This window comes from Berghia stephanieae, chromosome 6 (genome assembly GCF_034508935.2).
Source record: "Berghia stephanieae isolate SIO BIC M18660-M18661 chromosome 6, UCSD_Bste_1.3, whole genome shotgun sequence".
NCBI lineage: Eukaryota > Metazoa > Mollusca > Gastropoda > Nudibranchia > Aeolidiidae > Berghia > Berghia stephanieae.
Window position 1 is genome coordinate 4,439,285 of NC_088365.1, and position 59,168 is coordinate 4,498,452.

Here is a 59,168-nt window from a genome sequence, read left to right on the forward strand (position 1 = left end):
ATACAACAAACAACGTGAGCTTTTACATAGCGCAATCTCACTAAACGTACTCAAAGCGCTTTACAAGGGGTCCCTGGCCAACAGCAACACGTAACATGTAGAACGAGACATAACGCCTGTTAGGCGAAAATACAATTTTTTTTTTCGACAGAGACAACGCTGTTAACGGCCAGGTACTCATTTTACACCTGATTACAGTGGGCTAGCAATAACTGCGTTTAATCATCAGATCTGCAAATAAGTATAACTAGGCAGTAAGTAAACACCAACCCAGTGAAATATTAATAAACATGAAATTTATTTTCCATTGTAAAATCATTGGAAGTTATACACATTTAAATAATTAATTATATTTAATTTGTTGCTATAATTTTGTTTGTTTGTTTACGTTTCTTTTTTCAATTTCTGTTTTGATGAGGGGGGGGGGGTGGAATTGGGTTTTATTTTGTTTTTCCCACTTTTACTTTTACTTTTACATATAATTATAACAGAAATCAAAGGAATCTTTAAAAAAAAACAAAAAAAAACAAAACTGAGATTTAAATATTTATTGTGGAACTGGTTTCATGCATGGCTATGTGGTCTCGTTATAAAACTCTTGCCATCAGATCAGAAGGGCTTGGGTTCAGGTCCCATTCTGAGCGTTGCATAATTGATTAATTGGAAAAGACTTTTTACTCACATTCTCTAACCCTATTCAGGTGTAAAAGGAGTACCTTTTCATTGGCAGTGTTGTCAATGTCAGGAAAAAAATTGTAATATCGCCTAACAGGTGTCAAGTCTCATTCTACATGTTGAGTATAAGCTAAGTACCCCTTGTAAAGCGCTTTTAGCATGTATAGTGGATATTGGGCTGTATAAATTCTTTATATATAACTTGATGAGTATTCTACTGATTTCTCAGATCAAATTGTTTTCACACTTTTTTTATCTTTTACATTTCCATTAAAAAAAGTTAAATACATTCAAAATTCTGTAGCAAGCATAACTTGTAATCATGATTTTCTTTTTTTTTTAATTAAAAAAAATAAATAAATAAATAAAACTTGAGCTTTTATATAGCGCAATATCCACTTAATGTGCTCAAAGCGCTTTACAAGGGGTCACTGACCAACAGCAACATGTAATATGTAGAACGAGACTTGACGCCTGTTAGGCGATATTATAGTTTTTTTTCTGACAGAGACAATGCTGTTAACAGCCAAGAACTCATTTTACATCTGAGTATGGTGAGAGAATGTGAGTAAAGAGCCTTTTCCAAGGACTCAACTATGTGCCGAGAGAGGCTCGAACCCAGGACCTTCTGATCCGAAAGCGAGTGTCATACCACTAGACTACATAGCCGCACGATTAATCAAAGCGAAAGACATCTTTCCAATGTTAAATATTAACTATTTAAGGTAAAAAATGAATCACAACTCATATCTACACCGTGTACTTTCATATGTTTGTCTAGCGCTGACTTCTGAACGCAAGTGTAACCACAAAATTTGCAAGCTCTCTGCATTTCACGCGTATGGGTGTAAGTATGCATGCGTAAATTGAAACCATCTCGAAACGTTTTCCCACATCCTTTCCATGAACACGTAAACTTTGAAGTCTTGTTCTTAAAACCATCTTTTACATATTGTTTGATCTTTACAAAATTGGGTGCAACGGGTTGGGCCACTGAAGCTAAAATAGATTTGGAGATTATGGTCTTCGGTTCACCACTATTGATACAAGTGTCTGTATTGATGTCGCTATTATTAGTAATAGTATTAGATAAAACAATATCATACACACTTATCACATCAAAATCTGTCTGGCTTTTGAGGTGCAATGACTGCTTGTCACTGTCTGTCCGTGATGCAAGATTCAACTCTTTGTTTTTAGAAGTATCACAAGAAACAATATTATCATCTTTTTGTGCTTTAAAATATTTCCCTGACTTTTTGCTTAATTTTTTTCCCTTTCTTTCGGAAGAAGCGAGCTGATCACAAGATTTGTTTGCTGTTGAAATAATAACAGAATCATTATTTGTGTGTGAAGATCCTTTTTCATGAATGTGACTTTTGCTCTGAGATCTGGACTTATTGTGCACGTATCGAATATGATCCGTGAGGCGACTCTTGATATTAAATTGTTTTCCACAACTTTCCGTGGGGCAAATGAATGACTTCAATTTATTATGAGTGAGAGCGTGCCTTTTCATTATTCCCATGGAAAGAAATAATTTGCCGCATTGGTCACATGCAAACTTAGCGCCTTGTCCTGAATGTTTTAATTGGTGTAATTGAAACGTTCTCTCCTGAATACAGAAATATTCACACAAGTGACAAGAATAGACTTTCCTTTGTGAATTGTGCTGTGTCTTTATATGTTTATGTAACAAATGATCACTTTTAGTGATATATGAACAGAACTGACAAGTAAATTTTCTAACATTTAATGATTCATTTTCAATCTTAGGATTTTTTATCATCCCTCTCTCTGTATCTAAATTCAGATGACCAGTTGAAAGACTTTCAGGTTCGAGTTTCATCATCTTGTGTTTTTCAATACATTCCATCTGAACATCTTCATCATCCATTGAGAATTGAATTTCAAAATCATGAGGACTCTGTACCAATGACTCCATCACCAAAAATGCATTGCCTTGTTCAGTATTGTGAGGTGATGACATATATTCTTCCAGGAGTTGACATCCCTCAGCTGAAAAAAAAAAAAGAAAAATGATTACCGTGTTGATTAAATAATGGAGATTAAATTGAACTGAATGGAATCCGCACACAGGAACACCGGATATGTGGTCTAGTGGTATGACACTCGCTTTCGGATTGGAAGTTCTGGGTTCGAGCCTCGAACTTGGCGCACAGTTGATTCCTTGGAAAACGCTCTATACTCACATTCTCTCATCATACTCGGGTGTAAAATGAGTACCCGGCCATTAGCAGCGTTGTCTTTGTCCGAAAAATTGTAATATCGCCTAACAGGCGTCATGTCCCGTCATGTCCCGTCCTACATGTTAAATGTTGCTGTTGACCGGGCACCCCTTGTAAAGCACTTCGAACACATTTAGTGGATATTGCGCTATATAAAAGCTCAATTTAATTCAATTTAATTTAAAGTCAACACCTCTTGTTGGTCCCAAATTTTCTGTTCTTTATTTAAGTGTGTTCCATTGAAAATGGATACAGTCAACCTTGCTTAAAGACATCAAATCTTTTTGGTCCAACGGTGTTGACTTTATCAGGATTCCTCTTTACAAAGTTATATAAAAAAAAAAAAAAAAATTATCTAACAAGAATGTCACATCAATTTTTTTTTTTAAATAGGTTCCAATAAATTTTCTTTCATTACACTTACACACAAATGAGGCAGACACAATAAGAAAAGAAAAAAAGCTGGCAGGCAGTTTAAAAGACAAGACGATCTAAGACGATCTAACAATTTTACAAATTTATTCAGTTCATTAATTTCCCAGATCTTTCCAACAAGCATCAACAAATACTTAACATTCATTTTCTTTGTCTAATTGAGTTCTTAATACAATTGCCGAACCACTTCCTTGAGACACCCAATGTTAAACCTGCTCTAGCTGCAACTTAATTAGGCATCAATTTGGTACCAGTTTTGGTTAGAATTAGAAGTAACGGAAGATACTTTGCGATACATGTGTCCAATCCCAAGGATAGCAAGCAATAGTTAGTATCATTTTGAATATATTTAAAAATCAAGATAAACTGAATACATGGGCACAATCCTCTAAAATATTACATGAATAAAAGATAAGCAATTATTTAAAAATTCACTAATCATGATCTTATTGTTTATCAAACAGCTTTATTGGACTGAGGAGAGCAGCCGAACAATTACAAAAAGATCAAAATTAGAGCATGTCTGAACCTGTAGAGTGGTGGCACGAATGAAAACTGAACATGGGGCTGGTCACACACACATATATCTGACACGCATTTATAACCCAGCGACTCAATCTGATACCAATATCAAAGTAGGCCAGAGCTGAATATAATAATATTATTTAAATTGGTAAACTTTAATTCAAATGTCTATACTGCATATACAGGCAATGCTTTTTGTAAAGAGTTATTAACGGTGTCTGCTGAATTCCAAAGTAACACAGATTCGGTGGCTATCTTTTACTCCCTTTACTTTAAAAATGTTTTGACAGATGGAGGGACATTCAAACCCAATGAAAATGTTCTACTGGTTCATATGTTACTGTTACATGAGAGTGGGAAATCCAACTGTTGATTGCTAAAGTAGGCACTTTGATAACTCCAGTCCAGTGGCCGCCGATAGGCTCACTGTAAGGTGAAACTCGTTTTTTGGAACTTTATTTTTGGCCCTTTACTGTTTTCGTCACCATGGCGTTATTTGTGAACCTATGTGACTAATTTTTGTATCATTTTAAAGGGCACAAAACAAGCTTTCTAACGGTATATTTTATTTTTAATTCCTGATTGTATTTCTAAGAAAGCTATTGAAATAAAAATTTATCAATTTTTGAATTATAAGAACTTTTTAAATTATGGATACATTTTAATTATACTTCATACATCGATAGACAATTAATTGAAGAACATCTCTGCCAAATTTCATCAAAATTGATACACTCGCTCATTATTTTATTTTTCCCGCCATCAACCCCACTTTTTTGGACAAAAACCTCATATTTTTTTCCATTTTCATTTATCCTTTATTTTTTCCATACTTTTCATACATGAAAATGATTTATATGAAAATAAAGCTTATTTTCTGACCTGTAAAATTATACCTAACACTTGCCAGTTATATTTTAATTGAAACAAAATCACTGAAAACAATAAGTGGGCCATGTTGACTGCAAAACTCAAAATTTCCCGATAGCCGCGAGATGCTGGTTTTGAGGCAGCAGTGAGATCACAGATTCTCTCTGTAAAATTGACAAAAAATTTCAACAGAAAAATATAAATAACTCTGGAACCGTAAGTCGTAGAGAAACAAATAAGGTATCAAATTTTATGTTTTTTCAAGTCCCATCCCCCTGACTAGGTCAAATTAAGATATTTTGAGTTTGAAAATTTTATCAAAGTGCCTTGCTAAAGGCAAAACAAAATTAAAATGAGCCTGCCAAGCCAGTCTCTTTTCTTCTCAAAAAAAAAAAAAACAAACCTAAAACAAAGATAAAGAAAAAGAAAAATTAATTTTTTAAGCTTAACATCGATACGCTTTTTTTAGCACTAAAGCAGTCGAGGTTCCATTTATCTGGGGTTTTCTTCTTTTGGGAGGCTTTCCGAGCGCTCCTACATCCCCAGTATTCTGTATGACGTTTATTTATTCAGTTTATCAATTTTAGCAGCATTTTAAAAGCTGTAGAACAAACCTAGATTGATTGGTAAAAGTTTAAAATTTCCAATAGTTTTGGTTGTCCGCCGCCCACTAACTCTAGTTAGTTCTATTTCTAGACTTAACTCGGCCAGTGCTCAGTTGAGAGTTGAGGAGATGCAAAGCTAGGGCGCATAAAATGAAGGTTAATACAATAGACTTTGGGGTAAAGCTCACTCTGAGTTGTGATTCGTCGGTGCTACTGATGAATCCGCAATCCAGACAAATTGTTAGGAAGGAAAGGTGTTCAGATTACGAGGAACCAAAAATCTTGTCCAAGATTGTTTTTTGTTTTCAAAACCGAAAGTAAAAATAGAGAGTAAAGAGCTCTTTGTGAAGTAAGTTTGTTTTTTTCTCGTTCACTTTAACTTTAAGATAAACGATTTTATAATCTAACTAATCTTTTTACCTACGTAACCAGATAATATTGTCAGGAGATGATGGGTGTCTGTGTGTGTGTGTGTATGTGTGTGTGTGCGTGTGTGTGTGAGTGTGTTTGTTTGTATTTGTGTTTATTATTATTATTATTATTATTATTATTAGTATTATTATTATTATTATTATTATTATTATTATTATTATTATTATTATTATTATTATTATTATTATTATTATTATGATTAGTATTATTATTATTATTATTATTATTATTATTATTATTATTATTATTATTATTATTATTATTATTATTATTATTATTATTATTATTATTATTATTATTATTATTATTATTATCATTATTATCATCATGATCATCATCATCATCATGATCATGATCATCATCATCATCATCATCATCATCATCATCATCATCGTAACCACCGCCATAACTATCATCATCATCGTCATCCTCATCATCATCGTCGTCATCGCCATCATCATTACTACCTATGTATTAGTGGAGAACTTTCAATATTATCTGAGGGAAAATAAAGGCTATTACTATTACGAACTCCGAGCAGGCACTCGTCTACATATTCTAATTACATGCCTCCAGTACTGTGAATATTAATATAGAACGTACGTACGGTCGTTTGACGTTTATCATGTATAGATAGTATGCGCTTAGCTAAGCAGCTCACAACATTGCCATCCGACAGTTCAATGGACTAACACACAAAACTCTGTGTAACCATGAACTTTTATAGTCTGGATAATACCGTTAAGTGAGAATTACTCATAAAGGCGGATGCCAAAAAGCAATAACAAAGACCCGAGTGACGTCATCTTCATTCTATCTATACAATTTCGGTGTGGCAGGTACTCAAAGTCCAAGTCGGAATGGCGTTTAAAGAAAGACAAAAACATTTTTGCTAATCCCACATAAGTGCACATGAAATGCATAAATTATTTCTCTCTCTCTCTCTCTCTCTCTCTCTCTCTCTCTCTCTCTCTCTCTCTCTCTCTCTCTCTCTCTCTCTCTCTCTCTCTCTCTCTCTCTCTCTCTCTCTCGTCTTTCTCGGTCTCATAAAACATGCTTCTCTCTACATTTATTTAGGCAGAAGAATGGTTTCTTCAAACGCCACGTGCACACATTTACAGGTCTGGTAAATGAACGCAATTATGGCCTGATTTAAATTTAAGATTGTTTATATATATACATACAGTACTCGCTGGATAGTAGCCCGCTCTAGGGAGAAGCGAAAAAGCGTGCTAGTGACGATAGTCTCCGACCGTGCCGAGATCCGACTCTCATGGGAAGTAACGACATAAAATGATATTCGTTATCCAGAGCTCCTGCGTGCTGTATTGCAGAACCAGACATGCCAACCAATCTCAACCATTTAAAATGATTCATCCTATTTTCCCCAATATTTATACTAAGTTTCTAAAAAAAAAAAAAATTCTCATGCTTTTACCCATAAAATCATATTTTCAACACGTGCAACTCATCTAAAATTTCAAATTTAACATTCGCTGAATTTATGGAGACTTACCAAGCTGGTATAGAGGGAATGAGAATCCTGAAATTCCTATTACAATCACCTACCAGTACTACCAGGCTACTCAGATTCTCATCTAGGTGGTGACGAAATTTAAAAGCCAAAAAGCGTGCCGAAATCGGATGGCTATGGAGGTAACCCTACATGCTGTTCTTCAAATGCCATTTCCTTCCTTACTGTCCTTATCAGGGATCAGGGATCCTTCTTGCTGGGGAGTTTGGACTGGTTTTCATTTTCATGCATTACCGGCTGTTTGTTTTTAATTCTCTAATGGCATATCTACATACATGGAAGAAAAAGACAATGAGACAAAGAAATTGGGAGCAGTTTTTAAGGTTTTTTTTACTTGGAAGTCACTCATGTCAATCGTTAGTTGCGATGGAAACACACACACTACACACACATCGCCATTGATCAGCACGCCCCACATCAGCCTAACATGACAAGTCTCTTCCTTTGTGATGACACACAGCTACAAACTACACGTACAACAAGCACCGAGCGTATACATATTATTATCTTTTCCATCCAACCCAATGTTTGACTTAAGCAAAAATTACAATAATCCCTGTATTAATATTAAACAGAACCAACTGAGAGTGAGAGTGCCTGTTGAAAAAGCGTGCTGTAATACGTACCTAGTTACTAGTGTGTAGTTATAACGACACCATATTATAGAAAAAAAAATAAGTCACCCAACTCCAGAGTACCTTATTGCAGGGCGTGCTAGAATACGACGTGCTTGAATCGTGCGGGCACTCTATAACTATATCTGTCACAAAACACGCGCCCTCACACTCGACATTTCCACCAAAAGAAATATTAACAAGATTGCCAACTTGGGACTGAGCAAAAATAATCAACTCACTTTAGGAAAAAGTTTGTAGCTGTAGGTTTGGTTTGTTTGTTTTTGTTTTTTTTTTTTGGGGGGGGGGGGGGGGGTTTGTTGTTTTTTTTTTTTTTTTGGGGGGGGGGGGGGGTGTTTGTTTTGTTGGGGTTTAAAAAAAACATTTTTGGCTTTACGACTAGACTAGACGACCATTTAGGCCATTTCAGTTTCAGCGCCAGTAAAAAGGAAGAGATGGGATTGTCAAAATTGTCTAAATTTACAAGTAAAAGCATCCCAGAAAAGGTAAGACAAAGGGTACTGGATCAAACTGCAAAATTATATCCCAAGAGCGATTCATCCATAATCTTTGAGACTACCTTTAAAAAAAGGTTTCATCGAGACACAAACACAGGGTCCTGTAATTGGGGGAAAACTAATCAAATGCTTACAAAAAATTATTTAAAAACAAAAACTATAACAGTAACAGTACGCAAAAGAGATGATTTAAAAGTGATTTTTTTTTTTTTTAATGACAATTTTCATTTGACTGTTTCTCCGCTCTAAGTTCATGACTTTGCCCAAGGCTCTGGGTGAAAAAACATACACAAGAAATCGCAATCCAGGCCCAGGACGAACAAAGACAGAAAGTGACACGGAAAAGTAAATGAGATAATAATACTGGGTGATAAAATACCCGGGGAGGGGTCCCCGATAGCTCAGTTGGTAGATCACTTGCTTCACAAAGGGAACGAGATCATCCCGGGTGCAGTTGAGCTATCCCCCCCCCCCAAGGAGTGATTGGGTAGCTGGGTCAGTTAGATCCAGTGGAAAGTACTTTGCAATAGACGAGCGTCCTATCCAAAGGGTAGCAAGCAATTGCTATTGCCCATTTCACACTATAGAAACGGGGATAAACTCCGGCTCTACGGGCCTAATAGTAATAATGGCTCTAAAGGAAAGGATAAAATACCAAGTAAGAATATTCTTACTGTCCACAATAGGTCAACAACACCCACCCCCAAAGCATGACACCGAGAGCATCTTAAAAGTTATCACACATTATGGATTATACCTCGCAGAGTCTGAAAGGTCGGGAACCCCACCCAGGCGCGGCGACACATTTTGGTTACTTCAGCGCCAGTAAAAAGGAAGAAAATGGGATAGTCAAAAAGGTTAGTTATAGATTTACGATTCAACGCACACACATAAAAAGGGAGACAAAGGGGAATGGTTCAAATAGGAAGAAACAGATGTAGATTCCAAGAGCACATTAGTGAGTACTTTGAGATCAATGAAAAGTCTCATCCAATCCAATCCAATCCAATCACATGCGTCCACCAGTTTTCTTCTTTGTTTCTAAGGTTTTTTACCGCGTTTGGTGACACATTAAGGTCATTTATTTGTCTTTAAGGGTTTTACGGCCCTTGCAACACATTCAGGTTATATCAGCGCCAGTAAAAATAAAAAGGAAGAAAATGGGAAGTAAAAAGTTTCAGAATTACAATTACAATTAAAGCACCCAAGAATAAGCAAGACAAATGGAAATTGGTTAATTTAGGGAACAGATGTAGATTTCAAGAGCACACTATCAGTGTACGTACCTAGTTTAGATCACTAAATGTCTCATCCAGAAACAAGCACAGGTCCCCGCCAAGAGAACACACTCAATTGTTTACTAATCATATGTAAAAGGAACAAAAAATAAGACTACAGTGCATAACACTAACACTAACAGAGAGATGATTTACAAGGGGAAAAAAATAATCTCCCAAAACTTAACACATTTGACTGTTGTTTCCCTCCCAGCTAGTGCTAGGGTATCCGGCCAGGGCCAGGACAAAACCAAGTGATTTCATTCCAAGACAAAGACAGAAAGCAAGTTGGAAAACATATAGTATAGGGGGATAGAAGACAGCATGTACCTCCCTGTCCATTATGGGAGGATTAAGGTAAACGGTATAAGTATAATGAAAATATTCTCGAATTACAAGTGAAGGTAGCGAAGAAAAAGGAAGACAAACAGGATGGGTTAAAATAGGGAACAGATGTAGATTCCAACAGTACACCATCAGTGTACTTAGTTTGAGATCACCTAGCCTAGAAGTCTCATCCAGACACCAGCACAAGATCCCACTAAGAAAGATACACTCAAACTCAAATGTTTCCAGAATACATACATCCAAATCGGAATACATAACTAACAATATATACCAGAGAGATGGTTTACAAAGAAAACAAAAAATCTCCCAAAAACCGTAGTTTAGCTATGGTTTTGGAAGATTTTTTTTCCTTGTAAATCATCTTTCTGTTATGTATATATTCTGGAAACATTTGAGTGAATCCCTCTTAGGGACAGGACAAAAAAAAGCAATACTAATACTATTTCCAAAGACATCAAGCAACACGGAAAACGGATAAAGTGGGATAGAAGACACAGCAAGTGACCTTCTGCCCACCTTCAAGGTCAAAAGACCCTAACCCAAATAAGAAGCACTGATACTGATATTAAAAAAACAGTCAGACATATAACTGTCCCACTCTTGGAATGGATCCTAACGAATTTGTGTCACAGGAAAAGCAACAGGTAGACCAAAAAGGCCTGAGGTTCAAGACAACACCAATCAAAAACAATAATAACAAAGAACAAATATCGGAATTTCAGATCCCTTTAATTGATAACGACCAGTGAACTATGAGTATGATATAAAAACCATTGCGATAGTCATTATAAAATGAGCAAAGAAGACACAATACCAAATATGAAAACTAAATTTAAAAAAAAAACAAAAAAAACGCAAACGCCAATATGACGACAACGGACTGACAGATTAATTAATAGGGGATGAAATGGTGTAAAATTGATGAAATAAATATTACAAAAATTGAGTCATGCTAATTTGTGTAAAAGAAGACGATCTTATTTTTGATGAAATAAATAAAAATGATGACTGATGAAGTGTATGTAAAAATTTAGAGATGATATAAAATGAAAAGAAAAGAAAAAAATTTATTATTATAATAATCATTTATGGTAGATGGTAATATATTTTTTGAAAAATATTTATGTTAAAGAGACTAAGTGGCCTTTACTTGATGACCTGTTATGACCACTTAAGGTTACTACATATAAAAGAAAAAAAAGAAACGGAGGCGTGAGTCGGAAACTTTTTAAGTAATTTGAATTGAAAATTTAAGTATCTGAAAACAAAAATGGCAAATATGGTAACAAGTAACGAGCAGCTCGTACGTTGTAAAAACGAATCAGAATTTTGTACAAAAAAATCCTCATTTTAACAATCTTAACAAATTTCAAAAATTCTATATAGACTGATGATAAAAGTCATCTCAGAAAAATTCATGTCAAAATCATTTATGATCTGTGAGTATCAAATTGTATAAAAATATGTGACTAAGATGTCGTACTCTCTTATTAACTTATTAGGGGACAACATATCCTGACAAGATTCACAAATAATACCAACTAGAGACAAAAATATAGACATTGCTGTGACGGAAGATTGCTTCGTGTCAAAGGTGATTGATGCGTCGACAGAGGAAATTCAATTACTACATTTCATAGATTCAAAAAAATAAACTAACCTTTACAAAATGAACTCTCAAACAAATAATGCAAAGTGAATCTGTCTTTAAAATGCTGCGATTGAAACCTTTATTTATTCCATTTTTTAAAAACACCCATTTTGACATCAAATTCACTCGCTCTTATTATTAGCAGTGATCTTGACCTGTTTCCATCAATCTCTTTGTTCAGTTTTCAAGAAGGAAAGCAAATAACTTCTTTTTTATGCCACATCACCTTTGACTCGAAAACAACATTCAGCCACAACCTGAGATTAACATCAAGAGTAATTAATTCATATCATATCAAACTGAAATTTATAACATTACAGTGTGTAATTGGTTATTATTATTATTATTATTGATTTACATTAAACTAAAAAAGGAAAAAAAAAAAAAAACAACCTTGCCATATTAGACCGGGCAATCAGCCTTTGACATTCATACACATCTAATTTATAAAATTAGTACTAATTCCTTGTCAAGCTGCCTGTCGGAGGGCCAATGTCTTGGCATCGCTTTACTTCTTGCTCTTCTTTGCAGCCTTCTGAAGAGTAGAAAATAAAATAAAAAATCATAAATGAAATGAACAACTTGAAATATTTCTGGCATATTGCGAGTCTAGCGACCAACTTTTCAAAGAGCTAAAAAGGGACATCCTCCTTCCTCCAACAATTCCGTCATGTCCCAAAACAGCAGTATGTTTGAACTATTATAAAATACATATAAGAGCTTTTCCACACCCTTGTTTTAATTTCCTAGTCAAAAAGCATAACCCTTCCTGGGACCTGCAAGGGTCATTTCATACATATAAACAGTCCATGTCGCTTTCGTAAGGCTATGTGGTCTAGTGGTATGACACTCACTTTCGGATCAGAAAGTCCTAGGTTCGAGCCTCGCTCAGCGCATAGTCAAGTCCTTGGAGTGTTAAGTAAAACCTAAATTAAAGACATGCAAAAATACAAAAGCACCCAAAAATATACAACCAACTCACAGTGCTCCCTTTGGGCCTTCCACGTCCCCTGCCAGAGGCTGGCTTGCTCGCACGCTTAGCCTTCTCCTGGAAAACAACAACAGGTTGTATGAAAATTTTAATAAGCACAAAGAGCGTAATATGTATCGCAAGCAGTTTAGATTCCATTGACCTTTATTATCAAAATCATGAAGTCTATATAAGCGTGCAAATGTCTTACACTGATATAATAAAATGAGATCTTCATTAAGTGTAATAACCATTTTGCCTAGCTAAAATCTTACGGTGATCGTTCTATTCAATATTAGTTAGGGTCCCAAAACTCTGGAATACTCTACCTCAACCCATTAGAGAAATCAAGAATACCTCAAATTTTAAATCTGCTTTGAAAAGCACAATACATTTGCACCATGTTATGCTTGTATACCATAATTTAAACAATATTATGACCTTTGATCCATGCATGCTCAGGTTTACTTGAGTTTGTATTGTAATAAAAAGTGCTCAATGAGTGTCATATATAATAACAACAACAATAAAAATAATAATAATAATAATAATAATAATAATAATAATGCTAAAAATAATAATAATAATAATAATAATAATAATAATAATAATAATAATAATAATAATAATGCTAAAAATAATAATAATAATAATAATAATGCTAAAAATAATAATAATAATAACTATTATAATTATTATTAATAGTATAAGGACAAACCTAATGAAGCTATATAAGTGGAAAAAAAGACTTAATTTGGTGGAATGAAATATGTCTGAGCTAGGCTACAACAGATTCCACTAGTCTCACACATTTAATATAGTAGTATGTGCATCATACCACATCGTGAGGACCATTATCCTGAAATACGTAGTTTACTTGGATTGAGGCAAAATTTAGAACCATCATGTACATTAATTTTAAAATGTATAACTGGCCAAAGTCAACCTTATGTGAATCAGCCAATTGTCCAGCAACGTTGGCAAAGGTGGTTATCTGCTAAAATTCCCTTCCCTAAAAATATCAACAGAGGAGTATGAGACCCTTGCACAATTATTTACATACCTCAGCTGACAGAGGAGGACGACCTCTTCCACGTTTCTGAAAAAAATGATGCATAAGATATGAGAACACGTCATTTACACAAAAAGGCTAAATTCTTTTCATAACAATAACATTTACTAAGATGAAATACAAAAAAAAAAAAAAAATACCTGCTTTTTGGGTGCAAAAAATGTTGATGGGGGAATTGGAAAAGGGTAAATGAATTGAAGAATTCAAAACCGCAGTCAGATGCAAGGAATAGCAACTCCTTCTCTACTGATACTAATAAACAAAAAGTCAACTAACAACATGTCAGCTAAATGACAAGCGTCCATTAATTTTGGTTGGCCGCAGCCAAATTTTAAACACTCGACTTACAGACTTCCTTTCACATTAGTCAAGATTCCCTCGACAATACCTTTAATAACCTTATATGTAATTAAAAGAGGAATGCCATGGATTTCAAAATGCCTTCGTTGTAGAGAGATATTGAATGACTTATTTCTTTTAATAAAAAAAATAAATAAATAAAATTCCCTTTATTCATCCCCAAGGGGAAATTTGTCTTTAGGGTCTATTCCAAGGGAAGACTGGTGGAATAACCCAGGTGTCAGCCGCAGTGCAGCGCCGCAAAGTGAGCTAGGGCTAGGTGACTTGCTCAAGGCCACACAACGCAGCGACGGGTGATCGAACTCGTTACCTTTTGGGTACGAAGCAAAGACCGTACCGCTGAGCCACGCTGTAAACTAATAGAATCGGGCTTCAGCGAGTTGCCTTGAGCCGATGCTGATTCCCTGTCATGACACACTTGACTATTTTTGAAAAAGAAAAGCTAACTAAAAGAAGTTCTCGGAATCAGTCCTCAATGCAAGATTAATCTTTAAATTTTTTTCATGCAAACTTCTGGTAACTGAGATGAAGAGTTTGTCTTTGGTGAATATTATAATCACATGACTTGCTGTGGCCAGGCAAAGATAAACAAAAAAAATAACAAACCTGCCAAGAACTAATGAGAGCTAATTGATACAATATCAGTTACTACCAGAAACAGAGAATTTATCGGGCATCTGATATTGAAAAACATAAAATCAAGGCTACTACCAACCAGTAACAAAGCACTGGTGCAAATCAAAATGGCATTATGTAGCATGTATCAATACAAGATGAAACTGTATAAATACACTATTCTATTTTAGTATCCAAAATATCCCCCAGCATTGTAAGAATTGCACCATGTGCGATTGTGATGGTTACCTCTGAATCTGACTTGGTCTTCTTGGGGGATGCTGCTGGTGCAGCTGGAGCGCTCTGTGAAAATGGAGAGATGACAATATAAAATATTGATAAATGAAATAAGAGATTAAAAAAACAAAAAATATTAATAATAAGAATACATATTCAACTTGAACATTATTATATGACTAATAAAAATTAAACGCATGGAGTTTAAAGGCCTACATTTCAAACAGCTAAAACGGGCCATCCTGACACACACACTACCCCAGTACTGTCACATGGGTGCAAGCAACTGGACCTCAAAAAGCCTGCAAGTCTACTTATGACCAGACATATAATCTGAAAAAGCCTGCAAGATTCACGGACAACCTCGTCATTTGAAGTCTTGTTCTCAGCATCTAGTCTTCATAATAGTAGTCCACAATTGTTGTATGTTTAATCCAAAGGTTGTAATGCAGTAATTTGTTAAGTTTCCTGTCACAAGTTGCACAATTTTAAAATATGCAAAAATAAACTCAAAAATTTAAAAAGTGTCATATCAATCAAATCCAAATCGCAAAAAGCTGGCGACTTTTTGTTCGGTAATCCAATCGCCCGGCAGTAGCCGGCACTCTTGCACCCATGCCGTCATGACCCAAAATGGCAGTATGTTCTTGCTATCATTATTATATGATATAACATAGATCTAGATTGCTACACATCGAAAATTGCCTTTAAAACTTTCTAGTCATCTTGTCAAAAAAAAAAAAAAAAAAAAGAAAGAAGAAAAAAACAAAACTGATATAATATATACAATTAAGGTCCTTTCCGTATTGTTAAACTTTTCCCTCCAGATTACCCAGTCAGGAAAATCACAATCTTATCAGGCCGATAAGCGGTCCGTAAAAAAATCGTCAATTGGGAGCGGCAATCAGATATCTTCTAAACAACAACAACAAAAATGTCAAAGTTGAAATTTCAGACTGACACCTACATGTTAAATGTTGCTGTTGACCAGGGACCCCTTGTAAAGCGCTCTGAGCACATTTAGTGGATATTGCGCTATATAACAGCTCAATTTTTTAATTTTACATGTCTATTTTATGTGCAACCCAAAGTAGTAAAATTTCCACAACTTCCCTGCAACTTATCTATAAGTAAATGAAGCATTGCAACAATTTAAAACATTACATTATCTACAATGTCTACATAACCATACAAATGGGGTTATATTCCCACTGTCACTGCATGTTTCCCCTTGCTTTTTAAATGAAGGATGGCTAAAGTTAATCCCATTTATCAAAAGCCAATCAAAATTTATGGCCACTACAGTGACAAATTTATTGTTATCTATTCCAGACATGCTGTGGCCAAAGCATCTACAAAAAGATGAAACCAAAAACAGCCTTTATTGAGATCCATGATTATTTGTAATTTACAATTATTAGATATCTTTTATTTGAAAACAAATGGCATTAATTTACCTCTGATTTCCTTTTAGGCATTCTGATCTGTCAGTTGACAATGGCTAGGACTGAAAATATATATAAAAAAAACAAAAAACATAAAGCCTAAATAATGCAATGAATTAGAAATCAAAACTATAATATGGAGAAAAATTATATATCACATCGGCCATTCTTAAGTGGGGATTTTTGAGCAGGCTTATGTAATTCGGACTCCTGCCACAGTGTGCCTGCGCAATCACAGGAATTGTTGGAAGTGGAAGCTGGGTCGAAAGCGAAGCGTGGTAGGGTGGGGGGAAGCTGCTCGTTCTCAGTCCGTAGGAGGGCGAGTGAGCGAGCAAGTCAAGTTTTAGAACTCCCGAAGATGATTATACCTTCAAAAGCGGTGATCTATTATCCCCCTTTGTCTGACCTTTTCTTGGGTACTTTTTAATTGTAATTCTAGAACTTTTTGCTATCCAATTCCTCCCTTCTTACCGGCGCTGATATGACCTAAATGTGTTGCAAGCGCCTTAAAAAAAACACAAAAACACATAGATCTAAATATTCGTGGTCTTTGGGAGATTACAATTGTAGTCGCTATTGTTAACGTGAACAATCAATTTTCCCTCCCATAGATAAGAGTGTCTTTGTGTAATGATTGGAAGATTCATTTGACTTGCCATGAGCATGTTGCAAAAGTAAAAGATACATGCATAACACATCTACATTGTATATATTGTGTGATTATGCTGTTTATAATGACTTAGAGATACTCATGTGTGTGTGTGTGTTTAGGAAGACCAATACAGTTTCTATAACTGCAAACGGAATAGTAACTGAGAGTTTCACTAATGGTACTAATGATAAGTTCATCATGCGGGCGCATTGCATTGCAGTATTCTGAATCGAAGAGCCATCGGAGACTATTCAGACTCGACCCTGGTTAGCCACAGAGTTCTATTTAGTTTAGACTCGAGTCCGAATTGTCACGGAAAGCAATTCAGACTCGGGTCCAATAGCCTTTTCCATCAAAAAGTTGAGTATGGTATTAATTTTGTCTCGGCTGTGCACCTGGATCATACATTATCTTAAACGAAGGGCTAAATCTGTGTCACAGTTCTCCCATTAATCTATATGACCGCTAGTTATCGTTTGTGAGCTGCAGGCTAAAATTATGGCTTGGTTAAATTGAGATATCTCTGGTATTTATTTACAGAATTGGATAAATTAAATACCAAAATAAAGGGCATTGAACGCCCTATCATTTGGTACAATTACCGTTTCCCTCCTTAAATTCATTTAGAAGATATTGTAATGAAAAGAGAGCTTAATTTTAGTGGGCAAGAAAATCAAGCAGTTTATCATCATTCATGAAAAAATTCCCTTAAAACACAAATAATCATAAAACTCAATCATTTTCCTTTCCAATGATACCATTTTCAACTTTCAAAACTGCTTCCAGGATACCCTTTGAGCATTCCATAAAATCACACTCATTTCAAAATCTACCAAAGTAACGCCATTTCAGCTTGGACTGCCGTGGTCAGCGTCGGTCATTGGCTCCTAGCCTTGTGACGTCACAGTGTTTCAGTTTCAGGGGAATCCCCTTTCGTTATCTCAGTCAGGTGGTGCCCAATTTCAGGCTGATTCCTATAGTAGGTACTTTGGTAAAAAATTCAAATTGGATTGAGCTCAATGAAACCTATATCATTTTAAAGTGCTTTTCAACACGATTCTAATGATACCAAAATTGTGAAAATCAGATAAGCAGAAAAAAAGTTATGTTAGTTTAAAGGCTGAAAAATGGTCTTCTATTTGCCTTTGTTATTTACTGACGGACTTTGTGACCTGAAAATTGTTGCATTTCCGGTAGTAACCACCATTTGGATTTCAAAACTGGTCTAAAATGGCCGCTAAGATTTGAGTGTACGGATTTTACTGGAACGAATTTCATGGATGCGGTATACAACTTTGCCCTGAATTTAATTTTATAAAAAAGTTAAGATGTTAAATAAACGTGCCAGCATGAAATTTTGATTTACCAAGGTCTAATCTTTTAATTGTTCGACAAATGGATGATGCCAAGTCTGCAAAGATAGATCATCATCAAGCCCTACTGCAACCTCCTCGTGGTTTTCGAACGGTAACAGGTCAAGCTGGCCAACTGCAGAGGGCGACAAGAATAGGCAATGGCAAACCATTCTTGTAACTTTGCCGAGTTAACTGCATGAATAAGTCCAAAAAGTCAAACGGTGACAGCGTAAAGGGGAGCATGTTTTCACGGAAGACTGCTGCCTCGCTCGGTTGGGAGCGTGATGTTCGTCAGGTCACACCGAACCGTCAGCCAGTTACTAGGCGAAATAAATTTAACAAATGTGACAAAACCAAAATTGGGACATGGAATGTCAGGACCTGTGCCCAAAAAGGAAAACTAAACAACATTCTAAAAGAAATGAAACGGCTCCAAATAAATATTCTTGGCCTGGCAGAGATGAGATGGAAAGAGCAGGGAACCATGTCAAAACAAGAAAACAACACGACATATAAGATCATATGGAGTGGTGGAACCTCTTTCCAAAAAGGAGTAGGGATGATCTTAGACCAAAAATCAACCAAATTTTACAAAGGGCACGTAGCAATCTCAGACAGAGTTTTGCTGGTTAAGCTAAGAGGACCTGTAGTTGACACCAATATTATTCAAGTTTATGCACCAACAGAAGAGGCGACAGATGCAGATATGACAGAGTTTTACCATTCACTAGACAAAGCAAAACGAATGTGTAAATCACAAGAAGTCCTTATGGTAATGGGGGACCTAAATGCTAAGATTGGCAGAGGCAGATATGGTGACATAATCGGACCACATGGACTCGGAGACAGAAATGAACGAGGAAACATCTGGGCAGATTGGTGTAGAACAAATAAATTAATGATTTCAAACACCTGGTTTCAACAACACCCAAGAAGAACCTGGACATGGCAATCACCAGGGGACAGAGCAAGGAACCAGATAGACTTTATAGCAGTATCATCAAGATTCAGAAATGGCATATTAAATTGCAAAACCTACCCAGGCGCCGATGTAGACAGTGACCATGTCCCAGTTGTTTGTACAGTAAGGATAAAGTTTAAAGCTATTCAGAGAACAGCTGGTAGAATAAAGAGGGATTACAGGTTATGCAAAGACAATGGCATACAAACAAAAATGAGAGAAGAATTTGAAAATGCACTCATGATACAAAGCCAAAGTGAACCTGATAACGAAAAATGTGAAAAACAATTTGATATATTCCAAAAGTGTGTCAAAGCAACTGCAGAAAAACATTTACCAATAGCTCAAATAAACAGCAAAAAGGAATGGATGACAAATGAAATTCTAAACCTATTTGAAGAAAGACGAAAATGCAACAGAGGGTCTGCAGAATACCAAACATTGAACAACCACATTAAATCCAAATGCATCGAGGCACACGAGAACTATCTAGACTGGAAATGCTGCGAAATCGAAAGAGAATACAAACCCAACCCCCAACAAGCTCACCAAAGAATAAAAGAACTATCAGGGAAAAGGAAAAGCAAAGCAGCAGGAAGTTGTATCCAAAACAAACAAGGGGATCTGCTATTTGAAGAACAACATATAGAAAGCCGATGGGTAGAATACATAGGCGAACTGTACAATGATCCAAATAGAAATGAACCACCACTGAAATTCAAAGAACCATTAAGCGGTCCAAACATCACCAAAAGTGAAATTGAACATGCCATGGAACGAATGAGGGATGGTAAAGCAACAGGCCCTGATGAAATATCTGTAGAGGTATTAAAAAGCCTAGGAGATCTAGCAATTGATGAACTTCACATATTATTCAACAATATATACAATACTGGGAAAATTCCAGAAGATCTCTGTAACTCTATTTTCATAGCAATACCAAAGAAAGCAGGTGCAGTCAGATGCGAAAATTTTAGAACTATAAGTTTAATAAGCCACATCAACAAAATACTGTTGCGTATAATTATCAACAGGCTAAGGAATAAGATTAACCCCGAAATCGCAGAAGAACAATATGGATTCCAACCTGACAGAGGGACAAGGAACGCAATATACCTCCTCCGTGTTTTAAGTGAAAGAGCTATACAGGTTCAGACCCCACTATACCTCTGTTTTGTCGACTACAAAAAAGCTTTTGATAGAGTACGCCACGAAGAAATACTAAAACAACTGCACTCCATTGGCGCTGATGAGAAAGACCTCAGACTCATGCAAACATTATACTACACCCAGCAGGCATCTATCAAAATCGGAAACTCTACAGGAAATTCCATTCCTATTAAGAAAGGAGTCCGTCAAGGGTGTGTTGCCTCACCAGATGTTTAATCTATACCAAGAAACAATCATGAGGGGCATAAATAATATGGAGGGAATAAAAGTGGGAGGTCACAACATAAATAATATAAGATACGCAGACGATACGGTACTCATTGCAACATCAGAAATCCAACTTCAAAAGATTGTTGACAAAGTGGTAGTAGATAGTGAAGCCAAGGGAATGGAAGTGAATATCACCAAAACGGAATGCATGGTAATACAGAAAAACCCCGAAAACAACAACACCTGCAATATAACGATTCACGGCGAGCAACTTACCAACGTAGAAAGTTTTAAGTACCTAGGTTCAATAGTGACAACAGATGGAAGATGTAACCGAGACATACGAGCAAGAATAACTCAAGCCAAACAGGCCTTCATGGACCTGGGAAACATTTTGAAAAACAAACAGATGTCGTTCGGGATTAGATTCCGAGTCTTGAAGTGCTACGTGTGGCCAATCTTGTTATACGGATGCGAAAGCTGGACTACAAATGCAGAAACACAAAAGAACATTGAAGCTTTTGAAATGTGGTGCTTGAGAAGGATGCAGAGAATATCGTATACTGCACACAAAACGAACGAAGAAGTGCTAAAACAAACATACCAACAAAGGAAACTAATGCCCTTAATAGTGGATCGACAACTATCCTTTTTCGGACACATAGTAAGGAAAGATAAGAAGGAATACCTGGCAAGTTGTGGAAAAATACCTGGTAAACGCGCCCGGGGGAGACAAAGAAAAACACTCATAGACCAACTGAAGGGCTTCACCAACCTAACAATCCAAGAGCTGTTTGAAAAAGCAAGAGACAGGGAGGAATGGAGAGAGATAATTCATGCAGTATCCGAAGCCTGGACCAGGCATGGAACCTAGAAGAAGAAGAAGAATCTTTTAATTATCCAAAGCTAAATTATACCCTATTTTATCCATAATCAAAAGTTATACTAAATTGTCATTGATTTTAAAATAAACTACACTAAACGATAGATTAATTTCTCCTGAAGAAAATAAGACATCAATCATTAAAATCCATCCATAAACAAAAAATCTATGGAACTTTTTCTGAGACCCATCACTCAAAAGTCCAAAAAATCGGGTCACAGCCACTAGGCCATTTATCGGCTCCCTGCTGGAGGGCCAAATGGACGTTTACCAAAGTACCTACCTATAGTAATTTTTTTGGGTGTTTTTAAGGTATAAAAAATTGAATAACTCTGCTGCTATACTGCTATATAACCTAGAGACAAAATTCAAACGGTTGTATCATTGGGATGGTATACTGCATCATAGTAAACCAGATTTTATACTGTCATTCATTTAAAAACTGAATTTTCATTTTAGTGCCTAATATATTAATAATAGGCAGTGTCTACGTACACGGTAATCGGGCACCTAGCCTCAGGATCTACATACAAGGTAACTCCGGTAACTGGTTTGCCACTACAATACAAGCAATGGATGGACCTTGGTCTGTGTGTATGTGTGTTATTAAAAGAAATCAAACAATACAATTTAACCCACTAAAGGAAGCAGTTTTGAAAGTTGAAAATGGTATCATTGGAAAGGAAAATGATTGAATTTTATGATTATTTATGTTTTAAGGGAATTTTTTCATGAATGATGATAAACGGCTTGATTTTCTTGCCCACTAAAATTAAGCTATCTTTCCATTACAATATCTTCTATATGAATTTAAGGAGGGAAACGGTAATTGTACCAAATGATAGGGCGTTCAATGTCCTTTATTTTGGTATTTAATTTATCCAATTCTGTAAATAAATACCAGAGATATCTCAATTTAACCAAGCCATGGTTTTAGTCTGCAGCTCACAAACGATAACTAACGGTCACACAGGTGGAATGGGAGAACTGCGACACAGAGTTAGCCCTTCATTTAAGTGCCTAATAATAGCAAACATGGATATTCTACTACAACTACAACATCATCATCATTCCACCAGTTCAACAACTACAATCACATCATCATCACCACCACCGCCACCACTATTCCAACTCTCACCACATCACCGGCCGTCTTTTTTTGCACTTGCTGCACAACTACTACAGACTACTAGATAGATAAAAAACGGCCACCATCACCATTCCAATTACACCAAAAAACACAACATAATCAAATTACACACTACCACGAATCATTAGAAAAGCACATTCTGCAGACAAGGGTAGACGGCAAGAGAGGAAGAGATAGTCTGAGGTAGACCAACAAGAAGCTGGGAACAAGAAATATGGCTTGGAATGACAGCAACTCAAGCAAGTAGACTGGCGGAAAACCGTAATCTGTATCGCAAGAAAGTTCGGGAAGCAACGTCCTACGCAGGATCAGCTGACTAGATGATGATGATGACCACGATTTACCAACTCGCTCTTCAGGCATTTTGATCTGATGATTAATCGTGGCTTGCCGCTCGACTCGAACTCGAACGTCGATCGGGTAAAAGCAATCGAATAACCCAACGACACTTGAACTGCCTACTGATACTTTTGTCGTGTGTGCGTCCTACGCCTGCATAGAACCGATGAGATTTTCGTTATTACACGGTCAGATCCGTCGTCAGCATGCATTAGGCGTGCACACAACCTGTGCATATATAATATATTATTGTTGGCGGGAAATCCAAGATGGCGGACGTGTTTACATTTCTCTCCTGATTCAATCTTCTTGATCTAAATTCTAGAAATATTTAGGCAGTGACAATAGTACTCAATATTATTATTCAATATTGATATTGAATCTCCTCGCTCCCCTCACCAGAAACACAAAACTTGAATGAAATATCGGACATCAAAACTTGTTCATTTTCGAATTGGATTTATGTAATTTCTGCCTTCGAGAGGATTCCGGCTTGTGTGTGTACTTGAGATATCTAGTTGAGATTAGTTAGATACTTATCAGATTGGAGTGAACAACAAGATACAGTGATACAGTACAGCTAAGACTTAGATAGATCTATTCATTCAACAAGTAAGAAGATGAGCTTAAACAGCAGTAGTAGGAAAGGTAGATCTGGCAGTGCCAGTACTAGTAGTGGCAGTAGGAGGAAAGAAAGCCCTGCACCGATGAGTACAAATAAGGCAAAAGCAAAAGCTGAGACTTGCGGAAAATGTGAATATGTATGCAAAGAGATTGAGAAATGCTTACAGTGCGAGCTCTGTGACCAGTGGTTTCATACTTTGTGTGAAAAGATAGATGATGAAACCTATCAACTGTTGAAGAAAGACTCAGAAAAAGAATGTCCGCTGCTGCATTACTACTGCTCTAAGTCCTGCAACAAAGTGGCCTCAAAGTTCTTGGGCAATTTCATGCAGCTTGAAAAGGAAGTAGATAAACTCAGGAAAAAAGTAGAAGACGTAGATAAAAGTGTGAATATCATTCAAAAAGGTGAATTCACAGAGGAGATGATAGAAATAGTGAAATCAACAGCAAAGGATGAGATAGAGGCCTACCCTATGTCTGAGGCGAGTGAGATTAAGGAGAGACTCAAGAGAAGTACAGAAGAAAAGTCAGATAGAGTAAGACAAGATATAAATGAAATGAGGAAAATCAATGAAACTGAGGAGAAGAAGCAGGCAATGGTGAAAAAGAACCTGGAACTAGAAGAGGAGAGAAACGAAAGGGCTAAGAGAGTGAAGAATGTAATTATGTATGGCATACCAGAAGCTAAAGATGGCGACAAGGAAGATATAAGAAAAGCCCAAATGGTACTCAAAGAGTTGCAGGTTCATGGAAACAAAGACAGCCTCAACCCTATAGAGCAAGTGATCAGATTGGGCAGAAGAGAAGATAGACCAAGACCCATGAAAATAAGTCTGATGTCAACGGATCAGCGTAACACTGCTCTTAGGAACAGCAAACAGTTGAAAGACCATAAACGGGAATGCTTACAAAAGGTGTATATTGGAGCTGACCAAACAATTATGCAAAGAGAGCAGGCCAAGGAGTTAAGAGAGGAGCTGAAGAGAAGACGAGAAGCAGGGGAAGATGTAGTCATATATAAGAAAAGGGTCATTTTCAGGGAAAAGTTTAGTGAACAAATAAGAAAGAGAGACAACGATGTTGGAGGAAATGACTGGGACTGGGATGAGGAATGACTATATTGGAAACGTGTCAGTCCAATTGCCCAAAATGTTTCTGAGCAAGGACTCGAAGACAACAAGAAAATTCAAAAAAGAGAAGTACCAGTAAATGATAAGGAGGGGCAGCACGTGAATATGAAAAATACCCTGAAGTTCATGTACACGAACGCAGACAGTGTGATGAATAAGAGAGAGGAGCTAAAGGCTATGGCAGAAGAAGAAGATCCAGATGTGATAGCAATAACAGAAGCTAAGCCAAAGAATGCAACAACACACCCAACCATAGCAGAGTTAGGTATTGAGGGATACACTATAATAGCTAGCAGAGATTTTGAAACTTCCGGCAGAGGAGTATACTTATTGGTGAGAGAGAACCTCAAGGTTAACCCCATAGAGGAACTCACAGATCACGACTTTAGGGAGAGCGCTTGGTGCTCGATTGGAGTAACTGGACAAAGTCAGATACTAGTAGGAGTGATTTATCGGAGCCCAAATAGCACAGGAGAAAATAATGAGAGAATGTTGGAGATGATAAGGAGAGCATCACAAAAAAAGCATTCTGAGATAATTATTATGGGAGACTTCAACATGCCGGAACTGGAGTGGAAAGGGATGGACGAACCAAAAGAGGGAAGCCTGGAGGAAAGTTTCATAGAAACCATTGAAGATTGCTACCTACAACAGATAATAAAAGAACCCACGAGACAGAGAAAAAACCAAAAGCCCAACGTATTGGACTTGATATTGATGGAGGAAGAAAATGACATAATCGACCTAAGACTGAGCCACCCACTGGGAAAAAGCGACCATGCGACCATATTCCTAAAACTGAGGGCGACATCAGAGACTGTAGATGAAAAACTGACACTCAGATATAGGAAGGCTGATCTAGAGAGTATGAAAGAGGAACTGGGGCATATCAAATGGGAGGAAATACTAATCGAGGACACGGTAGGAAACAACTGGAGTAGATTTACCAGAGTACTTAACCAATGCTTCGAGAAAAACATCCCGAAAAGCAGAGGGAACCGGGTTGGGAGAAGAAATCAACCTTGGATGACGCAGGAAGCGAGAGAGGCATTACGGAAGAAGAAGGCAGTAAATAGAAGATACTCTAGAAGCAAAAAGGAAGAGGATTGGGACAAATACAAAAGAGTGAGAAACGCAACTACTAAAATAGTCCGACAAGCGCATCAAAAGTATGAGAACAAGATAGCAGAGGAAACGAAAGAAAATCCTAAAGTATTCTGGAGTTATGTAAACAGTAAAATGAAGACAAGACAGGGAACCTGTGACATAAAAAAAGAAGATGGCACTTGGGCATCTGAAGATGAAGACAAGGCAGAGGTGCTAATTCTCTTCTTTGCAAGTGTCTTTACAGTAGAGAACCAGAAAAACTTGCCAGATATTGCTAAAAGAAGTAATATAGATACTACACAATGGCCGATTACTGAAGAGAGAGTAATGAAGAGACTACAAAACCTAAAGGAGAGTAAATCACCTGGACCTGATAAACTTCATCCTTACATCCTAAAAAACTTAGCAGAGCAGCTAGTAGAACCCCTAACCAAGATATTTAACCAGTCGATGAAAGAAGGAAGACTACCAAGGGAATGGAAAGAAGCTAACGTCACAGCCATATTCAAGAAGGGAGACAGAAAAAATCCAGAAAACTACAGACCAGTGAGCCTGACATCTGTCGTCTGCAAGCTCATGGAACAGCTGATTAGAGAAGAAATGGTTGATCATATGACCAAGAACAAACTATTCAGCAAAGATCAACATGGTTTCATGGCGGGAAGGTCTACAGTAACAAACCTACTTGAAACAATGGATGACTGGACGAGAGACCTGGAATTAGGCAACAATTTAGATGTCATATACCTCGACTTCAGAAAGGCATTTGACAAAGTTCCACACTGGCGCCTAATCAGGAAATTGGAACAGTATCAAATTAATGATCAGACAGTCAAATGGGTCCGAGATTTCCTCAAAGATAGAAGACAAAAAGTGATAGTGAATGGAACAGCATCAACAGAGAGACTGGTAACAAGTGGAGTTCCACAAGGAAGTGTACTGGGACCAGTTCTCTTCCTGATTTATATCAATGACTTGCCAGACAATCTATCATCTAAATGTAAAATCTTTGCCGATGATACTAAGCTCTATGGAGTAGCTAATACAGAAGAAGAAAGAAACACCTTACAACAAGATTTGAAAAAGCTTGAAGAATGGTCCGAAATATGGCAGATGGAGTTCAATGTAGATAAATGTGCAGTTCTTCACCTAGGAAAAAACAACAGAGAAGCAAACTATATAATGAAAGAAAAACCCCTGCAGAAATCCAATGGGGAAAAAGACCTAGGAGTATTTATTGATAGGAAGCTAAACTTCAAGAAGCAAATTAAAGATGTTCAATCTAAGGCTAGTAAAACACTCGGAATAGTGAAAAGAAATTTCAAGAATCTGAAAACAAAACACATGACTACCATCTACAAGACTATGGTTAGATCAAAGCTGGAATATGCTAACTGCATATGGTATCCGAAGTTTGAGGGAGACAAAGACTGTTTGGAAAGAGTGCAAAGGAGAGCAACAAAACATCACACACCTGAAAGACAAAACATACTGTGAGAGATTGAAAGAATTAAATCTCCCGACCTTAGATTACAGGAGAAGAAGGGGAGATATGATCCAAACATATAAAATAGTAAAGGGAATAGACAGGGTAGAGGCAGGATTCCTTAAACCAAACAAGAACATTCAGACACGAGGAAACAGCAAGAAACTGAAAAAAGAACGTTTTAAAACAAATGAAAGAAGGAACTTTTTTTCATCTAGAATTGTAAATAACTGGAATAAACTACAAGAAACCACAGTATAGGTAGTCGCATCGCCCGTGGCTGAGCCGCTGATCGAGCCCCGATATCGATGTTACGGCTCTGGAGTGAAAATTGTGTTAACCGGTGAACATAGTTTTACTTCCATTGCCGTGGAATCGCTTCCTGTGCACTAATTTCGTCACTTCCGGTCTCATTTTAAAGAGGAGAAGCCAGCGCATCAGGCGGCGTTTTCAGATTTTTAATCCGTTCATTCTTTGTTCAGATGCCAGCTGTTTGAAAATTTGGTAAGTTTTAACTTCATTTTAAATACATTTTTCATTATATTACCTATTTTTAATTAATGTTATATTATTCGCCAACCATTTTTCTCTATTTGTGTGAATTTTGGTGGTGATTGATGCTGGCGAAAGCGTCTTTTAGTGACTTTAAATACGATGCGTGTTCATGAAGTTGGCGACGGCCAACCAGGATTGCCTCTCGATGTATCCCCGAGTCTCCTGTGTACAGTGCAGTCTGTAAACTATCGACTGCTTTTGCTTTTGTGACTTGTATAAATAATTTCAAGCTGAATAATTGCTGTAAAAAGACTGAAAATAGTCCCATCCATAATTTTAGTTTTATTTTATGAATGAATGTTGAAACTGAAATGACTTTTTAACTGGGATGATACCGGACAACTAAAAATTATGTTCCACTGATATTATTTTTTATCTTTTATTTTTGTTTGTTCTGCAGGTTAAGTGTGTTGGTTTAATTTAATGTGGTTAATTTCAATACAAATAATACAGAATAGCATAATAGAGTCAATTCAAGTGAAAGTATATTTCATTCATTACTTTACTCTTTACCACAACAAAAATTATTATATAACTTTTAATTTTGTTGATTTAATCATAATCGAAGTACTTTTTTGTTTTCAGAGTCAGACGTTCATTATGACACCACATTTTCATGTTTCATTTCCTGCCTTGTATTTTTAAATATGAAATTGAAATAACAATATGAATTTGATTGTCTGCCACCTCCAACTCCAGTCGTCTGCCGCCTCTAACTCCAGTCGTCTGTCTTGTATTTTTAAATATGAGATTGAAATAACAACATGAATTTGATTGTCTGCCTCCTCCAGCTCCAATAATCTGCCTTGTATTTTTAAATATATGAAATTGAAATAACAACATGAATTTGATTGTCTGCCACCTCCAACTCCAGTCGTCTGCCGCCTCGAACTCCAGTCGTCTGTCTTGTATTTCTAAATATGAGATTGAAATAACAACATGAATTTGATTGTCTGCCACCTCCAGCTCCTATAATCTGCTTTGTATTTTTGAATATATGAAATTGAAATAACAACATGAATTTGATTGTCTGCCACCTCCAACTCCCGTCGTCTGCCGCCTCCAGCTCCAATAATCTGCCTTGTATTTTTAAATATGAGATTGAAATAACAACATGAATTTGATTGTCTGCCACCTCCAACTCCAGTCGTCTGCCGCCTCGAACTCCAGTCGTCTGTCTTGTATTTTTAAATATGAGATTGAAATAACAACATGAATTTGATTGTCTGCCACCTCCAACTCCAGTCGTCTGCCGCCTCGAACTCCAGTCGTCTGTCTTGTATTTCTAAATATGAGATTGAAATAACAACATGAATTTGATTGTCTGCCACCTCCAGCTCCAATAATCTGCTTTGTATTTTTGAATATATGAAATTGAAATAACAACATGAATTTGATTGTCTGCCACCTCCAACTCCCGTCGTCTGCCGCCTCCAGCTCCAATAATCTGCCTTGTATTTTGAAATATGAGATTGAAATAACAACATGAATTTGATTGTCTGCCACCTCCAACTCCCGTCATCTGCCTCCTCCAGCTCCAATAATCTGCCTTGTATTTTTAAATATGAAATTGAAATAACAACATGAATTTGATTGTCTGCCACCTCCAACTCCAGTCGTCTGCCGCCTCTAACTCCAGTTGTCTGTCTTGTATTTTTAAATATGAGATTGAAATAACAACATGAATTTGATTGTCTGCCTCCTCCAGCTCCAATATTCTGCCTTGTATTTTTAAATATGAAATTGAAATAACAACATGAATTTGATTGTCTGCCACCTCGAACTCCAGTCGTCTGCCGCCTCGAACTCCAGTCGTCTGTCTTGTATTTTGAAATATGAGATTTAAATAACAACATGAATTTGATTGTCTGCCACCTCCAACTCCCGTCGTCTGCCTCCTCCAGCTCCAATAATCTGCCTTGTATTTTTAAATATGAAATTGAAATAACAACATGAATTTGATTGTCTGCCACCTCCAACTCCAGTCGTCTGCCGCCTCCAGCTCCAATAATCTATCTTGTATTTTTAAATGTGAAATTGAAGTAACAACATGAATTCGATCGTCAGTCTCCCCCAACTACTTCTGTATCATTGCTTGGACTTCGATGTATTTATTCAGTATCATTACCTGGATATTGCCTGTGTCTACATTCCATGCAGCCAACAACCCATAGTGCCTAGATTTTGTTGTCTTCTGTCTTTTGCCACATCTCAGCCATCTTATGGATTTAAGCGAGTCAGTACGTGAGTACCCTTTAATTATCTGTTCTCTTAGTGATGTTGAATGCAAAGCAATTATCAAATTTTCTAAAGTTCATTTCAATTTTAATGTAGTTTAATAGTTAGTCATATGATACATCTCTTCGAGATGTTCAGTTTGATATATGACATGCCTATGTTGCAGAAAGTTTGCAAAGTGTCGGTATTTATCGGCTTATTGTTTGTTATTATGTAATATGTTACGTAATATTCAATTTTGCATTTTCAGGTTAAGTTTTCTCTACCACTCTTATGTAGTTCTTGTTTTTAATTTTGCATTTTTATCACTGACCATGTTTGCATATATAAAGCGGCAAGCTTGTTTCTCCCGAGTACTGTTGGTGCCCAAATGTCTTGTCCAAGGATGCAAAAACATTGGGCAGTACATTTGCAAGTTGCATTTACTGACACTTGTTCAACTTTATTTCTAGCCGCCCTGTTCATTGTTTTTTTGTTTTTTTTCTTCTCTCCGAATACCAGTCATCTTTCGTCTGTTGCTCATTTGCCAATGCCAAATATTAAGTGCCTTCCCCAAGGACACAACTTTAGTGTCTAAATTCATACGTTTACGCTCCTTTCCTCTTGTTTTAACAATTTTTGTGTTCAAAATTAATCATAGCCATAGTATTGTAAGCATGCTCTGGAAGAAGACCACCCTCAAATCTGTTTTTAAAGTTATTATCCGTTCCTCGCGCCTTTTTTTTTTCATTTTCTAGGGTTATGTAATTGCATGACGTTGCATAATATTGCATAATAATCATTTAATTTTTTAAAAAATTGCTTCGTCTTTCCTTTGCGATCATTTTGATATATGGTTTTATATGTATTCCAACCCAAATAACCGTGATTTTCCATTTCCCCCGCTTTTCGGTTGCTCTCTGGTCACAGTTTTAGTTTCTTTTTTCCTCTTAAATTATATTAAGTATTTTGGTCCACTTTTGCGGACTAATAATCCCGTAACTTTGGTTCTAATTGTCACATTGTCATAATTTTGGTACCATTGAAAAGTGTATTTCTTGCAGAATAGCATGAGACTATTTTGAAAACAATTGCTGCAATCTCAAATTTTCATGCAACTACCTAACAGTATCAGCAAAAAATTAGAATAAATTCAAAGCAGAGTTGGAGATAAGCAACACCCTAGGAAACAAGTTCAATTATAAAAATTGGTCCAATCATTAATAGATGAGGAGGAGCGAAGGAGACTACACCAAGTCTAAAAGCTCTATACAGAGGTATCCAGGTATAACATCATGCAAACAACAAGTCTGCTGAAAGTCTGTGTGTGTAATCAACCCCCCAAATCCAAGCAGTTGCAGTGCAGTGCTTGAATAATTGTAGCTAGATAGTTAACCGGTAGTAAACCGATACTAGCCAAGTGAGCAGAAGTGCATTGTTAATTTGAATTTCGAAAATGAATTTATCGTATTACTTATGAGGTAAAATTTACTTACATTCGAATTTTGAAATTGAGCAATTGGCAATCGGTCTCTTTTGTGTATAAATAGCGGGAGGGAATAGTATAGTATGGGCATTAATCGATATTGATATCGGATATGTTCGATGTTAAGAGCTATTTTGGTACCCAATATTTTGATTATCTTATATGGAGACCAGGCAGGAAACAAAGACACGCTAATACTTAAACCACTCGATAACGCCTTGACAGAAAATAGCCGATAAGGGGTAACCTCTCTTATTTCTATACTTTATTTTATTTTGGAGAAAAATTAAATATATTTTTTAGGGGTTGATTAACAGATTTCGCCGTCAAACTTTGGGATATACAAGGTGAATGAACTTTTTATTTCAATTCATAATCGTATTGAAAAACATTGAATATGTTAAGCACCATTGAAATCAAGATATATCAAAGAATTGTAATGACTTAATAAACAAAGTTTTCCTTTTCGTCTTAATATTTTTGGGGACATAATTTTGTCTCTCATTATTAGTTTGTGGGAATTCTACAACACGATGAAACAAATATTTGTGTGTAGAGACAGACCTGCAGAGTGAGGAAACATTTAAAGAGCATAGCTGGACATGCAGCTAGAAAAGGAAAGTAAGAATTCCTCTTAGTGATAATTTCAATGTGGCGAAAATGTCAAGAGGACGATAAAAGATGGCAGAACTAAAATATTTCGCAGGTCTGTGTGTACGACAACTGGCCGAGACGGATAACAGGGAACAAAGAAAAAAGTTACTTTTATACTCCGCGATATCTAATAAATGTGCTCAACGCACTTTACAAGGGGTCCCTAATCAACAGCAACACAAAACATGTAGAATGAGACATGACGCCTGTGGGCGATATTATATTTTTTTTCAGACATAGACAACACTGTTAACGGCCAGGTACTCATTTTACACCTGAGCACTGTGAGAGAATTTAGTAAAGAGCCTTTTCCAAGGACTCAACTATGCTCTGAGCGAGACTTTTACCCAGGAGCTTCCGATCCGAAAGCGAGTATCATACCACAAGACCACAAAGCCGCCCTTGTGAAGCCTTAGAATAAGGTGCATGCAGAAAACCTTAAGAGAAAGATTATATATATATATATATATATATATATATATATAGAGAGAGAGAGAGAGAGAGAGAGAGAGAGAGAGAGAGGGAGGGAGAGAGAAAGAAAGAGAGAGAGAGAGAGAGAGAGAGACAGACAGACAGACAGACAGAATGTGTGTGTGCGTGTGTGTTTGCGGGTGTGAATGTGTGTGTGTGTGTGTGTAATCAAGGAAATACTCTTAACATCCGCCAGCTGGATATAAAGCACCAACACAGAAATCTATGTGTAACCTTGAACGTTTATAGTATGCTTGATAGAATTAAGTGAGAACTACTCATGAAATTACTGGCTGAAAAACAAAAACAAAGAGCTGAGTGACGTCAATTTCATTTCTTCTATATCATAAGTACTTTCCATTCATCGATATATACTCGTGTCAGCTATCTCTTCAATATCGGTTAGTGCCCATCCCCGAAACAAAAGACAGCGTTCTTTTGGGTCAAGGGACGCGACTCAAAATTTGCCAGATAATTAGTTTATGTCCTGCGGTTGCCAGCTTTCAGATTATTTTGATGCCAGTTTGACATTGTGATCCAAAATAATATCCTTAAAAAAATTATATACTACTATTACATAATATTTGTACTTTAAATCAAAAACTAATAATTCGGTACTCTTACAATAAAAGATAGATGGAAGGATGAGAGATTTAGATTTCTCTATAAGGACTAATGACGAAGAGGATTGGAGGATCATGTGGAGCCGATGTCTGCAACTATCAGACTACAATAAACTAACTCGCACTTGATGTTTATCATAATGCACATCTGGTCACTTGATTTACTGATTTTTAACTTTCTTGAAAAATAAATATATTTTTAATACTTTTGTTATAATAATATTTCATCGTTTGTCCTCTCAGCATACCTATAGATGCATATTATTGAAAATCATTTGGCTATAATTTACTTGGCATTTTTATAATTTGATCTGGCAACTCGTCATTTAACAAAAAAAAAAATAAAAAAAAATAAATAAACAGTAATAGCCAACTTGGCGTTCTAAAAGTCAAAACTTTTTCCCCGTTTGTTCGATGACATTGCCATTTTTAGAATGGTCTTGTTCCACAGCTAGCTAGCTCGATAGATAGATAGATATAGTTAGATAGATAGATAGGTGGATAGAGTGAGATAAAGAGATAGATAGATAGAGAGAACGAAGAGAGACCACATTATTCTATAGTCTTACATCGTAAATCAGTTGTGTCAGCGTGTCTGAAACATGACAGTGGTATTCTTTTGACAGTAAACAAATGTGATTGGTTCCATGAATGTTTCATCCTCTCCTTCATTTGTTCGTGCTTATTAATTATATTTAATATTTTCATGAGTTTTGCTGATTCGATTTTTTGCCTTAGGATCTAAATTCAAGACTTTTAGTAACTCATATCAGTAGGATAAGAAATACAGATTTATTGAGTGTATGCATAAGGATCAATTTTTCAATTACTTATTTGGCAAGTTTTGGAAAATCACATTGGCAAATGTTTGAAACTCTCGCTTACTCGATGGACAGTAATTGATATTGTAAAGTATTGACTAAAGTAACCATCAGTACTCAATAATTTCAATCGACACTGTGTAATGCGTTATGAGTCAGAGGTTCCTGGTAGTTGGAACAATTTTAATTCCTATACTCCTCAAAAGGGTACCCCTTTCACCCTCGCTTCCATCAAACAACACAAACATTGAACACGAGAGGGCGAGGACGAAGACATTTGAGTAGCTCCATTTTGTTCTTTTTTTTTTTTTTAATATCAAATTGAGAAATTAGGGAGCAGACACCTGTGTAAGATAAGGATCTGAACCATGACTCTCTAGTAGGTCATGATCTGAATACTACAGGATCAACAAGGGCCTAATGTAACAAAACAACTCTCCCCTCCCCCCCCCCCCCCCCCCCCCAATGTATTGACAGACAATAGTGCGGGGCGGTCCTTGGCAAGCTTAAGGACCACGGTCCTACGGTCCTTGGGAAATGAAGACCGCAAGGACCGGTCCTAGGACCGGTCCTTTTCGACATTGAACATTCCTGAGAGACTGTTGGAAATTCGAACCGGTTTGACCTTTGAGACCATGGGATCGTTCATTCTTGAACCGTTAAAGACCGCTACACGATGAAAACCGTGGTCTACAGGAGTAAAACACACGGAGTAGTCACACTCATTTCAAATTGTAACCCAATTAGAGAAGAGGGGTGATGCCTTCTTTATTTGCTCACCGTACTTCATTGTTACTTCGATAATTTAATAAAATTTGAAATTTATCCCCATTAACGGAGATAATGGCATCGCCCAAGGCGTTGATCGAGTTGTTCGTGGCGTTGATACACACACGCAACTCCTACCCCCCCCCCCCCCCCCACACACACACACACACATTAGAGGGCAGCGAGCATTGAAGAGTAAGAGAGAGACGTGAAGTTATAATAAGAGGGGGTGGATGAGGTAATAAGAGGGTCGATGGTGACTTTTTGCCAGATCTAACAAACTCAGCTACCCATTCATTGCTGAGTAGACAGGGATTCAGAAAAAAATCGACTGCACCCGGGATCGATCTCTGGCCCTTTGCGTATAAAGAGAGTGCTCTATCAACTGAGCTATCGGGGTCCCCAAATATTCTATTGGACTTTTTTAAAATTCAGACGTTATAACTGGGTTTTTTGGAAGGAAGAAACTAATGAAACTCATATTATTTGATTAGTAAAAACACCAACGAAATTTTAATATTATTGTATTATTTTAAATGACAACACTGCGATAGAAAGGAGTGGTGACAAGAGATGGACAAAAGAAAACAAAAAATCGGATTTGCTACTTGCTAGGTTCGACACACACACACACACACACACACACACACAAACACACACATCTTTAGTAGTCACATACATTTCAAACAATAACCCATTAGAGAAGAGGGGTCATGCCTTCACCATAGATCATTGTCATTGCGATCATTATGGCATTTTTGAAAACCGTTTGGCATTAGAAAAATCATTTGGCATTTGGCATTTTCATTTGGCATTTTCTTTTCTTGTATATTATACTTCAAATTCTTCAAATGACACCTTTTCTTAATTATTTCTAAACGCGTAAAAACAAACATCTTCACATTTCTTTTTCATTCTTAAAATCCAACCGTGGTGTAGTGGTTTAGCACTCCACTTAGTAGTCAGTAGGTAAATAATTACCCCAACAGGAAATTTAGTATAATTCAAAAAAAAAAAAAACAAAAAAAAAAAAAGAAAAGAAAAAGAAAAGAAAACACGCAAGCCACCAGGATATGATAGTAAATTGTCTATCAAAAGTGAGTAGTTTTCTTAGTGGGGGTGGGAGTCAACAGACTTTGGCATCTTTTTGAGTGTTTTGGCATTTTTTGAGTCTTCCCCTGGCATTTTGTTGAAAAATAATCTGGCAACCCTGCGCTGGGGAAGTAGTAGGCTATGGCGCGAGACCGTAGGACCGTGGTCCTTGCAAGGACCGCCCCGCACTAGTTGAAAGGTGATAAGAAGTGAGGACCGCCGCCGATCTTCCCCTATGGGACCGGTCTTCGGTTCACAGCTAAAAGACCGTCGGACCGCGGTCTAGACCGGTCTTCAGCGCGGCACTAACAGACAATACTGAGACTAAGGTTGCGACACCAAGTGTGTGTGTGTAGTGCTATTACTACCGTTAATCTTTGTCTGCATGCAATACTGAACAATTTTTTAAGAAGGAAAGAGTGTGTCACTTTGGTCAGGACACTTTAAGAGTTCATGTCTTCTTTTATTTTGCGTTGAAAACAAGGAATGTGTTAATAGGATTGGGATATTGGGGAGGCCGTCCATATTTATAGGAATGATAAGGTAACTTGTATGGGCAAATTTGTTTCGTTTTTTGATTTTTCATCAACTGTTCACTTGTTTTTATTTTATATTATCATATTTTGCTTCACATGCTTATTTTATTTAATAAAAGTTACTATTTCCCTTTTGACAATTAAAATCAATATAATCATTTACCATCTGAGGCCAAAAAGATGCGATGGGTTCATTGGAGAGTATCATGTTCATTTTAGGATGGCTTGAGAGGATTAATATAATAAAATAACCCAAAAAATCGCGAGAGATTGATTTCGTCCAAACCGACTTCCATCTCGTATATGCATAGGTGAGGGGTAGTCTTAGTGCTTCATCATTTTGAGACCATTAGACTTACATCAAAGGTTTGGTATTGGATCTGGGTTCATCTGTAGCATTTGGTAACTTATAGTCTGGCAATTCCCTATCATAGAGAACAACGGTGTGATGTCAAGAAAAAAAAACTGGTTTAATCTCATTGGAAGTGTAAACCACTCTTCCGGAGGACTGGATACATGCATTGTTCAACTGATCTTCTGGTTTCAGAGTAATGGCATCTTATTTTCTATCCTATATAAATACTGGTCATCAAAACAAAAACAAACAAAACAAAAAAAAAACAAACAAACAAACAAAAAAAAAACAAAAAAAAAAAAAACAAAACAAAAAAAAACAAAGATTATCCTGCCGCGCTCGTGTACTCCCATCATAAGAATATGCCTACATCCTGTTACTATAGTAGTTATGCCACCTTACGATTCAATATGTAACCTATTCATTGTTTATGCATTGACGGGAGGACCGATTACACACTTCCGTTTTCATTTGTTAAACTTTAACCACGGATTCTCACAGCGACGCTTACTTCTTGCTTAAAAAGAAAAGGATTAATAGGTATTAATTATATATCAAAGAGTTCATCGTTTTTCTGAACATGACTCAAATGTTTCGGTATCGCCATGGAGGGCAACAGCGAGTCATGAAAGTGTCCACGAATGGAGTAGGTAAGCAAACCAAACAGGAGCTTCTTCTCTTCTTGATATGCATCTCATTGCTTCGTAATGACAAAATCTTCTCTTTATATTCACATAAAAGGTCAAGAATTTACACAATAAGATACAGAGTTTGAACTCCTACATTTTGAGTTTCGAGCGAGTTCCCAAATACCGTGGCGTGACCTTGGGAGCGCCCGTCGGGAATGAGTTTGAAATTTCAAACGCAGGAGTTCGCGACTTTTATTGCACGCTTGCAACAACTCCAAACCGACGCGCACATATTTGCAGGTCTGATAACATAATTTATTATGGGCTCATTGTTAAAATAGAAAACCCCCCCCCCCCCCAAAAAAAATAATTAAAAAATGACGCAAACTATTGTCCATTACAATAATGTAAATCTAGGCCTATAATTGCATTCGGATGTCAGACTTGCATATATGTATACGTCGCATCAAACATATCACCTTTCATAAAAGTTTATCCTTATTTCATATACGGGTGAATTGTACTAAAGAGGTCATTACACTTACACGTCAAAATCTATCATTAGTAAAGCAGGATGGGTGCTGGGGAAAATATTTCTTGGGGTTTTTTTTCCTTCTTTTTTTATTAAAGGGCGACTTGCCTCTTGCTACCATGTTGTAGTTAAATCAGTTTTCTCCCCTAAAGGAAAGGGCTTATGCTTTTCACAACATAAGTCTACCTAATACTCACAGCTCTGTGTTTATCACCCATATATATCTGCAAAGTTGAGCCAATTCACATCTGCGTCAGATTGAGTCCTTGGGTCCGCAAAGTTGAGTCTTTGGAAAAGACAGTTTACTTACATCAGAGAGATTGTATAGTTAACGCGTAAGCGTTAGCTTATAAACTCTCTGCTTACATTGACATTCTCTATTGTTTCTGACGAAAATAGGATTGCCATACTCCCTCACAGACGTCATGTCTCGTCTTACATTTTAAGTGTTGCTGGGGACCCTTTGTAAAGCGCTTTCGGCACATTAATTTAGTGGTTATCACGCTAATATAAAAGCTCAATTATTTTTGATATGATTAGGCTTCTTAAAAATACTGAGTCCTGAGTACTGATATTGATTAACGCCCTTACCTACCCTATTGCTCGCCGCTTCCTCCCGCCACCAAAGCCAAACATTTTAAAAATTTCATTGTAGCCTTCAGTAAGTACAATTTTTTTTTTTTTTTAATTTTAATTTATTTTTTTACGTTGGCTACGTTCATTTGGCCTTTATGCCATTGGGATATTGTTTTATATTTCATGCATCGAACACTTGGACTTGGTTTCTTGTCCTTTATTATTAGCCTTATCCGCAGTTTCTGAGCTGACTGACTCACGGACTGATCTGTCTGTGGTCGTGGCACAGTCTGAGTCCCGTCCGTAGATTGATATTTTTTTCAAAAGTAAGAGTAAGAATTAACAATTAGAGTTTTTACTTGACAGGCCTTACGAAAAATTACTTTTAGATCTAGTACCAAAAGTTTACCACTGGGTGGGGTTCCCGACCTCCCATGCCGAGATAGTGGGCGGGGCAGGGAGGTATACTTATGTCTTCTATCCCCCTGTATCTGTTTTTCAATTTGCTTTCTGTCTTTGTCTTAGAATCGGATTACTTGTTTTTGTCCTGACCCTGGGTACTTGGCTGGGAGGTAAACAGTAGAATGTATAAAAGTATGTTATAAAATTTGGGAGCTGATATTGATGATTGATATTATTTTCCTCGACTTGTACTTGTAATTGTAAGTAATCATCTCTCTATTGTCTACTGTTGTTATGCATTGCATTATTATATTTGTTTTACATTTTAATTTGTAAACATTTTCATTTGAGTGTGTTCCTCTTAGCGGGGACCTGTGCTTGTGTCTGGATGAGACATTCAGGTGATCTCAATCACAATCTAAGTGACAATTTTGTTGAGTAATATTGGCGGTAAAGTACAAGAGTACAAGTATTTTTTCTATTTTTTCTATTTTTTTAAATATAAAGCATCCTGGATGGTGGATGGCACTATAACTATAACAAGGTTTTTGGCATTTTTAAATTATAGATAAACGATTTGTTTTAGGGAATAAGATGTCGGTAAGTGTGGCTGTATAACAGGAAGCGATATATAATATAAAGAGGTTTGCGAACAACTCATGCATTTACTTATTAATTAGACATGTACATCTCGTTGGAATCTATACTCTTTTGTCTTTATATCGGGAAGAAAGTTTTTAACATTGATTTTTATAATTTTTGTTCCCTTACTGTTGGGTCATGTTGAAATGAAAACATAACTAAATTATAGAAGGTGTGTGATTCAGTTTTGCTTTCAGCACATTGTTATAATATATTATTTTATTTTTTCTTCTTTGTTTCAGTCTTGAACATCGTCAAATTAACAAAATGACGAAAAGGAAATCAGAGGTAAATTGTTATTTAAATTCTAATTGTCTCTTAGTTTAGTCCCTAATACACTTTGTCTTAATACAATACTCTATAGTAGGATTAAAGCATAGCGGCCAACCATACTGATGGAATCGGGACTGGCACGATTTGACAATCTGGAGAAAAATTAAAGACAATAAATTGGACTGTTTACATGTTTGGAAATAACCCTTGCATGTCAACAGGATTTTGCTTTTTTGACTTGTAATGTAAATGTTGCTGCTCGAAGCTTGAAGAAATAAATAACAATGTGAAATTGATTGTAAGCTTCAATTTAATATACGAAAACAGATAAAATGAACGTTTCAGGTTTCCCCTTTATCAACAAAACAGGATGAATGAAACACTACAGACGAATGAGATGATGTCAATAATAATAATAATCACGTTATCTAATTCGTCTTTAGTGTTTCATTCATCCTGTTTTGTTGATAAAGAGGAAACCTGAGCGGGTGGTTGGATGGGAGCATCACCCTTGAATCATATACCTATGATGTTCGCATGGGTGTACGATCCGATAGTGATGTCGTTTCTTCTTCTCTTTACTAGCCTATCCTGCTTCTTTGGTTTGTGATTGTATTTTTGACAGGGGATATTTTTTTTCTGTAAATCTTCTGTCTGTTCTTGGCTATTTATAATTTAGCTTATGATATCTTTAGGTTATGATTTTGATTTACATTTGTACTATTTTTGTTAGATTGCTTGTTTTTTTGTTTCAGCGGTCTCTCATATAACCTCAATTGTGTTGGAAGAGACCTAAAGCAACAAACAAACAAAAAAAAAAAAAAAGAAAAGGAAACCTGAAATGTCCATTTTATGTTTTCGTATATTGAATTGAAGCTTACAATCAATTTCACATTGTTATTTATATTACTTTTTTGACTTGCAAATTAAAAACAGGGAACAGACAAGGCTCTAAATCTAGATTTTATATTAAAATTAATTACATAGTATTCCAAACATACTGCTGTTTTGGGTCATTACAGTATTGTGCGTTAGTGTGTTCCCGTTTTAGCTCTTTGAAAAGTTGGCAACTAGGATTAAAGAAATGATACTGTTTACATCTAGAGCGAGAGATAAAGTGAGTAGGAAAGTGCCAGAAGACAACAGAGATGGGGGCTCGAACCCACGACCTTACTGGTACGACAACCCCGTCTGGCCGGGGAGATCGTGACTCTACCACATGAGCTTTCCACGACCCCACAGGTACTCTGTACTCTCTGGAGCTTGTTTATTTTGTTATTAGGGAGAGCAGTGAATTGCAGTAGCTGAGACGTGACAAGACCATAGCGGAGACGATTATTATCTTCAAGGTGTTGAAAGGTAAAAACGACCTCATCTGTGATGTACTACGGAGCTCATAGTACATAATTTTCACATTCACATTATTGTAAGAACAGTGAAATTATAATTGACTATTTTACTACAGAAATGCCAAATCTTTGCGTTTTTTTTCATACCTCAGTAGCTTTTGCCATCTCTCAGAAGAAGGCCACTGACATAAGGTTCCTCCTCTCAAGACAGAAATAATAATTGGAATTAATGCGACATAGGTACCATGCATGTGTAAAAGAAAGGGGACAGTTAAGAGAGATGCTTTTGTTTGCTCGTTTAAAAAACTTTACAAGATTAGTTTTTTGGTGAGATGCGATGCTTCGCTCATTTTCAGGTTTTTTTTTTGGTTTTTTTTTCAAAAATCATTTGACATCTCTGATTTTAGGAAATCAATCACATAACCTTAGAATTAATTACCTTTTGTTTGTAAATGAGAATGTCATCTTTCCATTTTTACAGGAGGCCCCCGCCCCATCTTCCCCACCCTCATCCCCAAAGAAGACCAAGTCAGACACAGAGGTAAACACATTCATCTTGTGTTATGTGTGAATTTTCACCCCTGAGGACAATTTTTAATTTACTTTATTATTACCCTTTGCTTATATTGTTTTTGAATGAAATATTTGTTGTATGTTGTGCCATTGGATGAATTAGGGTTTGCTATGGAGTATATTATTCTAGATAAAACACCAGCTGCTTGGTTTTTTTCTGAGGTAAGAGTTGTCATCTGCAACTGCACATTATCAAAGTTGTATAATGTTGGATGAAGCGGAATAGTGAATTTAAGATTAGTAGAATGATCATCATAAATATGAAATTTTCGGTTTATGCACTTCATGTAACTATTTATTCCACCCATTTATTACATAAACTTTATACAAGTTTCATATTTTTGATTATAAATTCCCAGTTTCAGCACCACTCAGTGGCGATGGTTTTCCTCGGATCCATGGAAATGAATAATTTTGGAGTTGGGAAGAATTTCCTCCTTTTAAAAAGTTACTTTTCCCTCAATCAAATGTACTGGTAATGAGAGAGAAACTTGATGTGTGGTGGAACAAATATGTGCAGTTTCTCACTTACCAAAAGTTAGCTCGGTTATCAATGATAGTTTATCATCTCAATTTCTTTTAAAAGTAGTGCAGTAAAAATGGTATCAAGTCCATCATCATTACTTCCCTTTGATATGATAAATAATATGTTATATTTTATCCATTCGACTGTCTTGGAGAACGTCAATGAGATCACAGGATTATGGATTGTTTGCTTTTAATGAGCCATGCTGCGGGACCAACAAGAAATGTTGACTTACTTTTAGAGGATTCCACTGTAGTTGGTTCTGCATTCATGGGATAAGCAATAATGCATTTTGGATACTTATAATACAATAGTAGGTCGCTTTGTGTTAATAATCATGTCGATTTTATATGTTTTTGCTATTAAAATGGATTGTTGTCTATTATTTTTTTTTTTGGCTTTAAGAAATTATTTGTCACTTTTTCAGAAACCCCGTGGAAGAGGTCGTCCCCCTCTGTCAGCTGAGGTATGTACATTTTCTTAGAATTCCTGATATTCATTGACTCCAGCGATAAAACTCTTTCATTTTACAGTGAAATGTATGTATGCGCATGTTATAACAGTATCGCTGAGTACTCCACTAATGAGGGCTTTACTTTTCCTGACCCCACTTCCCCACATCCCATCCATCCATCAGTGATTTGGTCAAGGTCTGCTAAAGCTGGTGGAAAGTACTTTGCGATAAACTGTAGTCCTATCCAAAGGGTAATTGCAACTGTACATTTAACGCTACAAAAATCTGAGTATACCTTGGCTCCATAGGCTTTGCGGCTCTAGGGGACCACTTTATAAAAAAAATTGGTTGGTCATGTGGATCGCTAATTTTGCGCTGCTATAATGATAATTAATTATACAACAAATGTATTTGTACAAAGCTGGAAAAGAGTAGACTTTAAATTTCAAAACATTCCATACAATAATAATAATAATCATATCTACCGAATCTTACGAATTTTAGACAACTTTCATGGCCAATTACGAAAATATGAAATTATATGGAAGATTACGAATTTTTAATTCTCAGTAATACTTAAATAATAATAATATTGATGATGATGATGATAATAACAACAACAATAATAATAATAACTAAAATAATGATGATAATAATAATAATGATAAGTACTACAACTACTACTACTATAATAAAGCATTTCTGCAATGCATGACAATGTAATGTTGAAGTGATCATAAATGTAAAATTGTGGTTCGTATAAGATTTAAGAAGATACATACTAATGTCCTTGTCAAATTACGAAAAATTGACATAAAAATTACTAAATTTGAAGTTTTCAACTTGGCAGGTCTGTGATGACAATGATAATAATAGTAATATTAATATAGCGTTTCAGCATCCGCTTTAAAATGCTTTGCAGTGCAGTGCTTTACAGTTAACTCATCGTATGCATATACACAAACACACACATACAAAACATGCCACACATTGAAAGAAAAAGAAAAAAAAATACACCAATCATAAAATGTCAGATAAAATAATTCAGTGTTTAGATGCTTCTTAAATGTCAGTCTGGGTGGGGTTCCTGACCTCCCATAGTGGGCAGGGAGGTACATACTTTGTCTTCTAGTTTTGGGAGATGATATTTTTTCCCTTGTAAATCATCTCTCTGTTATGCACTATATTATTTTTCCTTTTACAATCCCATTTTCTTCCTTTTTACTGGCGCTGATACTGATATGACCTAAATGTGTTGCAAGCGCCGTAAAACATAAAACAAACATCATCTCATCAGTGGATGAAAGAAAATTCTGCTTCTGTTCTTGTTCAAATTTTTATTCAATCCCAACTTATTTTGTTTTGCAGGAGAAGGCTAAGCGTGCAGCCAACAAACCAGCTCCATCTGGCAGGGGTCGTGGAAGGCCCAAAGGATCCTCTGTGAGTTATGCTTGTTTATTTTTTTTTTTAAATATGAAAGTGAAAAATTTGGGAACAGTCAATGGTGTAAGATGAAAATGTGGTTGCGATAGAAAAGAGAGAAAAATTTGGTGATCAGAAATTCTTTAACTTTAACTCTCTCCTTACCAACTATAGGAAAATCGTCAAATTCGTTACGATACAAGCAACATTTTTCTTATTCAAAGTTCTTTTGTACATCATAAAATTTAAAGAAAACGAACTGTGTGTTGTATAGCATGTTTTGCTAAAGAAGTTATGTATGGCAAGAACTTTACTGCTATTATGTCAGTGATTTGTCAGTGGGGTTCAATTTATTTGTGTGTTAGTTGGGTGTGAAATTTGGGGGGAAATCATGAAAATGGCTGGTAAGGAGAGTTATAAAGTTATTCATTGTGTGTACTTTTATTTAAAAGTAGGCAGGTCTCTATGTGACTCAAATGATTGACAATGACATCATATCATTTTTAAAGCATTTATGTTAAGTCAAATTTTTTTTTTGTAAAGCTGGGTTGGAAATCGTATTCTGATACAGGTTTTTTTCCTTGAAATTTAAAATTTAGAGATTTATTTATCTTTTGCCTAAAATGTTTTAGTTTTTTAATTTGTGTCCTTGAGGTGGGTTCTGTCATTTATTGAACATAGAAATTTTTGATTTAATCTTTGCTCTTGGTTACCTTGGTGTGATGTGCACACATAGCAAGTCTGATAACTCAATGCAATTATTGCCTTGATTTATCATTGTTGCGTAATGGACAGTTTTGCACGTCGGTTTGAGATTATTTCCAGTACAACAGTGAGCTCATGACAATTTGGGTTGTCAGACGTGTACACATCCCCTAAGTGAGTGACAGTCAAGATGGAAAGATAAACTTCAAAACACTCTCCTATTCTGCTTGAATTTTTTTTTTTTTTAATTCACTTGTTTATTATTTCTTTATTCACACATTTATATTGATTATATTACAATTTTCAGAAGGCTGCAAAAAAGAGCAAGAAGTAAAGACTTGCAAAGACTTTGGCTCTCCAAAAGGCAGCTTGACGAATGGAAGGAATATGGATTAATTTTGTAATTAGATGGTGTATGAATACTGAAGGCTCACTACCCGGTTAGATTTTATTTGATTTTATTATTTATTATTTAAATAAAATAGAATTTGGGTGTTCTTAAAAAACAATAAATTACGATTCAGAAATTCTAATCGGAGGCTGTAACAAAAGTAGTCTCACATGTCAGAGGTGATAGATAAATAAAAATAAACACAAAACCGAAAGTCTAATAGAAACTTCAATTTAATTCACAGAGACGCACACACACATTACGGACATTTTAGGTTTGCCCTTTGTCAATAAAATGCTGTGTTGGATATTAAAGAGGAAATTTGAGATGAAAATAATTCTGTTGTTAAAGCGAATATTCAAGCTAAGTTTAGTTTTTGTGTTGCAGAATACATATATGAAAATCTTCACTTTAACTATTTATCCGATAATTTAGTATTGAAATAAATTTGTTTATCTCTCTTGACCAGTAGAACAGTTTGTTACATGTCTTTTTTTTTTCTTTCTCCCAAGTTGATATTTTTATCTTGTAATAATGTAATGCCCATGACGAATTAATAAATGAAATGTGGCATATTTATATATATATATATATACCGTTAAACGCAGTAAGATACTATAAATAATGATGGCTCTGCTTTAATAAATGGGTTTTCTGAGGTGTTTCACTCTTGCTTATGATCATGATATTCCTTAGCAGTTGTAGGAAAACACTTTGGTTGAGGCTTATATTGTAAATGATACAGATTTTTAAAATGTATTTTGATTTTTCATTTTTAAGGGGAAAAAATATCCCTTCAGACAAATTGTTTCAATCTGAATATCTTTCCCTTCTAACATTTATTGTTTTCTTTTAAGATACTTAAGTTTTGCAATAAAATTACTTAAAATTTCATTTCCTTCCAATCTAATCTCTGTCTTTTGGAGACCTTTCTTGTCTTGGCTGGACTTGTCGTCAACAAATGAGAGCCACAATGTTATCTTTAATAATTTGTATGTTTTTAATTTGTCATCAACAAACGTATGGTCATAATTTTTCATTTTTATCCATCTCTGAATTTTACATTCTTCATCAGTCATCATTTTCTATGTATACCATCATCAACAGTCAAGTTTTTTAAAAATTATTTTTTTAAAACACAAATAAGCATGAGTTAGTTTTTGTAAAGTTTTTGTAATTTTAATTCATCGGTTTTTACACACAAGTTCATCCTATCATCACATCTGCATGTCATCAATATTGGTATTTGTGTGCTTTTGTTTTTACCATTTGATATTGTCTCACCATTTCTTAAATTATCATTCTGATCATCCGACTTGCTACTACTCACACTGATTTAATCCAATTATCCACATTTTTTATCAGGACAAATTTCTAAATTGTTCCATCCAGCTCCAGATTCAGTTGTATTTTTTGTTTTATAGAACCAATTATTTGTAAAGAAAATTTTGAAAAATATTGGTCTCTCTTCTGTCTCCAAAATTTATTCATGACTAGATCGAACTACACCGAACTTATTTTAGAATACACATGGAGCATATTTTAAAGTGACAGTTCGTTTATTGTTTTTTAATGGGCATCATTCATTTTTTTGTTGAATATTATTTTTACTTCCGTATACTGATATTCGTATTAAAATATTTTAAAGATAAAAACAGATGCTGTCAGTGGCAGGTTTCGATGATCCATTCCATTAAAAAAAATCATCATATCCATAGTTAGTTGATTAAATAAAGAGATCTGAACATCCTCTTGTTTTAAAAAAAAATGTTTTTTGTTTGTTGTTGTTCAGTTATGTAGTCTTGTGGTATGACACTCACTTTCGGATCATAAGGTCTTGGGTTCAAGCCTCACCCGGTGCATGGTTGAGTCCTTGGAAAAAGCTCTTTACTCACATTTTCTCAGGTGTAAAATGACTTCCCCAGAAAGTTGAAAAGAATAAAGACTCGGCACCGACATATTTAAAAAAAAAAAATTGATTTCCAGGATAAATCTGGATACTATGCCAGGACGGTAGGCATGCCTGTTTGGGGTCCATCTGTCCTTGCCCACCATGAACGGTCAAGACCCAACCCAGACAGGTGAAATTCATTATCATCTGGTGATTAAACTAGAGGGTGATAAAATGTTTGTTTTTAAGGGTTTTACAGCGCTTGTGGGACTTTTAGGCCATTTCAGCACCAATAAAAAGAGAGTGGTGTAAAATCCTTTAAAACAAACAACAATTTGATTTGTCTCATGCAAGGGCAAAGATTGACTCCAATGCAATCATGGATACAGTCCCAGAAATTGTAAAAAAGCTGTCCCGAAAAATATACATTGGGTTGATAAGAATGACGACCTAAATGTCTTGCAAGCGCCGTAAAACCATTAAAAAAAAACTTCCTTTGTCTCGTCAGAGGGTAGAGATGGACCCCAGTGCAGGCATCTCTACTGTCCCGGATTTGTCCAGGAAATGTTTTTTTTTAATGGCTGTCCGGAAAAATATATATGGCGCTGATATGACCTAATTGTGTTGCAATCGCTGTAAAACCTTTAAAAACCCAACAAAACAACTGTTTCATTTGTCTCATACACTGGCAAAAGATTGACCGCAATGCTGCATGCTACCATCTCGAAATTTCAAGATTTGTCCCGGAAATTAAAAAAGATAAAATAAAGGCGGCCACGAAAAATATATAATGCGCTTATATGACCTGAATGTGCTGCATTGCAAACGCTGTGAAAATTCTTAAAAACAAACAAGACAATTTCATTTGTATCATCCAAGGGCAGAGATGGACCACAAGGCAGGCATCCTCCCGACCCGGATTTTACGGAATTGTTTCGGAAATAAAATAAGAATAAAGGCTATCCCGAAACGTATATGGCGCTTATACTTATAAGCTCAAGATTTGTTTTCTTTGTGGCAATAGACTGGCATTTTGACGTTATTTTTTGGTCAGTGTCAGGCGATAACTTTACGATAACTACGGACATATATACATATACACTTCCGTTATATTTAATTAAAGAACACAGTATGTGCTATTTGGTTAACATTGCATTGCGTTTTTAAAAGCAACGTCAGTACAGTTACCAACAAAACACGATCGTTTGTAGTTTTATAGGTTTCCTCTTAGATTGTACGATTTTTGACTTAAGAATTACGTTTTATATATATAAATATGACCTAAATGTGTAGCAAGCGCTGTAAAACAACACAACAATGTCATTTTTCTCATCCAAGGGCCTAGATGGACCACAATGCAGGCATGTCCATTGTCCCGGAAATTTATTTTTAAAAAGGTTGTCCCCATTAATATATATGGTGCTGATTTGACCTATGTGTTGCCATTGCAAGCTCCATAAAAAAACCGTCAAAAACAAATAACACATCAATGCAGAAACCCGTGGGAGGGGAAATAGGAAGTAGTAGTAGACGATGGAGGTGGATTGGACACACACGCTTAGAAAGAATGACTCCACTATAACAAAGAAAGTATTGTGATGGTTAGATTAGGCAGTGACGGGAATGAGAATGGTGAATCCTTCTGGTCTAATCGGTCCAAAGACTCTCTCTCTCTCTCTCTCTCTCTCTCTCTCTCTCTCTCTCTCTCTCTCTCTCTCTCTCTCTCTCTCTCTCTCTCTCTCTCCCCCTCTCTCTCTCCATCTCTGCAAAAAGACTCGATGACATAATGGGATATTTATATGGAGCAGTTTCAGTTTATTCAGATTTTAATACATCATACATAATCACATGAAACGTTGAGTTTTAATTATTTCAAAACACAAGTCTAAAAAATGAAATAACTTTTTAAAAACCATGAAAAATGTAATTAATATCACACAGCTAAAACACAACACATGAAAATCTTATTATTACCCAGCTATATCACAATCGCATACATTATTTTGAACAAAAACATGCTGTTTCTTACAACACGTGATCTCAAAGCTCACAGGTTTATGCGCATCACCACCTTAGTGGGCTATTATTATTATCTTGGGGTCAACGAGAATTTAAAATTAAAAGTTCCCCAAGTCTAAATATAGAAAGAACAGTCTCTCGGGCAGAGGCAGAACAATATTTATTTTTATTAGTAACTCGTTATTTTTATTGTTGAAATAATAACGGTGGGAAATGGGGAATACGTTAGTTATTTTAAGCAATTCGTTTTAAGAATATTCGTTACAAGTGTGCATTACTGTATTAAATTTTGTTTGAGTAAATTTTAAAATGATTTTCCTATTGAGGGAAACCTTTAACAAATAGAATCATTAAAAATTAAAAAACACTGATTAACTAAGATTAAAAACGAAGTTAATCAGTGTTTTTTTTTAATGGTTCTTTTTGTTAAAGGTTACTCTCAAAAGTAAAATAATATCGGAATTTATTAAAGCATATATGAATACAGTAAGGTCGATACAGTAATACCCACATATGCCCAGCGCCATATGCAGAAAATCCCGATAAAGCCAACATAACCACTGGATCAGACATTTTGGTTGACTATATCCATTATAGATGGAACACACCTGGATAAAGAACAGATAGTTTGGGTCCAATAAGAGGTGTTTGACTTTAAGCAGTAGTTGACTTTATGCGAATCCACTGTACTGTGGACGTTAAGTATCAGACGAGACTAGATGTTGAAACTTTAAGTCGCAATCAAAATTATTAATCCAGGCTTCAATATTTATTAAGAATGGTGGAATACACGTTTCCTTAAACTTAAAAATTAAAAAGAACTAAGATTTCACCATTCTGGTATATTTTAAACATTTGATATACAGTGGAAGCTGCATAAGTCAACACACTTAAAGTCAGCTTTTGTTCAACACCTCTTGTTTTGTCCCAAATTTTCTTTATCCAACTATGTTCCGTTGATGATGGATACAGTCAACGTTGCTTAACTCACTCGACCCTAACACCGACTATATCCGTTGTTTACCCGGGTTACTTTTACCCCATGGCTGTTTATTACATTTTTCTGAGACAAATTAAAGGCGTATTAGCAAAGCTAATGTTTTTACTTTTTACATGTTAATGGTAGCTGAATAAAACTATCTATATGTACATGCTTATTTTTAATATATTATATTTTTTTTTCAAATTTTGAAAAGTAGCAAAAATCTCTAGGATTGAGTGAGTTAAAGTCAACCAATCACTCTGGTCTGGCAATGTTGGTTTTATCACGACTCCTTTGTATTTTTCTATTACAATTCCCATTCTTGGGCACTTGTACAGTTAGAAATGAAATATACACTTTTCATTAAGACATTTTAACCTCTTACTCTTATTACAGCGTAAACAAGCCTGGGTACTCATCTCTATACATGCTATGTAAGTTAATAGAGGGTGAATTAGGAGGTATGGTGAAGGATACATTTTAAGAGAAATCGATAACCACGGTTCACGTGTAAAAAAACCGATTATCCTCTAGTTCTGATTATGAATATATTGCGCGTATTTATCAAAATGGACGTTGTCAATTCCAATAATAATTAATGCTCTTTCATGCTACATAACATAAATACAATGTTTTTGAATAATGTTATAGGAAGAGCTGGTTTTTAGTTTTACATAATTTGGGCTATCTAGTTTTAGATGTGCAACTGATATAACGCTTGGGGTTGACGATAAATGAATATTATTATTATATGGAAACACATGCAGATTGGTAAATGAACTGCATAATATAAAGCCTGTGATATGACTGAATTTATTTATTGGCTCCAACAATGTGTCAATATGTGTGATTATGATGGTTATTTTTTGTTTTGAGTTAAGGCAGCAGTTAGCCATTAAAACATAATAATTAAATCACCGTTTGTTTGTTTTTAGCTAGCCATACCTTAATGAGTTATGTATGACATTTTAGAGTTGGATGTGCTAATAAAAAACAAAACAAAGAGATCTTTCTCAAAAATAAGGAGGAAAAAAGAAAAGAAAAGTCGATATTTTGACCCATTTAAAAATGTTGGAAATAGTAATAATAATAATAATAATAATAATGCTGAAAACTTATATAGCGCTATAACTCCGAGACACCAGACTCTAAGCGCTTAAATTACAAATTACTTTGGCTGAAACATACTCATTCACACACACAAGCACACACACACACACACATACACACACACAACACAACACACAACACAAACCAAACCTATCTTGCTTCTCATACCATCTACTAAAATCGAAACAAATATGTTTTAAGCGAACGTTTAAAAATAGACAAAGATTCTTTTTCACGAATGCTCTGCGGTAAGGCGTTCCAAATAGAGGGTCCGAAATGAGAAAAGGATCTCATTCCAGCATTTTTCCGAATTCGAGGGACAACTAGTTTTGTGGAATCACTGGCCGAACGTAAGGGGCGGGGTTTTGAATATCTTTCAATTAGTTCTGAAAGGTAGGAAGGGGCAGTACCTTCAAGACAACGATACACTAAAACACAAGCTTTGAATTTAATTCTTTTCTCAACAGGCAGCCAATGCAGGTCATGAAGTAGAGGTCCGGCAGAGTCGCACCTACGCTTCATAAATACTAGTCTGGCAGCGCTGTTTTGGACAATCTGAAGACGTTTCAGATTGTATTGCGAAACGCCAAACAACAGAGCATTACAATAATCCAATTTCGATAGTACGAGGGACACAACCAGGTGCTTGGTCACATCCTCAGATATGAACCGTCTAATGGAAGCAATCTTTTTTAGTTGGAAAAAGAGAGATCTAACCAAATTATTAACCTGATGCTCCATCGACAGTCCAGAGTCTAAGAATGTGCCAAGGTTTTTCACTTTGTCAACAATTTGAATAGAGGCATCCCCCAACTTCAAATCTGTTTCACTTTTCCACTTCCTGTTCCCCACATACAGCACCTCCGTCTTATCATCATTCAGTTTCAGTCTGTTAGGACTTTATAAACATGTAATAGAATTGAATTACCTCCATTGTCTCCATATCGGCGTGCATTTATTTGCAGGTCTGATAACCAAATTCCCTATGGGCTCATTGTTGTAATGTACATATATCTAAAAGAATGACGCAAAATATTATCCATTACAACAATGTTAAACTAGGCCCATTAGTGGGTTCGGATGTCCGACCTGCATATATCTACACGTCGCTCCATATCAATTGGTGTAATGAAATGAAGCCCGGTCTCTCCGATAGGAAAATTGGCGTAATTATTATTGGTTACAAACAAAACAAAACAAAAGCAGATACAACTTCTCATTGGTCAACCAATGGAATCCCACAAACTGTCAGATCTTTTATCTAAGGAGTACACAATGTTACGTGATTCTCAGTCTAACTAATGTGTGTAACGATTTGTTGTGTTGATAAACTGTTTGTTTCATTACAATTACGCTTACAGGTACATACAGGGGGTTGGTCTACTTCTAACAATGTCATAGTTTATTTTTATTATTATTATCTTTTTTTTTTGTTTGTTGCTTTAGGTCTCTTCCAACACAATTGAGGTTATATGAGAGACCGATTATTATTATGATCATCATCATTATTATTATCAACATTAACGTCTTCACACACTGCCATGACAATAATAAGACTATGGCTACACATAAAACATTCAATAACAAATGATGGTACAGGGTGATTCAATAAAATGTGAAGTGTGTTATATTTATATGAGTATCTATGTACAACATACAGTAATATTTATATTAAACTAATATATTGTTAAGTTTTGTACATAATCTAGAATGCAAGATGTGTTAACATTCTATTGAATCACCCTGTATTGATGTTTCATAATGTCTGTATATCTACAGTTCAGTACAGTACTCGCCGAATTATTGCACGCTCTCGAGAGAAGCCAAAAGCGTGCTAGAATCCGAGCGTGCCGAAATCCAATGCTCATACATTCGGTCACCCAGTTCAGCGTGTCCTATAGGGCATGGGATTAGCGGAAGAGTAGTGTCCCTTGATTGGACGTCACCCATAGTCTGTGACGTCACCGGCGGAAAAGTTATTAGAGAGAGAACGTCCTTTTGGTTGTGCGCATGCGTCTCTCGTCCTCACACACACTATGGGTTACGTCCAATCAAGGTACGCTACTCTTCCGCTAATCTCATCCCCTATTGCAGAGCGTGTTGGAATTCGGCTTGCTAGAATCCGGCGGGTAATGTACAAATAAATCGGTTATTGATCTTTCTCAGTATGCCAGATAGATAGCCATCCGAGTTTACTCTTTTTGTAGCGGGGGTCAATTTTACCTTTACCTACCTTATCAAACATATTTATCCCATTATTTATCTGAATATGTATGACATATCGTAGCCATCGTTAACATATAACTATAACCTGTCACAAGAACCCTCTAGGACCGGCAGTTTGACGTCATTTTTTTTAGGTTTGTGTAGCTTCTGGTGAGTTGTCGTTAGTAGAGCTCAAGGAAACAAGTTATTTCATTGGTTGAACTATTGAATACAACTCACGATTTGCTTTCTTTTGTAGCAATAGACTGGCATTTTGACGTCATTTTTTGGTCAGTGTCAGGCTATAACTTTACGATAGCTACGGACATATATAGATAGAATGCGCTTGGCCAAGGAGTTCACAACATTGCCATCCGGAAGTATAACGGACCAACACACAAACTCTGTGTAACCATGAACGTTTATAGTCAGGTTAATACAGATTAGTGAGAACAACTCACAAACGCGGATGGCAAAATTAATAACAAAGGCCTGAGTGACGTCATCTGCATACTATCTATACACTGCCGTTATATTAAAGAACACAGTATGTGCTATTTGGTTAACATCGCATTGCGTTTTCGTTTGTAGTTTTATACGTTTCCTCTTAGATTGTACGATTTTTTTTACTTAAGAATTGTGGGGATCCTGACCTCCCATAGCGGGCAGGGAGGTACATACTGTGTCTTCTATCCCTTTATATCTGTTATCCAACATGCTTTCAGTCTTTGTCTTGGAATGAGATTACTTGTTTTTTTCCTGGCCCTCGCCGGAGTCCTAGCTGGGAGGGAAGCAGTCAAATGCATAATTATTGTTTTGGGAGATGATATTTTTTTCCTTGTAAATCATCTCTCTGTTATGTATTATTACTATATTTGTTATTTTTTAATGTATAATGTAAGCATTTGAGTGTATTCCTCTTTGTTGGATCTTGTGCTTGTGTCTGGGTGAGACTTATAGGTGATATCAGACTAAGTACATTGGTGATATGCTCTTGGAATCTACATCTGATCCCTATTTGTTCCCAGTTCCCCTTTGTCTTCCTTTCTCTTGGATGCTTCAATTGTAATTCTAGAACTTTTTACTATCCATTTTCTTTCTTTTTACTGGAGCTGATATAACCTAAATGTGTTGCAAGCGCCGTAAAAACCTTAAAAAAAAAAAACATTACTTTAGAATTACGTTTTTCAATTTTTCGATGATTTTTTTTAACGACTCCTCTCACTCTCATACTCCAAGGTTGTTGTTCGTTCTACACGATTTTCACCGCCTACATCTCTCTTGTTGAAAGAAAATGAACCAAAATGCATTGATCTGAGACTATATTCAGATACATAATGTGAGATATCAGTATTATTATTATTATTATTATTATTATTATTATTATTATTATTATTATTATTATTATTATTATTATTATTATTATTATTATTATTATTATTATTATTATTATTTATATTGTCAGTATCATTATTATTATTGTTTTATTATTATTATTATTATTATTATTATTATTATTACTATTATTATTATTATTATTATTATTATTATTATTACTATTATTATTATTATTATTATTATTATTATTATTATTATTATTATTATTATTATTATTATTATTATTTTTATTAAAACAAAATTCATAGGCTCGTTGAATGGTTTATAATCAATCCATAATGAATTATTTACTACATAGTATCTACTACTATCTACTAACTTTCTTTCATTCACTCTTCACAAAGTAGTCCCTGTACATTACAGCATGTCTTCGTACGTGCCCCTCTCTGATTTTCACAAGTGAAATAATAGTATTACGTCTTCAGTCTGTTTCTTTCCTTTAGATTCATCAACAATGTAATAATATTATCCTTTCTTTTGTTTTCTCCCAAAGTAAACATACATCTATGTTTTGTATTCTTCGAGTACGCTTTCCCACCTTCACCGAGATTATCAATATTAGCGACAAAATCATTTAGAAAAAAAAAAAGAAGTAATGACGTGCTTGATTAAACTTAGACGTCCAGATTTAAAAAAGAAATGTACAAATTCATAACAACAACCGCAATCACATTAGTATACCATGAACAACATTCCCATTATCACAACAATTTTGTTCAATGTGATGAAAATGATACATAAAAATGTTATCAAAATTTTTTTTCTTCTCTCTCTAGTACCACATAAATCTATCACAAAATTGAAGTCAAATAGAACGCGACACATCATACATAGACACACACTGGGTATCCTTATTTTGTACAGCAGGAACGGAATAATACCTATTTATTTACATTGCATGCCTACATTAATTAATTAATTAATTAATTATAGATACCGTCATTCATTTTTGTGACTTTATACTTTATACTATATTTACAAGATCTCAGTCTCATATTCATGAGTTAGTTTGTTGGAAAGGGGGGGGGGGTTATATGCATTGAATTATAGAACATCTAGATTGTGTAAGATCAAAACCAAATTTTAAAAAATTAATGGCTATTTGGACAGTCCCTTAAAGGTGGTTATCGGAGCTATTTTTACTTTTAAACGGCGTCTCTCGTCTATTAACACTAAAAAGCAAGAAAGACTACTAGAATAGAATAGAAGCCAATGGGAGAACGATTGCTTAACTCACTCAATCCTAGAGATTTTGCTAATTTTCAAAATGGGAAAAAAATGTATTTAAAATAAGCATGTACATAGATAGTTTTATTTAACTACCATTAACATGTAAAAACTAAAAACATTAGCTTTGATACTAATACTACGCCTATTATTTGTCTCAGAAAAAATGTAATAAATAGGCATGGGGTAAAACTAATCCAGTTTAACTACTGATATCGTCGGTGTATGCTAAATTGGCAGTAATTATTTGTTATGTCCTACAAGAGGACGAGAGTGAGGACGAGGAATAAAACTATTATGATAAGTTAAATCAACCAGTTTGAAACGTTCAACGCGTTCGGGACAGCTGATGTCCTGGGAAAGTTTTGTTAGTGACGGTGGTTTTCCGTTGCCTTCCGTCATTGTCATTAGTAGAATTTAAATTATTGCATTTTGATTAAATAACCTCAGCATGGCCAAATTTAAATGTGATTTTAAAAGCAACACAGATTTCATGCGCACCGCAGAGGATCGTGATTCGTGGAGACAGCTATGTGCGGCTATGTGGTCTAGTGGTATGACACTCGCTTTCGGATCGGAAGGTCCTGGGTTCGAGCCTCGCGCATAGTTGAGTCCTTGGAAAAGACTCTTTACTCATATTCTCTCACCGTACTCAGGTGTAAAATGAGTACCTGGCGGTTAACAGCGTTGTCTTTGTCCGAAAAATTGTAAAATCGCCTAACAGGCGGCATGTCCCGTCCAACATGTTAAATGTTGCTGTTGACCAGGGACCCCTTGTAAAGCGCTTTGAGCACATTTAGTGGATATTGCGCTATATAAAAAAAGCTCAAAAAACAGCTGAGCGGCAACGTGCTCAAGAGCACAAGCCACGATGGATGTTGATGAAATCAAACAGTACAAGAGACCCCAAAGCATGATGTAACTAAAATGCTTGATGACCGAAACTCAAAGGTTCGACGAGATAATGACTGTGAAAATTGAAATAGCCCCGAGAACCATCTTTACGGGACTGTAAAAATAGTCACTGCGTTTTTAAAAAATACAGATATAAAAACATTTATAACCCACCATTTCAAAACGGTACACTACGTCATGCATGTATTATTTTGCAGGTCTGGTAACCGACCGTAATTATTATTATTATTATAATTATGGGCTTGATTTAACATTGACGTAATGGACATTATACATAGCGTCTGTTTGAGAACAGTTCCATTACAACAATGAGCCCATAAAAATTTGGGTTACCAGGCCTGCAAGTAAGTATACGTTTGTCTGAAGGGGGGGGGGGGATTCAGTTGTTCAAAATTGAATTATAACAAGAAATGATATGATAATCTGATAATAGTATTAAGGTTTGTTTGTTTGTTTTTTTCCGATGAGAAAAAAGTGCAGTTTTGTTAAAAGGGGGATAATCAAAATTACTTTATCAGATGTGGACTTTACGAAATTCTAATTTAAGCATTGAAGAATTTTGTAAAAAATCAAGACCATTAGGTGACGCTGGAAATCAAGGACAGTAACGTAATTCCAAGCACTATTAATTTAAAAAAAAAACATCAGGTATACATCATATAATTGATAAAAAAATGATAATATTGTCAATATATAAAAGCTGCTAATATTGAATGAAATCAAACAAGGATTGCTTTTTACTACAACCCGTGTCTCTCTGTCACGTTTTCAAGTGAAATTTTGAATACAAGTCTAGATACAAGCAGTGACGTAATTGGAATAAAACAAATCAAAATTAAATATGAGATAAATAATTACACTTTATACATTATACTGTTATTATTGAATATTTACAGAAGTTCTGTCTGTGACTAATTAATAAAAACCTAAAATAAACATATGCAGCCGTATATATATATATATATATATATATATATATATATATATTATAATATTGTATATATATTATATATTATATATATATATATATATATATATATATATATATGTATATATATATATATATATATATATATATATATATATATATATACATACATGATACAAAATTATATATTTTGTAGCAATAAATTATCACCCAGTCACAACCAATTCCCAATAGCAACAGGAATCAAATCACAGGTTTAATGAGTGTAAAGTGTGATATAAATTCGTATGACAATTTCTATTATACATAAATATACAAAAAAAAAAAAAAAAAAAGGGGGGGGGGAGGGAGAGACAGGAGGGGATAGGTAGTTGAAATCCAACGTGCCACAATATACAGTCACGTCTCCCCAACCCGAACACCTTCTCCATTCCCAGTATTCTGTCCGGATTATAGAGACATCCGGATAGTGGAATAAGTCCCTAAAGCGTACAAATAAAGAAGACAAAACTGTCCGGATAATGGAGAAATTACGGATTGTGGATTTCCGTATTAGAGGGACGTGAAACAGATTCTCAAACGATATGTTTATTAAGTTTGTTTCCTTCTTATTTTCTCACGTCATATTTAAAGGTTAAAAGTTAAACGTGATGTCACTTTACAAAACGGTGTTAGGTTGGAAGTTTTCCCAAATGGATTGATATATATATAAAGAATACAATGGAATCCCAATAAAAGTCAACACCGCCTGACCTGAAAGATTGGTTGACTTTATCCATTCTCAATGTATTACACTTAAATAAAGAGCAGATAATTTGGGACCAACAAGAGTATTTTGTCTGCAAAAGAGACCTAGTAACCTCATCTGCATTCCTATCCTTGTTATTATTCTGATCTCTTTGATAACTGTTGACGTTATACCATTGTCATCATGAGGGTATA

At 35.6% G+C, this 59,168-nt stretch overlaps 1 protein-coding gene and 2 long non-coding RNA genes across 5 annotated transcripts; 1 reads left to right on the top strand and 2 right to left on the bottom strand.

Moving 5' to 3' along the window:
• Positions 1-281: 281 nt before the first annotated feature.
• Positions 282-5,672, bottom strand: LOC144974367 (uncharacterized). Of its 2 annotated transcripts, none has more exons than XM_078917193.1 (2): positions 5,548-5,672; positions 282-2,694 (listed from the first exon to the last, which is right to left on the bottom strand). In XM_078917193.1, the coding sequence occupies exon 2, from the start codon at positions 2,663-2,665 to the stop codon at positions 1,388-1,390; it is 1,278 nt and encodes a 425-aa protein (XP_078773319.1). In that variant the 5' UTR covers positions 2,666-2,694; positions 5,548-5,672; the 3' UTR covers positions 282-1,387. The 2 variants fall into 2 exon arrangements, with proteins under 2 accessions (XP_078773319.1, XP_078773320.1); XM_078917194.1 differs by lacking the exon at positions 5,548-5,672 and adding an exon at positions 5,369-5,521.
• Positions 5,673-10,794: 5,122 nt separating this feature from the next.
• Positions 10,795-31,856, bottom strand: LOC144974368 (uncharacterized). The gene is made up of 6 exons (XR_013645732.1): positions 31,768-31,856; positions 16,445-16,494; positions 15,000-15,053; positions 13,767-13,802; positions 12,716-12,781; positions 10,795-12,268 (listed from the first exon to the last, which is right to left on the bottom strand). It is a non-coding gene; the product is annotated as an uncharacterized LOC144974368 (long non-coding RNA).
• Positions 31,857-38,794: 6,938 nt separating this feature from the next.
• On the top strand, positions 38,795-47,300 carry LOC144974369 (uncharacterized). Of its 2 annotated transcripts, none has more exons than XR_013645733.1 (6): positions 38,795-38,899; positions 40,101-40,146; positions 41,962-42,021; positions 43,007-43,045; positions 44,402-44,473; positions 45,468-47,300. It is a non-coding gene; the product is annotated as an uncharacterized LOC144974369 (long non-coding RNA). The 2 variants fall into 2 exon arrangements; XR_013645734.1 differs by lacking the exon at positions 38,795-38,899 and adding an exon at positions 38,955-39,140.
• The last annotated feature ends 11,868 nt before the right edge of the window (positions 47,301-59,168 follow it).

What these genes read in the sequence shown, in the direction of transcription:
- LOC144974367 (XM_078917193.1), bottom strand. Translation starts at nt 2,665, where the DNA reads ATGTCATCACCTCACAATACTGAACAAGGCAATGCATTTTTGGTGATG.